This window comes from Pangasianodon hypophthalmus, chromosome 10, assembly GCF_027358585.1.
Source record: "Pangasianodon hypophthalmus isolate fPanHyp1 chromosome 10, fPanHyp1.pri, whole genome shotgun sequence".
In the NCBI taxonomy this organism is placed as follows: domain Eukaryota; kingdom Metazoa; phylum Chordata; class Actinopteri; order Siluriformes; family Pangasiidae; genus Pangasianodon; species Pangasianodon hypophthalmus.
In genome coordinates, this window is record NC_069719.1 from 28,858,333 (window position 1) to 28,930,421 (window position 72,089).

The 72,089-nt window shown below is 38.1% G+C and overlaps 1 protein-coding gene and 1 long non-coding RNA gene across 2 annotated transcripts; both read left to right on the top strand.

Moving 5' to 3' along the window:
- Window positions 1-4,218: 4,218 nt before the first annotated feature.
- LOC128319142 (uncharacterized) lies at window positions 4,219-10,990 on the top strand. Its single transcript, XR_008302549.1, has 3 exons — window positions 4,219-5,705; window positions 6,253-6,408; window positions 10,245-10,990. It is a non-coding gene; the product is annotated as an uncharacterized LOC128319142 (long non-coding RNA).
- A 29,739-nt stretch (window positions 10,991-40,729) lies between these two features.
- Window positions 40,730-45,752, top strand: LOC128319146 (uncharacterized). Its single transcript, XM_053237784.1, has 5 exons — window positions 40,730-40,868; window positions 41,470-41,635; window positions 42,298-42,373; window positions 42,489-42,612; window positions 45,370-45,752. Exons 1-5 carry the CDS (start codon window positions 40,730-40,732, stop codon window positions 45,750-45,752), a joined length of 888 nt encoding a protein of 295 aa, XP_053093759.1.
- Window positions 45,753-72,089: the final 26,337 nt, after the last annotated feature.

Here is a 72,089-nt window from a genome sequence, read left to right on the forward strand (position 1 = left end):
ATCACCTCTCTCTAATATTATGGCTTCATGTTTACTTTATGTAAATAGCTAGCTAGATTAGCTATCTTGCTCTAATACTGGCTTACTATTTCTTACTAAAGTTAATTAGCTAGTTTCATGTCAGTTAGTTTGATTGTAAGTTAGCATTAAATATGTAAGTTAGCATTAAATATCTAGTTCAGTTTGTATCTAAATAAAGTAAAAAATAATGTTATGTTACATTATGTGGTATGTGCACGGATCAGTAAATGTGATGATGTCATAGTTTCCACTTCCGCGATATGGTTTCCATGGTAACAAATGGCATGTGCTTTTGCTTATATGTTTTGTTGTAGTACTGTCTCCACCTCTGTCCTATTGGTTTGTTGCCTGACTGTGTTCACCTGTACCGTGTTAGTCCTTAGATTAGTTTGTCTATTCATACCGCGTTGTTTAAGTGCGATGTTGTAAATTCTTATTGTGCGTTTCCTGAGTTTACGTCCAAGCCTCGTTTTCTCGGTTCCCCATACACTCTGGTTCTCGACTCATTCCTATCTTTTGATTTCTGATTTTGCTGTTTGATGTCGCGTACTTGTTTGTTTTGACCTCCGCTATGGACTCAAATTATGATTCTTGGTCTCATCGCAATAAAGCTCATACCATGTTTACACACTTGTGTCCTGATGAAAATGCTCCGCTAATGAGAAGAGCATCAACAAAGGCTTCAAAGGGAGGAAGTGGATGAAATATAATCTCACTTTTTCTCCCAGTCTCCCTGAAAAGATTCTGAGTAGCACATAAGGGTTTCTCCCCCATCTCCCATCCACACTATTGTCACCCACTTGAGTCACACATACACACAAACACACACACACACACACACACACACACACACACAAACACACACTCCTCTCAGGCTTAGTGTAATGACCCTGCTATGTGAGAAAGCCAAGCCTCAGAGCCACTCGTGCCCTCCAGTAACTGATCCGGGATGGACTTCTTTACCTCAGGCCTGCTGCCTTCCCAAATCTATTTAAAGAAGCTGCCAAATCCACAAACCCGCTAAGCCGTTTCCGTCTGCCAAGAGACGGGCGAGTCCCTGAGGATTGTGGGAAATCCGGGCTGAGTGATCTGTGCTGGACAGAGTGGAAATCAGCCGCCGAGACTCTGAGCAAAGTGTCCAAGAGACTGTAAAATTCTCCAGTCAGGTAGAACATAAGAAGAAGAAGAAGAAGAAGAAGATTTTAATTCATATTGTCCAGTGGTTCTCGAAGTGGGTTCTGGGGACGCCAAGGCCCGTGCTGTAATTTATATTTTCTCATTAATATATAAATTTTATAGATAATAACTAGTGTTTGTAAATAATTTGATAATGTCATGTAAAAGCCAAAACCCCAGTTAACCCTGATCCTGTTTGGGTTTGATCTCAGAGACTGCAGCATTGATTCAGCAGATGTACGAGCAGGAGAACCCATATGGTGGTGTAGGAGCAAGGAAGTGATGTCATCATGAACAAGATTTCACCCCCTCTAACACACACACACACACACACCATCAGCTTGAGCAGCATATGTTACCGAGTGTACAACACAGATCTGTTGCCGAGTGAATCACAATGAACTTTGCGCCGATGCATAGATGATGTGGCGAACGTCCTCCGCAAAAAGAACTGAGTTTATTTATAAATCCAATTCTGTCGAATTATATTTCACAAAGAGGATTCGTCACTTATGTACGTCCACTATCGTGTGTTAGGTCATCGTTTGACCGATCCCAGGCCCCGCTCATGCCGTTATATCAAGCTTCTTCATGAGTGAAAACCTGGTGGCCCCACATTTCCTCATTTCCCTATCAGCCTTCATCCACTGGAGTGAACACAGAACTCAAATCCACAGTCAAAGCGATCACACGGTACAAACGTCGTCGGATATCACAGACCGCTGCAGCTGGCACCCGGAGAGCAGAAAGCATTTATTTAAAGCTAATGGGGTCGAGGTGACAGGATTACGGAGAAAAGCTGCAGTAATGAGCTTTTGGTGTCGTGCCGGCTATCTGTCAACTGTTTGGAGGATTTGCCAAGCCTGATAGGAATATACCAATACGCCTCACACACTCCTGGAATCTGGTTAAATGTGTGTGTGTGTGTGTGTGTGTGTGTGTGTGTGTGTTTCGGGTGGTAAAATCTGTGAGGTCCAAAACCTTTATTTTAGACATTTTATTGGGTTTCTTGTGGCAAAATCTGTAGTATAATGAGAATATAGATAACCAGTTCCAGAGAAACTATAGCATTAGATAGCATTAGAGGTAATTATAGAGACGTGGTAAGTAGTGCAGAGGTAAATATAGAGAAAGGGGTAACTATGGTGACAGAGACACCAACAGTGACAGAGGTAACTATAGTGACAGAGGTAACTATAACGAAAGGACACTATTGTGAGAGGTAGCTATAGTGTCTGTAGTGGCAGAGGTAACTACAATGATAGAGGTTACTATAGCGATAGAGGTAACTATAGTGTTAGATGTAACTATAGCGATAGAGGTAACTATAGCGATAGAGGTAACTATAGCGATAGAGGTGACTATAGTGATAGATGTAACTTTAATGATAGAGGTTACTATAGCAATAGAGGTAACTATAGGAATAGATGTAACTATAGCGATAGAGGTAACTATAGCGATAGATGTAACTATAGCGATAGAGGTAGCTATAGTGATAGATGTAACTAACCGCAGATGTAACTATAGCGATAGAGGTAACTATAGTGATAGATTTAACTATAGCGATAGAGGTGACTATAGTGATAGAGGTAACTATAGTGATAGATTTAACTATAGCGATAGAGGTAACTATAGTGATAGAGGTAACTATAGTAATGGATGTAACTATAGCGATAGAGGTATCTATAGGGATAGATGTAACTATAGTGATAGAGGTAACTATAGAAACAGTGGTAACTATAGCAATAGAGGTATCCATGGTGACAGAGGTAACTATAGTAATAAAGAGAGTACAGTCAGCATTTGTATAATAAACTGGAAACTCAGTATGTATGAGTGTATAAGTTTAAATATATAAATCAATGATAAATAGCACTGCACTCGTATTCAAGCCATATTTGACCCCTCAGTCTCTCAGCACCATCTGTTTCAGTAAACACTCCTCATTCCTCGAGTACACACTCCTCCTGCCCCGGCGCAGGAAGTGTCCTCGGTCCTGATCCTCTCCTACAGTCAGCGCTTACACTCCACCAGATTCGAAAATGCGTGTTTAGCATCTGGCCGAGGAGCTGGAGGCCTCACCGTCGTCTTCTCTCACGAACAAAACTCCTTTTTATCATAATTGCTCCTGTGTATGTTTTCTTTCCTGTGGCATGTATCTCATATTCCCAGACCAAATAACCAAAATCCCACAAGTTTGCAACCTAATAAGATCCGCGTTGTCGCCCGGATCCAGCGGCGGCTCCCGAATGGATCGAAACCCTGTTTTTTATATAGTGTGTTTTTTATTCCTGATCACATTATGTGCAACAGGCGGAAGATATTTATCCTAAATGTCACGGCTGACAAACAGCTTACCTTCAGTACAACACACCCAAGCAGCACCACATTGTGTGTGTGTGTGTGTGTGTGTAACAAGACAATTCCCTTGACTGCATACAATGATTGTTCTGTCATGACTGAAATTGCTCCTTTATTTGCCACTAGACTTATATGTCAAGTATGTTTCTGTTTTCTGCTGCGTAGTGAAAATATATTTATTTGTATTTATTTATTTATTTATTTATTTATTTATTTATTTATTTAGACCATGGCCGTGGAAAATACTCGTTTTCTGTTGGTTTGCAGGCTTGCAGTATTTTCTTAGTTCAGCATGCCTCTAATGTGGATAGTCAAGAAGGACTTGTTTTTTCTAGGACCAAATTATTACTCATTATTTTCAACATACGATCTTTAAGCGTTCTCCCAGAGGGACAAACAAGGAACCTGTAAGGATATATAGGTTTATTCATCACCATCAACTTTTTTATCCTGGAAAGGATGGCAGTGGTGGAGGATCCTGGTGTGCAAGTGCATGAGCAGCCAATCCACCTACACACGCTCATTTAGGATGTGGAAGGAAACTGAAGGAACCTCATACAGACATGCGGAGAACACTGGCTTACATCCTGAATTTGTCAGTTTCACCATGCTCAGTGTTTATTTTATTAAAGACAATCAATTAATCATAATCAAAGTTGGTAGTGTGGCTCAATAAACAGGAAGGAATCATTAAAGAAGCAGGACCCATAGTCAAAAACTGATAACAGGCATGCGTCAGAAAACAGGAAGAAAACAGAAAAAGAAATCAAGGCTCAGTATTGCACACAGCAACACTTCACATCGAAGAATGGAGATGCCATTCATTGGTGTAAATAACCAAAACGAATGAAGGGCTGAACACAGAAAAGGTGCACACATTAGGGAAACAAACCAATGATAATACAGGGATAGAGACAGGAATGGAACAAAAAAAAAAAGCACATGGCTATAAAATAAACAAAAGCATGTGGGAAATGAAAAACAACAGCGAGCAGCACTTCATGATAACTTATCTATATCCTGCTTACTCATTCTTTTTTTAACTTTTTAAACTTTTTTAACTTTTAACTGCTTGGAAGTCATCATCATTCAGACCGTATCGTGCACGCTTTCACTTAAAGAAGCACAGAAGCTAATGAGATATTTTTCTGAGATGTTGTACTTTGCCTATTGGAGATCTTAAGGAGTGTTCCTCCGTTTCCTCATTTTCCAGCTATCAGACTTTAAGGACTTCCTGAATTCTCGAGGTTAAAGGTAAGTGTGTACCTCACCTGTCCTGTAGCTCCACGTTTGATAAATGCTTAAAGGTTTAGGTTACTGTTGAACTAATAAGCAAGAACCTGTTTTAGCTTTTTAAACATTTGCATTCGAATAGAAAGCTTCCCGAACTTGTACTCCTCTCAAAGGCCTTTGTGCATCAGACTTGAAAAGTCAGAAAGGTCGCTATCCGCTTTCTTATCTCCGACAGCGTTGTGCTTCAAAGCAGCAGCGCAGCTCTGAATAAGTCTCAAAACACCCACAGATTCGCTGCTCTTTTTTCCAGTGAACTAAGAAAGTCTGCATGAATAATGGACTCTGGTTTTTCCCTCTTTTTAACAGTCAGTTCCTTCTGTTCATATTTAAATTATAATAACTTGGTAGAGATTAATTTTGTGGTTTTTCTCAGAGACTGTGATTAACATTTCTTTCCCCACTCCGTAAATAAAGTCGACAGTGAACTCTCGGCTTGCGGCGTGAACTGTTTGAGGAGTTTTGGAGCAGCCTGCGGTCAGCCCGAGGCAGAATCACACAGATTTGGCTTTTGGGGGAAAAAAACAGTTGGTGCCATCCAAACTGGCTAAAGCTCAGAGGAAAGACAGAGAGCAGGAATTTGTTTTTTGGATTACAGTAATGTCCTGTCTCTACAGGCTTTGTGTTTGATTATCCAGTGATTTAGGATGGCGAGAGTGTCTTCATTTGGGATTTCAGAATCACCAGACACTGGGTTTTACTCCACATGAGCTCATGAAGAGATCAGAAGCCTTCAACACATTCCAGATGTCCTCTTTCTCCAGACTGGACAAAAGCAACACAGAGATTAAACCACAAATGCTGCCGTCCTGAATCGCTACTGCTGGAGAATCTGACGATCTGGATCACAGTGAAATGTGATTGCGAATTTTCTGGAAACATTTTTTCCAGATAGAATGAAAATGCTAACATATTTTTCTGCCATGTTCAATTTAAAAGTTGTGTTGAAATGTTTTATGTGTTTTAAGGATCCACGTAAATTGTATTTCAGCATTTCCCAGCATTATGCAAAGAATCAGTTGCCAAATTAGCTAGCTTCATAAACAAGCTAGCTGAATATAGATATTTAATAGTTTTATTGTTTTATTTTTCATCAATGCATGCATTGGGAGTTAGTCAGAAATCTAAAGAGGTTTAAACTTAACCAAAAGACATTGCATTTTACAGAATATTACAGAAAAACAGTAATTGTGTTTAAGTCTTCGTGAACACTTGTCTTTCAGGACGTATCCTCACTCTGTTGCTTATCTAGGGCTCTAATATATATATATATATATATATATATATATATATATATATATATATATATATATGGATCACACATCATTTATACAGTCTCAAAGACCACATATATCATGTATATAATTTCAGTTATTAGCACATAATGCATGTTTCCATTCTCAGACACACCGCACCTCAGACGACAACACATGACGAAGATTACGATTATCTTCAGCCACACTTCCGAAGGAGACATTCAGAGAATCTTTAGTGTGAGTTCCCGAGCGTGTGGACTGCGTTTCCTGCTCATGAGCTCCTCAAACCTCCAACAGGTTCCAGGTGAGGAGGACAAACTCGAGCAGAATGACAATGATGATGAGCATCAGACTCGGCATGGCTGGAATTGAGATGAGTCTCTGAGAGAGAGAGAGAGACAGAGAGAGAGAGAGAGAGAGAGAGAGAGAGAGAGAGAGAGAGAGCCGGGGGGTAAAACAGCAGATATTAGACAGGAGGGAAAAACAGGATGAGAACAGGACTGCACCGTGGTGACCAGCTTGTGCTACTGTACTGACAGCTGCAGCGAAGGTGTAGCGATAGAGGTAACTATGGTGATAGAGGTAACTATGGCGATAGAGGTTACTATAGCGATAGAGGTAACTATAGTAATAGAGGTAACTATGGCGATAGAGGTTACTATAGTGATGAGGTAACTATGGTGATAGAGGTTACTATAGCGATAGAAGTAACTATGGTGATAGAGGTAACTATAGTGATAGAGGTAACTATGGTGATAGAGGTAACTATGGTGATAAACGTAACTATTCAATTCAAGATTTAAGATTCAAAGAACTTTATTAATCCCAGGGGGAAATTAACTATAATGATAGAGGTAACTATAGCGATAGAGGTAACTATAGTGATAGAGGTAACTATAGTGATAGAGGTGACTATGACGATAGAGGTAACTATGACGATAGAGGTAACTATAGTGATAGAGGTAACTATAGTGATAGAAGTAACTATGGCGATAGAGGTAACTATAATGATAGAGGTAACTATAATGATAGAGGTAGCTATAGTGATAGAAGTAACTATGGCGATAGAGGTAACTATAATGATAGAGGTAACTATAATGATAGAGGTAGCTATAGTGATAGAAGTAACTATGGCGATAGAGGTAACTATAGTGATAGAGGTAACTATAATGATAGAGGTAACTGTAATGATAGAGGTAACTATAGTGATAGAAGTAACTTTGGCGATAGAGGTAACTATAATGATAGAGGTAGCTATAGTGATAGAAGTAACTATGGCGATAGAGGTAACTATAGTGATAGAGGTAACTATAATGATAGAGGTAACTATAATGATAGAGGTAGCTATAATGATAGAGGTAGCTATAGTGATAGAGGTAGCTATAGTGATAGAGGTAACTATAGTGATAGAGGTAACTATAGTGATAGAAGTAACTATGGCGATAGAGGTAACTATAATGATAGAGGTAACTATAATGATAGAGGTAGCTATAGTGATAGAAGTAACTATGGCGATAGAGGTAACTATAGTGATAGAGGTAACTATAATGATAGAGGTAGCTATAATGATAGAGGTAGCTATAGTGATAGAAGTAACTATGGCGATAGAGGTAACTATAGTGATAGAGGTAACTATAATGATAGAGGTAGCTATAATGATAGAGGTAGCTATAGTGATAGATGTAACTATGGCGATAGAGGTAACTATAGTGATAGAGGTAACTATAATGATAGAGGTAGCTATAATGATAGAGGTAGCTATAGTGATAGAAGTAACTATGGCGATAGAGGTAACTATAGTGATAGAGGTAACTATAATGATAGAGGTAGCTATAATGATAGAGGTAGCTATAGTGATAGAAGTAACTATGGCGATAGAGGTAACTATAGTGATAGAGGTAACTATAATGATAGAGGTAGCTATAATGATAGAGGTAGCTATAGTGATAGAAGTAACTATAGTGATAGATGTGACTAAACTGATAGAGGTAACTATAGTGATAGAGGTAACTATAGTGATAGATGTGACTAAACTGATAGAGGTAACTATAGTGATAGAGGTAACTATAGTGATAGATGTGACTAAACTGATAGAGGTAACTATAGCGATAGCGATAGAGGTAACTATACAGACAGTGGTAACTATAGTGATAGATGTAAATAAACTGATAGAGGTAACTATAGCGATAGACGTAACTATAGTGATAGAGGTAACTATAGTGATAGAGGTTACTATAGTGATGTTTTTATAGTGATAGAGGTAACTATGGTGATAGAGATTACTATAGTGATAGAGGTAACCATGGAGACAGAGGTAACTATGGTGATAGAGATTACTATAGTGACATGCATAAGGCTGGATATTATGGTCTGTTTAAAGCTGCCTCCAGTGTGATCAGGTTCATACAGGTTTTCACGCAGGAAGAGATTGTTGATGAAAACGTTGCTCCTGGCCTGTGACACTGTGTCTCATGGAGCTTATAAGAAACGTCCTGAGTGTGTTCCGACACGGTGAACTCAGCAGTGCGGGTTCTTCATCCTGTCTTAAATAAAAGCCAAACGTCCCTAACGGCACACGTACAATTCCATCTGCTGTGTGACATGACGAAGAAATGAAACAGGGATGAAGATCCTTCCTTTAACGTCGAGTCGATTTAATAAACTTGTCATGAATTGCTACTCGTATCTGCGTGAGGCGATCAGGGAGCGCTTCGGAGTGTTTCTCGTCTCACTGAGGTGTGGTTGATCACACGTACAGGCACATGGATTATGTGTGACGGGTTTTCCCTACGGTACGCAGAACTCTTCATCAGCACTCCACACACACACACACACACACACACACACACTCTTAGAACTGGCTGCCTGTAATCAGTTCTCGCCGTCGATGACGTTCACATTAACAGGTGTGAGTTTTTTGCATTTATAAAAAGGTTAGGCATTAATAAGACATGCACTCAGCCGTCAAGACTCTCCGTGTGTCGCTGTGGAATGATCTAAATTCCCAGTATGAAAGCGTCCATGTTTTCAGAAGATGACATTAATTAAGCAGTTTTGCAAAAAAATAATTTCTAAAGTGTTCCATTTATGGCTGCATTGGATTAACCGAGACATTTAATAAAATAAACGAAAAGCTAGTCATTATTTTTCTACTTGGATATTTCGCACCTTGCTAAATTTCATTACATCATGTGACACAAAAACATGGTGTCTTTGAAAATGGTGATAAATTAAGAACCTTTAGGCTACTTTAGCTCTAATGTTTAATTAAAATCACCTAAAATGCTATAAAGCCTGATTAAATTCTTAATTAATAATTAAAAAAAAGGATGAATATGTAGAGTAGTCAGTATGTCAAAATGTGCACTACATCCTGTTTTTATTATTTATTTAGTTCTATTTTATTTTAAGAAACAACTGAACATCTCAGTGGAAAGTCTTGAGTTAGAATTGACTAGCAGTGTGTTATTGCATCATCATATGTAACAACCAATCAGGTTCCAATATGCAAATACCAACTTCCTAAGACAATTTGCATATTAATGTAAGCTAGATATCTTGATGTAAATGTGCACAATTTTTCTGCCATCTAATCACAGTTTTTTCTGGAACTGGCATTTAAGGAAAAATGATTATTTTAATACTGTAAAAATTTTGCACAGTTTTTAAAAGGCTAATTTGCATATTCACACAAGCTGAGTTTCTTAAATTAAAAGTTGATGAATTATTATTTAATATAGTTAAAAAAATTTATGATGTTCAAAATAAGTTGTTAGACTTTAAACCTTTTTACAGCATGAAATGTTGAGATGTTTAGAATAAACTCTATCACTACATTTCTGACACTAATATGAAAATTACGTTTTTTATTTATATTTATGATATTTTTTATACAAATTATATTAAAGGGATATTTAACTAATAATAGCTGAATTCTGATCTCCTGATAAAAGTATCTCGGATATTAATTAGTTTTTTTTTACATTTGGTGTTTGTTATTCTGACCATTTCTAACTTTATTTATTTATTTATTTGTTTATTTATTTAGTCTGTATTCTGTTTTTCATATATAGAGCCAATTTTCTGTCAGTTATTGTCACATATCAGTAATTTTCTGACCCAGAGATATTACTATTTCAGATTTCTTCACCCGTAACAGTGACTTCACCTAAATCTCAGAGTCTCCTGCACTGAAAGGGTGTCTCTCGTAAAATGGATGGAAATATCGACAGAAGCGCGAGACGAGATGCAATCTCAGGTCAAGCGTCGAGTGTGAACGCAATGGTGCGTAAATACCTGACAGCGACGTCCCATAATCCTCAGCTCCACCCTCACAGCACTGCAGATGCCCCGTAACTCTCCGTTCTTACTCCTGAGAGTGGAGTGCAAAAGTTTGTACACCCTTTGATTCTGACTGGGTGGAGAAAATAAACTTAACCTCAAAAAAAATAGAATTATGGAGTGGTGAAAATGAAATGTGGGTGTGTCCTGGAACAAGATGAAACCTTGTGATGAAATTCAGCAGAAAACTGTTTTTGAGAAGAATCAAATGTTTTCCAGACTGGATCTTGAAATTTAGTTTTTTGTTGTTGTTTTTTTTTTTACTATTAATATCTTAACATACACTATTTGATTGTTTGTGTAAATAAATAAATAAATAAATAAATAAAGGAACATCTGTAAAACTATTACACTTACAATATACCTAAAGTTTTCCATCATGTAATGGACCTTAATGGGAATTGGCTTAATGGTTTCCATCACGTTCCTGAAGGCTTCCATTAGGAATTCAAAGGTAGATGGTAGAGGACCATCAGAATGAACTCAGATTAAAATTACACATCATTGTGTTCCATTAAATACCATTAAATACCACTAGAAACACATTAAAAACCATCAGGAACCACTAGAAATCTGTCTTCTAATGATTAAATGTTTTGCTGATGTATATGACATTTCTCTCTTTTTTTTTTTTTTAATCTTTGGTGTTAATTGTTTTATTGTATGTTTAATGTCAATTGTTATTCTGACTTACTTTGCATTTTACAACCATTTTTTCCTTGTATGTTGTATTTTTTTTTTTTTTTTTTGCACAATTGAATTTTGCCGAATGCTAAACTGAAAGCTATAAGCTTCTTTAGCTTCTTAGCAACATTATCTTCATAGGAAAGCTTCAGAGACCGAACATTTCTTCGCTGATTGACTACATTTGGTGTAAAGGGAACATTGTGTACTCATTTTTGTGAGAATAATGGAATGATTCAAAGCCTTGAAGTAAGCATTTTGGGTTTTTTTTCCTGTTTGTCTCGGCAGCATGACTCCTGAGACAATTCTCTCTCTCCTGCTCCCTCGCCGTTACTCCTGTTTGCTGAACTAAATGCATTATGAAAGCACTGTTGTTTATTTCCGTCCTCCTGGAAATGAATAAAACACAGCAGACAGCCGACTCATCCATCTTCCATGATCACGATCATGATCCGCTACAAACTGCCGAAGATAAAAATCACATTCATAAATGGAGAAATGAGAGAGAGAGAGAGAGAGAGAGAGAGATGGGTGATCTCCCTGCTGTGACATGACTCATGTTTCTTTACTTTAATGATCCGAGTTTTATTCATTCAGCTGAAATTCTACAGATCAATAAGATGCTGAGAGGATTTCTGGGCTGCAGATGATTTTATTCGATGCGATATGGTGAAAATGAGGTACTACTTGGACGAGATAGTAGGTCACATGACCGTAACATGTCTGTAGGCTGTACCTGTGCTAGGAGCTCAATATCTTAGCTAAAGTTACGTTAATGCTGATGTCATTTTAAACGTCGTCTATATTTTATTGTTCTGTGCTTCATTTAAGAGCGAGCGCTTCCCGGAGTGTCTTTATAACCTCTACTCCTCACAGGATATAACGCAAACTCTACCAGCATGTCCATTCAGGTGAGATATACTGTATAGCACCTGGAGTTATTTCTACTGCTCAGGTGAAAAACTGACTAAAATCCCAGAGATACTCTGAGAGACACTGAAAACCCTAACACGCTGACCGGACTCAACTGAATGAGTAAACTCGTTCCTTCAATTTAACTGAGTAATGGCGTCTCCCAAAACGTGTACCTTTAAGTTCACTTAACTTGATGCTCATGTAGACTGTACTTAAATAATTCAGTTGCCTAACATGTTGTTCATGTAGCGCATTTTATCGTTTACTGACTGTGAATCGAACTGTGAGAGCGCCGCATGCTAGCTGCTAGTCCACCAGGGAACGTATTTAAAGCGTACTTAAATACAGGATCCCAAAAGTCTCCATAAATAGGGGAAATTAACAATTTTTTAGCAAAATGTACTCGAGTCGACAACCGCCTTATGCAATTATCTGCCAATCAGAGCGTTAGTTCTCTTGTTGCCAGGCAGAAATCCACGCATGGCTAATCATATCAAAGAAACACCCGAGTGAGCTATTTTAATGAATCATTATTTTGAGTTTATAACACTTAAAATCTTAACTTTATGTATTTTGAAGGTAAATGTTATGAATTTATGTATTTTGGAGGTAAATAAGTTAAAGAAACTTAGATTTTTGATTTATGGGTCCAAAACGTAGCATTGTAAGTAATGTTTAGTCACGATTACTTGATTATTTAAGTAAAGACAACATTAGAGTTTACAGTGATAATAATGACAGTATCCACCTCCATGTGGAAAACTAATCCCGTCTGAACAGGGCTTTAGGAACAGGGCTCCAAGCATCAGGATGAATCAGTCACGTCTACACCTCTGTTTTTGGTTTTGAATTTGGAACCTTCAGAACAGATGGACGATGATGATAGCATTCACATAAACATAAAAACTAATGAAATTTTTGCTGAATGTAATTGGAGAAATCAGGCGTTCTTTTTAAGATCAGTCCAGTTGCGAGTCTGAATCAGAGCAATATGTGATGCTTTCGGTTTGATTTGTTTTAACACTGTACGTAATAAAACAAACCAGAAAGGAAAAAAACTGATCTGAGGTGCGTAGGGCTGAAATGCGACGATGGAAACGCAGTAAGCATGTGTGTGTGTGTGCGTGTGTGTGTGTGTGTAGAAATCATTAAAAATCACACAAACCCAGAGAACACGGAGCCGACGCTAAACACACGATTAGATAATTACATAAATATCAACTTTAAAACATTTTGTGTGTCACATTTAGCGTTTATTTTCTCCAGAATTTCCACATGGTGTCATTGTATCATCTTTTTCCAACTCGGGCCACTAGAGGGCACCCTGACGTTCTCTGCACAACGACTTCTTCCATTGTCTCCCTGATTTCCTGTTGAAACCACGCTCATGTGTTTGTTATTTCTGCTTGATTAAGGGCTCTATTTAAGTGCCTCGGGTTTTTCCTCTTTAGTTGCTGATGCAATAATGTTGAGTCAGGTTCTGTTTGTGGTTCTGAGATTATTATATTTGTTACAGTTTGGCTCAAGCACAGTTTATTTTGTTGGTTTAGTATTTTCTAGGTTTGCTTTTCTAGTTTATTTTCTCTAGAGTTTCCACATGGCATTTCTGCAGCGCTACAGCTCTGTGCTTTGGTTCAGTTTGTGTCTCACGGCTCAATTTAGCAGCTTGCAAAGAATCAACAACAAAAAAAAACTAATAAGTAAATAATCAAAAAACAGACATTTAAAGCTTAAACATTGCAGAAATAATGAATCTATTAGTAGTAGTAGTAATTATTTTATTGTGCAATGTTTAGGCTTATAACACAACACACAACAAATTCTAAATAAAAATTTTTTAGAAATTTTGTAAACTTTTAAGGTTAAAAATAAAGGTTTTAAGAGTTTTCTGTAAGGTTCTTATCTTCCTAACGGTGTTCTCCTGGGTACAGGCAGAGGCGGCTGCGGTTACAGGAAGTGCTTTATTTTAAAAATGGCAGGTAAATAATTTCAAAATCGTAAACACTATCATGGTCAGAAATAGGACGAAGGTCCGTCGATCAGCAAAGAGCAAAAACCAGAAATAAAAACCAGCCAACAAAAACAATAACCAGATAAACTCACAGGAGAAAACAAGGCTTGCTTTGTCAGGTGATCGGGTCGATGATTCAGCAATACTTCGCGCTGAATGAGTGTTTTCAGTTTGTTTATATAGTGTGTGTGTGTGTGTGTCCAAGTGTGCTAGATCAGTGATCAGGTGAACTTGAGCGTGATGAGAGTGTGTGTGTGTGTGTGTGTGTGTCGAGAGTTGTAGTCCGTGGACAGAGTCATACGCCGGTTCCAGCGTTGCCATGACAACATCTCTGATTCTCAGTTATAGCTTTCTACATAGAACCTTTACGGGTTCCCCCAGAGGAACAACCAAAGCACCATTAAGTGTTCTAGATTTATTTATTTTTGAGTGTTCATGCTGTTATTTACTCTACAGCAGCTCAGGAAGTGTGTGTTTAGTTTCCGTTCACTCTTCAAATATCATCGAGGTCACAGTGTTTGTTTATAAAAAATTCCAAATAAAAGTTCCACTTTTGTCTCATTAACGTCTTCACAACTTAACGAGTTTATGAGCCATTTCACAAACGTGATATTTCTCAACACGGCGGTCCCACAAACTTCAGTTAGCGCTTGATGCTAAGTGTTTTTACTGTGTAGTTTTAGTCATATTCAGGCATTTTTTGGTAATTTCCCAACAAATCTGAGAGAAATGTTGATATTCCTGATAGTTCTGTCAGATTTTCATCATCGCTGTGTCTTCACACTGTCCATGTAAAAGATTTCGCTAGTTATAGTGTGAGACTAACAACCGATAAGCATAAGTGTAGTGTAATGTTAGTTATACAAAGTGTTTTCTTAGTAATTTATCAATAAATCTGAGGAAAATGTTGATGTTCCTGACTGTTCCGTCACATGATCACGGCAACCATGCATTTAGATTGTCCATATAAACGACTTAGCTAGCTTTCAGTTTTATTTTTAGCCATACAGTGGCTTTTCTTGGTAATTTACCAACACATTTGAGAGAAATGCTGATATTCCTGACGATTCTTTCAGATTTTTACTGTCACTGAGCATTTGCATTGTCTATATAAAGACTTAGATAGCTTTATTGTGAGCCTAATTAGCGCTTCATGCTAAGTGCAATTACAGAGTAATTTTCATTTTTCTGAGTATTTTCTTAGTAACTTACTAACAAATCTGAGGAAAATGTTGATGTTCCTGATATTTCTGTCTCGTTTTTACCATCACTTTGCATTTCCATTGTCTATATAAAAGATTTAGCTAGCTATATTGCGAGACTGAATCAAGCTTACCAAGGTGAAGCAGGATTAGCATCTGATGCTAAGTGCAATTAAAGAGTAATTTTAGTTTTTCCGAGACTTTTCTTCGTAACTTTCCGAAACATCTGAGGAAAATGTTGATGTTCTGGATGGTTCTGTCTTGTTTTCAGCATCACCGAGCTTTTTAAACTGGATTAGCAGTCGATGCTAAGTGTTACTACAGAGTAATTCTGAGGTTTTTCTTAGTAAAAAAAAAAAAACATCTGAGGAAAATGTTGATGTTCCAGATGGTTCTGTCTTGTTGTTTTTTTTGGGTTTTTTTTTTACCATCACTGTGCATTTACATTGTCTTTAGACAATGTGTGCATTTGCGCAGTCATTAGCTAGCTTATGCTGCCTTCTGTATTTTCCAGTTGCCTAGCAATAGTGTTCACAACTTTAGGAGCATATTGTATGCTCACAAATCCACATCCTCTCCTGTAAAGAATTAGCGTTCAGGACGTACGTAGTCAATCGAAGGATATTTGATGCTCAGGTTAAAGTCCTCATTGAATGTCTTGAGAGCAGTGACTTTATTTGGCATTTCCTTTTGAAACAGGAAGTCAGAGTGACAATGTGTTGACGTGCTTGACTGATTTACACAACCACCAATAGTGTTTGCCCAATCTAAACAAACCTGAAAACAAAGCTGAATATGGAGAACAGTGAAGAGTTTATAACGAGAGCTTTGTTCTGCTCCAGATTTCTCACCTCCATCTTCACCCACACTGGTCCACTTTAACCAGGACGATATCCTAAACAACGAGACGCCGTGTGTTGGCGACGGTGATGCGACGGAGAGCCGGGAGAGGGCTCGTCAGCAGGACACTTCATTTTCCCATTAATTTAAAGCGAGAACATCTCCAAAATATCTATAAAAATGTCTACTATCATATAAAACTATAGCATTAAGATGCGTCCTGGGTGATCTGATCGTAGCGCTTAGCACAGGCGTAAGGCATCTCGAAGGCGCCTCGTGATCCGATCGCTTAAACCACATTCGGACGAGGTCTGGGACGCATATGGACACATCACTTCGTCTGTAGCGTGAACATGAAGGCGTCCTGATGCGTCCCGGACATCCACGAAGGACCAGGAGATACGTCATTATTAAGAGACTGTTTGGAAATCATGCTGAATTGATTAAAAAAAAAACTCTCCACTGCATTACTAGTGCACTTCCATAGCGTTCTGGAGGGTCTTGTGGCTAAAAGTTGCTTCGTTCGTCGTCTCGTCTGTCGTTCATGTCTAAGTGTTTTGCAGACGAAATGAGTGGAGCGTTAGAAACAGCGGAAAATGCAGTGAGGTAGTAAATGTGTGTGACCTTCCTCCTGCGGAAACGACGCATGACACAGAACGCAAGTGCTCTAAAGAGATTCGTTCATAAAGCCAGGTGTGAACAGCTGTGCGTCTCGGCTGTCCAGTTGTGATCAGATCACCTGAGACTGATGTTAATACCAGGTGTGAACAGGGCCTAAGGGACAAGAACAAAAAGCTCTGAAACACCAATTTTTTATTTCTGTAATATTATTATAGTTTTATCTGCAGCTCTGATCCTTTAACAGAATCTTTAACTACATTTTCGACATTTTTACACAATCTACCTGCAGACTAATTTTCATTTATTGAAACGTCCTCCTCCTCTCTAACAGAAGTCATTACGTGTGTGTGTGTGTGTGTGTGTGTGTGTGTGTGTGTGTGTGTGTGTGCGCACGTGAGCGTGCATTCTGATGAGCTCATTTTCATCACTCGGTGACTCATTTATCAAACAATCTATTATATCCAATTAGCGAACGCCCCGGGAAATTAACCATTAATATGGAGTTAATTCAGGTGCGCCTATTTACTTGACTCCTGAAGTTCAGGTGTGATTTTTTACCAAGAAAAGCTAACTGTAATAATCAACGTTAATATATTTCATTCTTCTTCACCTTTACAAAAACACGCACGTAATATACGTAGATACACTGCAGTCTTTAATAAAATCGAGATATAATTTTTTTTCTCTCTTACATTTCACATCAATTCAGATTAGTATGACCATATTAGCTTACATAACATTATAATAATAATAATAATAATAATAATAATATGACTGCAAGCAGTGATTAAGGGGCCAAGCACTTTCTGGCCCCTCCCCTTGGTGACAGAGGAAGACCAGAAGCCAAGGCAAGGACCATTAACTCTTGTTTCCAAGGAGATATAATAAACTTGATGGTGATACTACACGACATTGAGAAAAGACCTTACTTCCTTTTTTTGAAATCCTCCATTCAAATTTGTTCACACGTTATGGATGTGTTCAATATCAGAAACAGGTTTTCAATGGTTAGACGAAGTTTCTAGGTGAAGAAGAATTGTTAAAATTCAAAATGGTGACTTCCTGTTTGGCAAATCACAAATTCATTACATCAAGAACGCTCTGCATTTCCTTCCAGGCAATCAGCAGAACATAGAATGATGATTCGATGAATTATAGCGCCACCTAAAGGTACATTTAGACAAATCTTTTTAGAGTCCTGGTCCTTCACTCACTGAACTCAAGTTTGATTTGGAGACTCCTTCCATAAATGTCTCCTTACAGAACACTTCACCACATCAACAGCATGGGTTGCAGCTGTTGAAAAACTTTGTGAACTACAAACAGGTGATTTTAATCATCTCAGTATTTAGCTCAGAAAATCCACTTAAGCGGCTGCGTAACCCGACTGAATACCAGGAACTTTCTCAGCATAATTACTGATGTAACTTTTGGACTTAAGTCACTGACCCTGAATATGGCTCTATACATTAACTGATTAATTTTAGATCTTTTTTGGTTTATACTATAAAAATAATACATTAAATAATTTAATATCTTAAAGTATGCGTAGGTTGGAAACAAAAGGGTTAAATCTTAAAAAATCCTTTTAAAAATTATTAGGAGTTTTCATCCATGTTGTTTGTGGAATCAGTTGTAGATGGGACAATTTCATGTTTGAAAGTAAAAAAAAAAAAAAACCTCTGGAGATGCATCATGGGCAGTGAACACTGGCGGCTAATCGTTAGCAAGCCTTGATTAACACAATCACACATTTTTACGATGAACCAATCGCCAGCTGTGAAATACAGAAAGTGGAGCAGAATCTAGCAGCGTTAGTGTGTGTCCATTAAAACAGAAACTAAAGGTATCACATGTTGTATTAATTAGCCTAATTTAACTAGCCATCTGGCCGGCTGTGTAAATGTTTTTGCTAATCGGAGAACATTAGCACTTTTGTTTTCCACCGTTTTCTTGGCCACATTCCAATATTAACACACAGCTGAGTGCGACTTGTGAAAAGTGCTTCTCTGTTGCTTTAATGCTATTTTTATGTGCTTTTGAAAATCTTTCTTCAGGTTTGTTTCACCACTCAGAAGACCACTGAAGAAAACACTAATTAAGGGCAGTGTTTATGAGGCGACGTGAGATCTAAATGAGATGAACATTTATTGATTATATCACAACATTGTCAGAAAGACTGCTTTTGTCATGTGGTGTTTATAAGATACCAGAACGACAAAGTCAGCTGCATTAATAGTCTAATGATAGTTGGCTTGAAAAGCGTCATAAGATGTTACGTTGAAAAAAAAAATGTCACTTTTTATGTCAATCTTAGCTGACGAAATAAGCCTTCATAATGATACGTAAGACCTACATAAACATTTATAAACACCACTCTTAAGTGGTTCTAAATGTTTGTCCGTTGCCATGGAAAGGTTATGTGCCTATATCACTGTGTAGCCCTATGAACAATACCTCTTAGGTCTTTATACATGTTTATGTAGGTTTATGTCATTATCCATGAAAAAAGTTTCATAGGTCTTCTGTAGCCCTTTGAACATCGCACCGAAGTCTTATAAATGTCTATCTGGGTTTACGTCAGCTACAGTGAAATTGTTATAATGTAGATCTTATGTAGCCCTATGAACACCACACTTAAATATTTATGTATGCTTATGTCAATTCCATGAAAAGGCTTAGTAAGTCTTATGAAGCCCTATGAACACCACTCAAGTCTTTATAAATGCTTATGTAGCCTTATGCAGGTTGACATGAAACCTTTATATGCACCACTCTTAAACCTTTATGGATGTTTATGTCTCAATTCAGTGAACAGATTTACATATGTAAGTCTCATATATGTATCACTATGAACACCACCCTTAAATGCTTATGTAGGTTTATGTCAGTTCCATGAAGCCTTATGACCATCACCTTTAGGTCTGTAGATATTTTGTAGTCTGTGTAGGTTTTATGCAGCACTATGAACACCACCTTTAAGGAAAAGTGTATCTCTATAATGCAAAAATCTCTCACTGTGATGGACAACTTTAATCCGTGTTCAGAGTTAAGGACGAGTGTCACACTCTTTCAGGGGACACTCTTTAGACTGTTTACTTTTTTATTACCTCAGAAAACAAAATGTACGTTTAAACCAGCTTTTCCTCAGAGACTTCGGGGTGTTTAATGTTCTTGTTCCTTTTCGCTGAGTCAGAATTCTGTGTACTCTGTGCATTTGGAGGATAAAAAGTTTTCAAAGGCGCCTGACAACAAGCCTTTAAATGCTAAACAGGCTGTAAGGATGCATTTCATTTCTGCGTGTACCCACGAGGTGTGGACAAAAAACAAATAAAGCAGTGCGAAACCTCATTTTTCACCGTCTGCAATTTCATACAGAGCTGCGGAGCTGTTTATTGTAAAAAGCATCACCGTGTTTTTTAAACAAGGCTTCGAAATGACGTTCTCTTACAGAATTTATTGCTAAATGCAATGCAAATTCTATTTTATGGAAATACAATCAAAAGGAGGAAGTGTAGAGAAGAGCTGATGCAGCGAGGCCTGAGGTAGGAACCAAAGATTAAATAAATAAAGAAAAAAAAAACACAATGCAAAATGTTACATAATGGAAGTTTGGCAAGCGGAGCTGCAAAAGACAAGAAAGACAAGAGAAGATCATTAACGCCTGGTCTAATCAAGCGGAGAATATAAAAAATATTAAAAATTAAAGATATGTGTTGTTCTGAAGATCCAATTAAACGACGCAAAACGAAGCGAGTGAGAAAGCTCGCCCGATTTTATTTACAGCGATGTTCCCCGTGGAGAGACATCAAAGCCGAGCAGGAAGAAACTAATATGCAATTTGGAAAAACTGACTCGCTTTATAAAACACCAAATGTTTCTCCATCAACAAGAGCCGGATTTCATTATTGAGACGTGTGTGTTGAGAAGATCACATTAAGCTTTTAGATTAAACGATCTGAGAAAACACAATTTCCCCAATGATCCACTCGATTTTGTGTTTAAATTCGATTTTAAATGTAATCACTGCTATTACACCACATGTACCTACACAGTGTTACGAATATCACAAGGAATGAGTGACATTTTAGGCTTAGATACTGTATATGCAAGTTTCAAAAATATTGGCACCTGTACAGTTAATCAGTGAATATACACTATATGCCCAAAAGTATGTGCACCCCTGATCATCACACTCGTATGTGGTTCTTCTCCAAACTATTCCCCAAAGTTTAAGTCACACAGTTGTATAGAACGTCTCTGTGTGCTGTAGCTTTACAATTTCCCTTCACTGGAACTAAGAGACTCAAACCTGTTAAAGCATAACAATGCCCCTGTGCACAAAGCGAGCTCCGTGAAGACATGGTGTGTGAAGGTTGGAGTGGAAGAACTCGAGTGTCCTGCACAGAGCCCTGACCTCAACCCCACTGAACACCTTCGGGATGAACTGGAACACCGACTGAACCCCAGACCTCCTCGACATCCCAACATCAGCGCCTGACCTCACTAATGCTCTTGTAGCTGAATGAACACAAATCCCCACAGCCACGCTCCAACATCTAGTGGAAAGACTTTGCAGAAGAGTGGAGCTTTCTGATGTACAGCCATTATTCACTCCATAATCCCCCTCTCTCTCAGTCTTTACAATGTATCTTACAATAGAAAGGGTTATGTACATCATAGACACACTGTCTGCACTTCCACTTTTGGAAATTCATTACATTTAATAAAAAAGTATTTGCTATAAAACAAGATCGTGGAGTATTATTAAACTAGCCCAATCTGGCGACCCGGTCATTAACTCTCATAACTGCTGCTCCTCCTCCACTGAAAACGTTCATCGCGTGAGCATGGGGAAGTGAAAAATCCTGTCCATTTGCGTCTGTTAGCGTTTGTTGCAGTTCCCATTTTTGACCACTAGGTGTAATATTTGCTATTGATTGCACAACATCCAGAAACGCGAGCAAATCCACAGAAAATTGGCTTATATCTGTTAAATTACTATCTTTTTAAAATTGCTGGTGACTCAAAAGAGGTCATTAGTATTTAATTAGTAATTAATTAATAATTAGTAATGAGAATTTTATGTAAGGGGTTGTGAGTCAGGACTTTATTTGTTGAACAGCTGATAAAAATGACAGCGCCACTGACAACCTGCACACCTACATTTCCTCCACTTCCTCCAAAGTCCCAGAAATGATATTCAGGACAAAGCCTGTAGAAAAGTGTTGAAAATGGCACTCGTGTGCGATTAGCGGGAGGCCAGAGCCGAGCTCCAGGAGCTGTAATGGAGCTGACAGCGGTGCTACTGAAGCCTGTAATCATCTCCAACAGTTTCTTTGTCAGCGATGAATCAGGACCATTTACAGTCAGCGTCACGTTCACGATGGACGCGAGTCAAAAGCTGAAACGCAGACACCGATCTCCGAGTGAGCCATCAGCGTCATGTAGCACACATCACATCACCAAGAGCCTGTTTCATGTTTTAGTTGGAAAAAGACAAACTTCTCACATCACAGAGAGCTTTCAGAAGCTCATCTTCAGACATGACACATGACACCTTTGGGCATGGAGCTCCATCAGGACATCGGTGTGGAGGTCATGGATTAATTGTGATCATCAAAACTTATTTGTCTTGTTGACGTTTTTTTACAACCTACTCTAATATAAAACTTTTTTAATCTTTGTATTCATTCTGTGTCTCTGTATAAATAAGTACATCAAAAATATTAAAAATTAAAACGAGCGCTATGACGATTACAGAACGTTAGACGTGTAACTGACTTCCACTAAAGCAGCGTCTGATTTACTGACTATCGGGGAAACAGCGTACGGAATACGAATTACAAGATAATGTTCAATAAATCAGTATGATTGATTTATAATATAATCATTAGTGTTATTGATAGGCTGTGGGGTGTTAAATATTAAATCAAAAATAAAGAGATACTTGAAATAACAAGATAATAAATGTCAAAAATTATGATAACTATGATAAAAATTATGATAATTATAACTCAAAAGAATGAGATAATATCTTGAAATAAGATAAAATGTCAAACTAATGAGACAATAACTTTAAGAAATAACAAAGTGAACTGAAATAATGAAATAATAATTTTGTTACGTCAAAATAAATTGTGTTTAGACTTTTCTTTTTGCAGTTTACGGTTCAGAAAAGAAGATAACGGAGAGAAAGAGAGTCTGCGTGTGTGTGTGTGTGTGTGTGTTGGCCTCAGTGATGTGATGTGGTGATAAGTGTGAGAAATCACCTTCCTCACTCTGGTCATTGCTTTATTAGTGCTCACACACACACACACACACACACACACACACACACACACACACGTCTGCTGGATGATGGAGTGATTTGGGGGCCATAACTGCGGCTGGTGTGAACACCTTCATTAAAGCGGAAAGTAGACTGACGACTTTCTCTCTCTCTCTCTCTCTCTCTCTCTGTGTGTGTGTGTGTGTGTGTGTGTGTGTGTAGGCCATTAAAAACCTGCTTTTCCTGAACCATTAACCGACCCAGGACTCTACTGTATTTAACACTCATCTATCTGATGTAATATTGTCTTCAGCTCATCCTCATTATTTAACACTTGGGCTTCGTTCCTCCAGAGATTTTAACTCGAGATTTTATTATTAAATAGAAATATGTTTGCTGTATAGAGTGAAGCACATGTGGAGTGGAGGTTAACGGTTTTCTACATTACCCACAATGCCGTGCTGATAGTGGCGGAGTGGGATTTAGCCCTCACTTCATCTCTATGTAAAGAGAGTGATGCAGCGGCGCTTTAGTCCTTTAGTCTGTCCAGCTCTCTCACCTCCTCATCTGTCCACTCAAACAAAAGCGTTTTTTTCAAGTCTTTCGAGTCTTAGACAGAGCTGTCAATCAAGCATGATCATTAGAATACTAGGCCACGCCCACTAGGACAGTCTGGTCAGAGACTTCAGCTCTGTGTTTCATCAGAAAAACATGTTTAATATTTCACACCACTGCATTCTCTGGGATTTTCTTAACATGAAAGAGATGAAAGTGTTTTGTCAGAGCCTCACAGGATGATTACATCACACACACATGCACACACACACACACACACGCACACACACACACACGTGGCTAAATGGCTGAGCGAAGGTTAATGAAGCACACATCTGGCGAGACACGAAGACGGATTTCGTTTTGGGAGAAAGCTGTGTGAAAAGAGACGCCATACATCTTTGGGAAATAATAAAATAATGAGAAAAAGGAATGAAAAGAATGAAAAATGGAATGAAGCGTGCAATTCGTTCTGCACTGAAGCTGATTTTTCATATTGCAGGCTGAGTGGAGGAAGTGCAGTGTGTCTGTTCCACTGTTCCGCAGCTTGTGTGAATGGAAGGAAAGGGAATGAATTGGGATTATAAAAATAACAAACGGAAATATTTTTTTCTCCTCGGCACGAAGCGCTACGTTTATCAAAAAGTTAACACTGAACAGCATCCCTTCTGTGAAGCATGGTGGTGGTAGCATGGCTATGTAAACAGAATGCAGTGGTCTCCTCCTAGAAGTAGCAGCATTTTACCTTCTCTGATCAGGACCTGTTGTGTGGGCGGGGCTACAACAGGCTCTGGCTGTGATTGGTGCATTGACTCGATAGATTATATATTATATTCCAAGTCAAATAATTGCAATAAGTATGTGATAAAATAATTACAGATATATAAATAAATATCAGCACCTACATTTATTTTTCGCTTAATAAACTTTATTATTTTTATTTGTTTCTTTTTAAATGTTTATTTATCATTTATTATTATTAATTATTATTATTTATGAAATACTTACTGTCACATTTTATTAATAGTTCATTATTAATTTTATTAATAATTTTGTATTTATTATTTATTTACTGTCACCTTTTTAGCTATTATTTATTTATTTATTTATTCATTCATGTATTTATTTATTTGCTTGCTGTCACCTTTTTAGCTTTTTAAAATTTATTTATTTATTTATTTGTTCGTGGTCCCCGTGTTATTCTGCTGCTACACTCGGTACAGTAGTGTGTGGTTTGGGACGAGGCCCATGAAGGTGTGTCTTTAGCTAAAGTTTTGTTGTTGTTGTTATTGTTGTTGTTGTTGTTGTTGTTAATGTCTTTGGGTCGCTCGTCTTCAGAATATTTAACGGAACAGCTGCTTAAAATGTATCGCGCATCTCGACGGAAACGTACGCAGCATGCGTGCAGGACAGAGTGTGGATAATTAGCGCACTTCATTAAGTGCTTCGCGTCTCCTCGAACACTTTGTCCTTCGTAAATGATGTCGTCTGATCCGGAGCTGTTTGGAGTTTTTTGCCAGATCGTGTTGTTTTCGTGTCCTTGTTAAGAGAGAAATGTGTTTCTGTGGCAGAAACGAGATTGTGGAGTAAAGTGGATGAAAAATCTGCAGCTGAGACGCTAACACCTAGCATACAGATGAGCTCGGCTAATAAACCGGCCTGAAAAAAACAACATGTAACACAGCAAGGACGCAAAGATGCTGAGACAGCTGGATACCTTTACCCAGAATGCACTGCAGCCTAATATTTCATTCTTCCCTAAACCACAATTTAAACAATAATAATATTGCAAATAAGATTTTTTTAAAATTGTGACAATTAATTATCTAAAGTGTTGAAATTCTTCAGCTGTATCATACACAAGCACTAGTGGAGCTTTGTTGCTTTGCTTTGCTAGCTAATTAGCATGCTAGCTAATTAGCATGCTAAATAGTTAGCAAACCAGTACAACAGAAATGCATTGAAATTTTGGAAAATTAATTTAGTTTGTATGTTTAAGTTGTTTTAAATCCGTTTATTGACCCAAAGATCGATAAACTTTCAACATTTTTTCCTGCCAGAAATTTAGCTCCGCCCCCAGCTGGAGCAAAGTGACTTGACTCCGCCCATTTTAAAAGAAAAGGGTAACTCGAGGCACATATAATTTTAGCATTCTCTCTCTCTCTCTCTCTCTCTCTCTCTCTTTTTATTGTCTCTGTCTCTCTGTCTGTCTATCCCTCTCTTTCTCTCTCTTTCTTGTTCTGTCTGTCTTTCTTTGTATGTGCATGTGTGTTTCTCTCTCTCTCTCTATCTGTCTATCTCTTTCTCTGTCTCTCTTTGTGTCTCTCAGGCACATATAATTAAATTTTTTAGCATACTCCCTCTCTCTTTCTCTCTCTGTGTGTGTGTCTCTCTCTCTCTGTCTCTCTCCCTCTGTGTCTCACGTTGTCTCAGTCTTGCTGGCTGTCTCTCTTTTTATCCATTTTTCTCTCTCTCTCTCTCATTCTGTGTCTTTCTTTCTGTCTTTCTTTGAGTGTCTCTCTCTATGTCTCTGTCTATCTTTCTCTCTTTCTTTCCCTCTATCTATCTGTCTATCTCTCTTTCTCTGTCTCTCTTTGTGTCTCTCAGGCACATATAATTTTGGCATTCTCTCTCTCTCTCTCTCTCTCTCTTATTCTGTCTCTCTCTTTATGTGTCTCTCTCTATGTCTCTGTCTATCTTTCTCTCTTGTTCTGTCTGTCTCTCTGTACTCTTTGTATGTGCATGTGTCTCTCTCTCTCTCTGTCTCTTAGGCACATATAATTTTGGCATTCTCTCTCTCTCTCTCTCTCTCTCTCTCTCTCTCTCTCTCTCTCTCTCTCTGTCTCTTGCTGTCTATCACTCTTTTTATCCATCTCTCTCTCTATGCATTTCTCTCTCTCTCCCTCCTTCTCTTTCTCTCTTTAATTGACAGTCAGGTGGGACTCTCTCACTAGTGTGTACTACATCTCTCTGTGGGTGGAAATCACACAGATGCTTCCTGTCTTCTTGCAGGTGTGTGTGTGTGCGTGTGTGTGTGTGTGTGTGCGTGTGTGTGTGTGTGTGTGCACCAGTCCCCTCACTCCTGCATCTGTTCCTACGCTCACACAGATGAGCTGAAGAGGTGAGAATTTGCAGTCTGTGTAGAAATTGTGTGAATTTCGTCAGGAAGCAGTTCGAATGCACCTGGTCACGTGACACACGCTGCACACTTTCGCACCAATCAGAATCCGGGATTCGACAGCGCTGTGGTGTAAACGCAGATTAATGCTAATTTATAACACCTCTCTAACACTGTGTGTGTGTGTGTGTGTGTGTGTGTGTGTAATAAATGTGTGTAAGGTGTCATAAAGGTGTCACCCTAGGTAATAAATAAGGTGTAACAATAATTCATCTTGAGAGCCAACATATTGCTGATCTTCTGAGCCCACACACACACACACACACACACACACACAAACACGTACAACTATTTTAAACCCAAACACTAACCTCAGTACCACAAACACCTCTTTGAGCTTTTTTAGATACATGATCAAAATAAAAATTGTGACCCAACAAATAGAAAGGGTACCAGAGCGCGCACACACACACACACACACACACACACACACACAAAGCTTTTCATCCTCCAGACCTTTTGAGAACAGAGAGAGAGAGAGAGAGATAGTATCCCATAATCCCTTTCTTCCATACAGACACATCACAAGCTTCTTCATTCATGTCAGGGTCAAGGACAGAAATCTCACAGAAAAAAAAACATTTTCACAATTTCACACACACACACAAAGTGCATCACACACACTCGGAGTGTTAACTACAAGCAGTATCAAAGCAATCAGAGCAGTGTGTGTGTGTGTGTGTGTGTGTGTGTGTGTGTGTGGTGTGTGTGGCAGTGTTAAATTGAGTTTAGGATTCAGCAGAAGTAAAAGTGTTTGCTTAGCTACATTATAGAATTTGCTTTAAATTTGGTAGCATTGCATGATAGAGAGAGAGAGAGTGAGTGACAGCGAGGGAAGGAGAGACGGGGGAAGAGAGAAAGAGAGATAGATAGAGAAAGTGATGCAGCAGGAGAGAGACAGCGAGGGAGAGAGAGAGATTGAGAGAAGGAAGGAGAGAAGGGGGGAGAGAGAAAGAGAGATAAACAGACAGAGAATGTGAGGGAGAGAGAGAGAGAACCCAAGAGACAAAGCAAGAGAAAGAGAGAGAAACAGAAAGAGAGAGAGAGAGAGAAAGAAAGAGACAGAGAGGGAGAGAAAAACAGACAGAGAATGTGAGGCACAGAGAGAGAGAGAGAGAGAGAGAGAGAGAGAGAGAGAGAGGAGCACAAATCCTGCTGTCTCTATTTCAGTGAGTCTAAGCCCCGCCTCCGAATTGCTGCCATTGGTCAGTGTGTTCATTGCTAACGTGACGACATGCTAATTACAACAATATCACCAGAACAGCACTCTTTGGATAGTTCGGGGTTCTTTGCTTGCTAAAGGGGTTCTGTTTGGAACCTTCTCTGATCAGGAAAAACACTTTAAAGTGTCCAACACACTCAGAACCCGTTAAAGCTCACATCCGCAGAATTCCGTTTAAACATTGCTTTATTATTTTATTCATTGAGCCACACGCAGTGTTGAAACGAAATTAACACCATCGGGACAATTTCACTTTCTCTAAAGACACTGAGCAGAAACACGGCTACTGTACAGTACCATCCATAATACACAGTTAACTAGATAAAATACCACAACTAATTAATAAATAAATAAATAAATAAATAAATAAGATGTTGCTGCTTTATATGCGTAGCATCACAGAAGCGTTCTCTGTTAGCTAGGAGTAGCAACACCATCAGAACTGTTACATATAATTAAACGTTATATGTTTGAAATTGTAAGTATTTAACACTCTCTAGCAGCTACATCCACCATCTGAGCAGTGCATTGTGGGTAATTTCTGCTCCTCAGCAGCATTCTCCTAGCAAACTCCACCTGAGGAGAAATATAAGGAGCGACGGTAATGAGGCACAAGGCTACGACCTCCACTCTGTGCGCGATTTAACCTCCATAACCGCCGTTTCCGAATTTCCGAAAAAAATTACCTGCCGCTGAAACAGCGCACACGCCAAGGTTGTGTCTCCGTTCCTAATTAACGCTCTTAAGTGACAACTAACAGGTTGGAGTGCCGTTAATTAAGAATACAAGCTGTCATGCACATATGGAGGAAAACTAGCGCTGAGGATTCACCACCGGATCACGAGACGTTATTCTGTCACATCGTGCACCTGAGGAGCTTCACGCTAAAACCGGACGAGCTTTTACTCCAACAACGAGTGTCAAAAAAATACTCCTCCGCCAAAATACCCCCCGCTGAAACAGTCCAAACTCCCACTGAGTCTCAGTACTTAGACTTTGATCATCTCCGGCTGGAGAGAAAGATCCGAGTTCATTCCCCAAGCTGTCAGGGGTTTTAGCGGTTTTAGCGGTTTTAGCCGAAAGAGATCGCTGGCTCAGATTACTCCAACAACAAATTCATTTCACTCCATGTTTCTCATTACAAAATCTCTGCTATCAAGGACTGTTTCATTTCACCTGCTTTTAATTTTATAAATTATATGAAACATGATGTTATTTATATTTATATCTGATCATAACTTTCACTGCTAACACTAGCCAACTAGCCACTCAACCATCATAAATGTTTACAATCATCACTGCTAAGATGAGCTAGCCTGACAAAATTTTTATTTTATTAATACAATTTTTAGATCATCTTTATAAATGATCATAATTTTTACTGCTAATGCTAACCCTACAGCTAGCATGAGCTAACCTGACAGAACTTCTGACAGGAATTTTAAGTCATACTCATTAAATGAGATGCTAATGAGAATGAGCTAGATTATATGATTATATTATATAAACTGACAGGATTTTTTTACGTTCTATTAATAAATGTTCATAATTCTCACTCATCATGCTAGCCAGGTAGCTAACACACACTAACCTGACTGAATTTCTGACAGGAACTTTAAGTTATAGTAATAATTAATCCTTATTGTTAATTCTGAAGTTAACCTGATGGGATATTATATCAATTTCACTGCTAATCTTAACCAGGTAGCTAACATGAGCTAGACATGATCGTAAATTATCATAATTTGCAATGCTAACGTTAGCCAGCTAACAAATAATAGCTAAGCTGAAAGGATACTAAGACAGGTTTTAGGACATATTAATAAATGTTCATAATCATAATCTTCACTGCCAACATGAGCTAGCTAGCTTATACGAACAAAACTGACAGGAGAGGAATCTCAAAAATATTCATATTTTTAAATAATTATAATTGTGAATAATAACACAAGCCAGCTAGCTAACGTGTGCTAACCTGACAGGAATATTAACACATATTCCTAAAACACCATAATCTTCACTTCTCATGCTAGCGAAACTAGCACTGCACTAATCTGACAGAATTTCTAGAGAATTTGTGAGTCAAAATTTTTAAAATCTAATAATCTCTTTACTCCTAGCACTTAACTGTTAGCCAAGATGAGCTAACCTGACAGGATTTCTGAGAGAATTTATGTATAAATACTCATAATCCAAATATCCCAAATCCTAACTAGCTATCATGAGCTAGCATGACACAATTGTTAGTTCATATTCATAAATGATTGTATTGCTAATCATAACCCATAAGCTAACAAGAGGTAACCTGACAGCAGTTGGAAGTAAATGATCATAATCTTCACTGCTAACATTTTGTTACGTCATGGAAAGTGTAAATGTGAAAATATCGTGCGGGGGTTTTGTATTTTTTAGGAAAGAACGAGTGTGATGTAAGATGTAAGCTGTAAAACCTGCAGCTAGCGGATACCGTGGTGTAATCAGAGCCATCTGCTTTCGCTCGTTAATCACCACCAAGTTCCCTCTTTCTGGTACTTGACTAATTAAATGATTAAATGATTAGAGTCAGAGTGATAAGTCTGACTCATTAGTGGGAAAAAAAATAAATGATTTCTTACCTGTGTTTTTCCATCATTTCCCACGGTTAGTGTTTATATATATATAATGTATATATTTACACCATGGTCTGTCTGAATACTCGATTCTGATTGGCTGGAAGGTGTGTGTTGAACGCCCAGGTAGTTCCAGTCAGTTTAATCACGTTCTAACTTACCTATAAATTGCCTATAAACAACCGTAACCATAGCAACATACAGTTATTGTTAAACTCATAGCTTCATTATTAATAGAGACGCAGCACAGATGCAGATAATTCACTCTCTCTCTCTCTCTCTCTCTCTCGAATAACTATTTATTATAATTCATTCAAATAAACGTAACGTTATCGCACGACTTTACCTCTGTGTATGATTTAGAGAGACAGAATTCTAGATCTAACGACCCATATCTATAAAAAACTAACGAAAATTAACCGATATTTTTATCCTTTCAGTCAAATTTTGCTCTACAAACATGTCAGTGACAGATTTAACTCGTCAGTGCTGGCAAGTGACCGCGGTATAAGTGGGATAATCCACGGCGAGGTGCGCGTCACACGATTTTAGCCCGCTCCACTTCGCGTCAGGTTTTTCTTCTCCTCAACGTCGTGCATTAAAATCGTCTAACGCGCACCTGGCCGTGGATTATCCCTTACTTAGATATCAAGAATATGAAAAATGGACATAGGAATGTTCTCACCATGTTCTCACAACTCCATAGATCCAATCTCCTTGCGTCAACACTTCAGGCTGGTGGTGGCGGTGTGATGTTGTGGGGAATGTTTTCTTAGCCCACTTCGGGTCTTTTAATACCAATCGATCATCGTTTGAATGCCGTCTGTGTGTCGATGCTAACCGCATGCATGTCTTTACGACCACAACTTACCAACATTTTCCATGAAAATATACAATGAGATCTAACAAGGCTAATAGTTTAACTCTTGGATTTTTTTGGAGCTAAACGTATGCTAATAATTGCTAATACGCAATACGCAACTAGCCGTACGTCTCGGAAGAGATGTAAAGTCTCGCCCAAAAAAAGATGAGAAGCCTTTGATAAAAGCACCGAGAGATTTAAAACTCCATCACACAGCCATCATCTTACTCACCATAATTCCTCTTTCCATCACACACTCTGCCTCCAGTCATCTGTTTATGATCTCACACACACACACACACAAACACACACACACACACACACACACACACAGACACACACACAGAGCCAATGGGTTTTACTGGCTACTGACTGATACATCAAATTATAGAACATTACATCACATTACCGCAATTATTTCAATAAAAGCTGGTTACAATTAGCCGTGTGTGTGTGTGTGTGTGTGTGTGTGGGTGTGTGTGTGTGTGTGTGTGTGTGTGTGAAAAAAGTTAATGACCCCAAATCAGGGCTTTACTGGCTTCTCAGACTGATGCAGCATCATCACATGAGTTAATTACAGAATATTAACTCACATTATTGCAATTATTAAGGGGAAGGTTTACAATTATCTGAATTTAGAGCAAGCCGTGTGTGTGTGTGTGTGTGTGTGTGTGTATAGTGTGTGTGTGTGTGTGTGTGTTGTGTGTTGCATAAAACAAAAAAGTACAATTTTGTTCATGAATGATTTGGTCATTCTGAACGAGTCACTAAGATGAACAACTCCGAGTCGTTCATTTCATATATATATAAAAAAATAGAAACTGATTCACTGAACAAATCCGAGTCTTTTATTTAATTCTAATGTTTATATATTTTTTAAAAACTGATTCATTAAACAAATCTGAAATTTATTTTCATTTGATTCAGTTCAAAGAATCAGTTTCTATAAACATCAACTCACTGCTTCAGTTAAACTATTTTTCTCTCTCTATCATCTTCTCTTTAAATTTTCTCTTCTTGTGTGTGTGTTTTTTTTTTTAATTCCTTTGTTTGGTTTGTATCCGTTGCGCTCATAAGGAGCTCTGAAGAAATAAAAAACCTTCGCAATTAATTATTCTTAATGAAGACTTTAGGGTCTTCCAAAGAGAGGGAGTGGCAGCGGCTGGAATAAAGAAATGTACAGAAAGAAAGAAAGAAAGAAAGAAAGAAACCTGAGTGAAATTGTCTGGAGACAGTTCGGGAATTCTTTACCTGAAAATAAGCTACGAAAAAATTATAAAAAAGAAAAAAAAGAAGTGCATTTATTCAATTTATTCAGTGTTCATTGCTGATTTGTTTTAATTGACGAATTTGACGACTTTGTTTCTCTCATTATATTTTCTCTCTTGTTTTCTTATGATATTTTAATTCCTTTTTTCATTTTATTTTCTCGCAGTGTATTTGAATCTCTTTTATCATGCTTTATTTATTTTTTTATGGCCATATTTCATATTGCTCTGAAAAAGCTCTTTGTAACTTTTTACAAATACTATATAAATAACATTTTACATTTTATTATTATTATTATTATTATTATTATGGATGAAAGGACAGAAAAACAACCTGACAGTTGAACGCAGGGAGAAAAAGAAGATAACGGCGTTTTCCTTTTTCCATTTTGTGTCTCTCAAAGTAACAGATAAAAGCAATTCTACAAACGCAAATGCTGTTTTTTTTTCCTCCCGAAGTGGCACATCTTTACATTACAATGACACGCAGTGACGTTTATAACTTTTCCATGAAAGATGATGATGAGCCTTGACGGGTTTTTGTAGAAACATCTTGAGTCGTCTCTCCAATCAGCAAGCTTGCTAAATAGATAAAATAAATAATTAAATAAATAAATAAATGAATGAATGAATAACACAAAGCAGGGAACAGAGAGGAAAAATCAGGCAGGAAAATGAGGGCTGAATGAGAGAGCAGGAAGCCATCGTCAGGACGAATCAAAGAGCAATCAGGCTCCGAAAGAAGTGCGCGAGAGAACAATAGCGAGCCGTGATTAGCGAGAGCGGCGAGAAACGCGTGATTGCGAGAGAGGTGTCAGTTATCCAATCACTTAGCATTTTCCTTTCTTTTTCTCTCCGCAGGTATTTGAGGGAAGGAGGATGAGGGTACGGGTCAGGGAACGAGGAGTGCATTCAGGAAAACTGAGCCAGGAGCGATTTTACGCACCATTTTAAAAGCCACGTAGACAGTCGGAAAATCCACGACTCTCGGAGTCAACGACCGGGAACAGGAACGGGAATCCGTCACATCTGGAATAAATCTTCAGTACCATCAGTGCAGTGCAGTCTGTTCTTACAGCTCACTTTTACAGCACAACAGCTTCTGGAACTTTCTCTCACATTAGTCTCGTCGCTGTCTTCCAGAAAATTCCCACATAACGAGTTTAAAAAGTGAGAGGAAACAAATCAACAATCTAAAAGATGAATCACAACTAGTTTTTCTCTGAGAAATTACACACTTATGCCTTATTTCTGTCGTAGAAAATTTACAATCCTTAACTGCCTCTCTGAATGAACATTTAAAGATTCGATGTCTGTGTTTCCTCATCAAAAATCCTTTTTGGAAGCTACAAAACGCTTAATTGTCCAATAAATCCTTAAAGAACCCTTTTTTCTAGACATCCCTCATCAGCCAATCACAAACAGGATCAGTAGCGTTAGCTATCCTTGACATAATAAATATTAACACAGTCGCAACACGAAAAAGCTAAATGTTAGCTAGCTAACATATCATTTACATACCAGCGGAAAGCTAATCGTTTTTGCATTATTGTGTAATTAAGATCACTAACGATGTTCGCTTGCTAGCTAGCATAGATTACGCTAACTATTACATCCTGTAACTAAACCTAGGGGACGTGTTTGCTAGCAAACTAGCTTACAATAGTTGTAATATAATTTTATGCTAATTAATGGTTGCGTGGACGAAGGAAAGACTAGCAGTGATGTCACATGATCACAATTTCTATTAATTAAAAAATGCCATACTTTTTATCTGTTAATAGTTACATTTAATGTTCAGAGAGACGAGTTAGTTCCTGTTCTCGCTTACGTTATAGCAGCTATAAACATTCGTTCCCTCACCAGCCTCTCTTTTTTTCTCTCTCTTCAAGTTAATAAGAGGACAAAAACATGAAAGGCCAAAAAACGTGAAGTTACAACAAAGCGCTGACACTGGAGACTCCTTCCATAAATTTTAAATAAACGTCTCATCACACATCGTCGATTAAACACGGTTTAAAAATCTGTTTATGTGAAGCGTCCGCTGTACACGTCCCTGTGAATGAGCTGTTGCTATAGAAACCTGCGCTACTGTCAGAGCTGCAGTTATAGAAAATTAATCAACACCTCCTGACCAATCAGAATCCAGTATTCAGCAGCGCTAGCGGTGTAATCAGGACTTAACTCAGTTTTAGACTCAGAAATTAGCATAAATTCAGGATAAACACTGCGGCGTGGCTGGATTTAGCTCATTAGGGTTCGGTTACGAGGCAGATAAGTGGCGCTGATGAAATATCTCCGAGATGAGAACGGACATTACTGGGGCGGCGGCGGCGCCGAGGCAGAGACTCAGAGCGGATTTATTCCAGAAACTTTTTAAACATGTGTGGTTTTTTCTTTCCTTGGAACACAGAGCGCATTAAGAAGAAGAAGAAGAAGAAGACGACGTGCGCAGAAATAGATGTGAACTCTTTGCTTTTGTTTCCACTTCAATCGTAATGGAATCTCATCTGCTTTTCTCCCGACTGCGTATCCGAGCTTTAACCAATCCCAGCACTGATGAATTCCGTATTTACTCCTCCGGAGACGTTCCTCGGAGAGACGGAACGCACGGCTCATTATTCTACAGCACCGTGCTGCCAGAATGGGAAAAAAACTAAATCACTACAGAGACGGATTTGGAGATTTCTTCCCTGTGATTAGGACACGATGTGTTTTTATATTTTTCAGTTTATTACACAGGAGTCATGCGTCATTATTTTAATTATCGTCACTGATGAAGTGTTAGAATGATGTTAGATGATGTCGTGACACCACTGACAGCTTTATTTATTCATCTTTTTCTCTTTCTTTTATTTTTCTTTGATTGTATTTATTGTATTTTCTCATTTTTTCTTCATTTCCTTTTTTCCCTCTGTGATTGTTCTATCTCTCTATCTATCTATCTATCTATCTATCTATCTATCTATCTATCTGTCTGTCTGTCTGTCTCTCTGTTATTATTGACCTGTCTGTCTTTATCTATCTGTCGGTCTGTTTATCTATCTATCTATCTATCTATCTATCTATATTATTATTATTATTATTATTATTATTATTTGTATCAAGCCTTGTGCTAAATCCATCCTGCTCTCAAACCATCAGCAGGCTGAAATAAACAGATTAAAAATACGAATATACAGAAATTCTAACTAAGTTCACGGCCAATTCTGAGCTGCTTATAAACACCACTTATAAACGCAGTGAATAAACACTGCTTATAAACGCAGTGAATAAACACTGCTTATAAACGCAGTGAATAAACACTGCTTATAAACGCAGTGAATAAACACTGCTTATAAACGCAGTGAATAAACACTGCTTATAAACGCAGTGAATAAACACTGCTTATAAACCGAGTTTAATAGTAAGAGAGAGAGGACTCGGGTCTGAACGCAGACACTCGAGCGTCTGAGAGAACCGAGGCTCATCTATATTTCATACGGGCCTCAAACCACAAAGATCGTATCAACGATTGCACACGTTTTTAATCTGTTTATTATCAGTGGAGCGTTCACTGTACACGTCTCTGTGAATGAGCTGTTGCTATAGAAACAATAACGTACCAGAACGAGCGCATTAATATAAACCTGCGCTACTGTCAGAGCTGCTGTTCTAGAGAATTAATCAACACCTGACGACCAATCAGAGTCTGGAATTCAGCGATGTTGGTTTGGATGGTTGAAAAATATCTTCTTATTTCTGATACTGATTTTTTTATGTATCCAGGATGAATGTTTGGGTGTAAATATTCATGGCAGATCCAGAGAGATCTCCTACACTGTGTTCAGCCGCGCTAATAATTTATGCAGTTTTGAGTGTGAAGTATTTATGTTAGGGATAAAAAGTTTAGCGTCCTGCATAACGCCAAGCACCAGGGGAGCTCTGAGGCCTGATTTACAGCAGGAACAGGCAAAGTGACATTCAGAGAGAGAGAGAGAGAGAGAGAGAGAGAGAGAGAAAGGCAGCGAGAGAGCACAAGAGAGACAGAGAGAGAGAGAGAGACAGAGAGAGGCAGAGATAGAGAGACAGAGACAGAGAGAGAGAGTCAAAGAGACAGAGAGATAGAGAGAGAGAGAGAGACAGAGAGAGGCAGAGACAGAGAGACAGAGACAGAGAGAGAGAGAGTCAAAGAGACAGAGAGAGAGAGCGAGAGAGGCAGAGATAGAGAGAGACAGAGAGAGAGAGACTGAAACTGAAACTGAAAACTGAGAGAGAGAGAGAGAGAGAGAGAGAGAGAGACTGCCAGAGAATCAGGAAGACACATGGGACCGGTGATCCTGCACAGTTAGAGGAGGCTGGAAAATAAGTCAAAGGGGATAATAATGCTAACGCTAATGCAGCAGCAGCTAATTTTTATATCAAAAAGTCTTTTGTGCACGTTACTGTTTTAAAACACAACGAGCCAATAAGACCCGAATGAACAGGTTACTGAAACAGGAACTTGCAGTTAGTTCAGCGTAAGTCTGCTCAGGATGAAAAGCTAGCCTAAAACTAGCGCAGTGTACAATTTCAATGTCAGTTAAACCACAGACACTATGTCGTGATGAGCTGTGCGTGATCAAAGTAATCGTAGATCAAATTCTTAATCAGACAGAGGAACGTATTTCATCATCACCAGCCTATCAGGACCACGATCTGACTTTAACAGGAAGTACTACATCTCCGGTTAGCAATAAGTGTCTGTATAACATTTACTCATTTATTAAAATTTCTCAAGTTAATCATTTTACAAAATACAAAAAGTTATTTACAACAAAATTTGTTTTATTTGTAAGTTATGAGTGTGTTCTGCTTGGGATCTTGTGCACATAAAGATGCAGAAACATGCGGCAAGACTTCGCAAAAACAATTAGAACAAAGCTATTCAGCTACAATTTCTGAAGATCCAGTTACGTAAAGTTATTCCGTGGACTAACATGACTGAATGGTGACAACAGTTCAACTTTAATGCTGAAACATTAATGATTAGTTTCTGGCTATAAAAAAAAGAACACTTTTTTTATTCATTCATCAGTTTGAACAGCAAACGAGTGTCCTTGCGTCCTCATTGTGCACGTTTATGTTTGGATAAATCTACACACAGCACTGAAACGTGTGAAGTTTCCATCACTTTCACATCTTATCTTTATTGATAGATTTAGCTTTTTCTCCATATTTTGTGCTTTTACACTCAGAGTTTTATTGGAAAACGTCATGTATTAAAATTTGGTCAGTAGTAAACATGAAACCCTGCTGAGTGTTGAATATAAAGTCGAATATAACTGCTTTGTTTGAAGAACAGGTCGTGTTTATGGAGAGGTTAAAGGTTGAGTCAGAGGAAAAGCACGTTTTATCAGAGGTTGACGAACACTTTGGCACAGTTACAGTCCTGCAGGTTCTCGTGTTAGACATATCTGTCCATTCTCTTTATTTTAGCACTCTTCTGAAAACTCCTGTCACTGTCACTGAGAGAAACAGATGAGAATCTATATTAACAGAGCTCAAAACCAGAAGAGACACAACACACACAAGAGAAAGCTTTTAATAACACCTTTTAATAACAGCTTTTAATAACAGCTTTTAATAACAGACATCATCATAAAGCAGCTTTACTGCATTCGACTTTACTTTAGAAAGAAGTTTAGAAAGTTTAGAAAGAAGTCTAAACTGTTCGAGCTCGGCACATTGAAGCTACAAAGTGAAAAAAAACATGGAAAATCATGTGATAATGTTAGCAACTAGCTAACTTTAGTGATCATGGGTTTATGATGTACAGTAAATACAGAAGACGTTCCTTTAATGGTTCCACATCAGTGGCAAGAAACAGTACAGTGTAGGTACAGTGTAGTACCTTCTTTTTTTCCGAGAACAAGGAACAGGTGTGAACTCACAGGTCAAACTGCTAACAAGATCACGGGAATGGTAAGGATCTTGTCATGTCAATGCTGCAAACAGCGTCCAACTACACTTCCCAGAGAACAACATGGCCTACAAACATGGCCGCCACAGACTACAACACCCAGCAAGTACAGAGAGTCACGTGCAAATTCACCATCCTACTGATTACACACACCTGGACTCAGTTACAATCACAGCCACACTCACAATATATAAGGACCTTCAGTTCACACACACTCTCTTTGTGAAGTATTCACTCTGTGTTCTCACCCTTTATTTCCAAGCCGTAGTGTTGTTATGGTCTACCTGGTTTAAGGAGCTTGTTTGGTTTTCACGTTCTGCTGTTTGCTCATCGCCTGGGCACTGCCTGTTTTCTAACTGCGCTTTTGTCTTAAAATTTGGATGGCTGCAAGTTTCAGCAATAAAGCTGCTGTTTACCTGCGTTCACGTCCGTATCTGCCACCTGAAAGAGCTGAGAAAAAAAAACAGGAAAGAGAAAATGTGTGATGTTTTACAAGTTATGAAAGGGAAAGGGAATGTGTGATTGGATAATTGCGTTCCTCATCCTGTTCCTAGGATCACCTGTCACGAAAGAACAGATTCAGGAAATAAATAAAGTCTCTTAATTCGGTTTGGGTGGCTCTTCTGCTCATCATAGTCTACCTTATACAAGTTTTACATCTGAGTTCTTTCAAGTTAAATAGCTTCAGAATGTAAACACTTAGCGTACAAAAGCATAGGCGTACACGTGTACACTGCCTCCGTGATATGGACACTGAAGTGCAGAAATAGCTGGAGGGAAAACATCATCAATATTAAATGATATCGTAGAAAAATGGAAGGGAAGAAATGAACAAGCAAAGGGTAAGAAAGTAAAGGTGTGGAAAAATGTGGCAAGACTTTGCGAACACATGAGGTACTCGTGGATTCAACTAAAATTTGTGAAGGTCCAGCTACATAAAATTCCTCACATACAAAGCTGACCAATACGGCTGAATGGAGACGACACTTAACCATTAAGGATTAATTCAAGGCTATAAATAATTAAAGTGGTATGTTATGTTGTTTTTTTTTTCATAGCGGAGCTTCACGTCACCACTTCTGACTAGCGTTATGGATTCTGAACAGATGAGATATCTATTTTGAACATTAGCTGGAGGATAAACAGATAATTCTGTCTTTAAACATCTTTAAACATTCTGTTTTATTTTTCTTGAGAATCAGACCAGAGAAGGTGAATCTATGAAAGACTGAAAACACTTTCTCGCTGGCTTCAGCTAAATAATTTACATAAATATAGACCAAGTGTAGAGCAAACAGCATTTTTAATTGCTTTCTAATCATTATCATCATTAAAAAGTGTTAAATTTGATGTGTCTTTATAGATCTATTTCATCTTTTTTCTATCAAATTTTTTGGCTTTTTTTTCTTTTGGCTGAAAAAGCGCCATTTTGAACTGAAAATATTTCGTTAATAAATCTGAAAACTGACGTTAACTGTATACTTCTCTGCTGTTAGCTAAGTGGAACACACACTTCACACACAGATTTTATTTCACATTAATGAACTCATACGGTGACAGAAAGCGAGGAGGCCAAAGCGTCATCGCATCTTTAAAGCATATTTCCAGCTGAAACATGTGTTGAAGGGGGCGGAGCTTCCAGTGTGTCTGTTAATATCAGAGAGTTTACAGCACCTGTGCAACTGTCAATCATTTCAGACTCGTGTGCTGATTGGCTCATGTGCCGTTTTTATTCAGGGGGAAAAGAAGACCCTTTCAGCGTGTGTTTGAGTGATAACTCGTGTACTCTGTGGACTCTAGTGTTAAAATGCAGAGCTCTTTAGCATAATTAACTAATTAATCATTAATCCACAAATACTGTAGAATCTGCTACAGAAGCCACAATGGTTTACGTTCAGAAAACTGAAGTCGCTAGCATCCAGACCGCTGTTCACCAGTTAACAGACGACTGCTGATATTGAGCGTAAATCCACAAACTAATGAATAAAAACGAGCAAATGTTAAGACAGCTGTGAAAACAGGACTAAAAATGAAGCTGAAAATAAACACGAAAGCTCGCTGAACTGTTACACAAAGCAGAAGAAACTCCATTAAACTGAGCTATAATGGCCTCCCCTGCCTGGTTTTCCGCGGTTCATCACGGCCCTGGTCTGCGTCACCACCTGAACACGGAGACGAGCCGAATCTCCACCAGGATCCCTCAAGCCTCAGGAGTCAGTCCGCTGCTCTTCCCCTTTATTCATGGTAATGTGATATCTTCACATCAATTCTCCTGCCACAATTACGCTGTTGACGCTCAATCTTTCCTGCCATCAGACGCCCGTGTAGCTCGCTCTGTCTCAGCATGCGTGGCAGACTCTTCATTATGCGTGGCAGCTCATCAACCACAGCTGAATCCCAGCAAGACCAGGCTCAGAAATATTCAAGGAAATGTCCAGGCCTTCATCTCGCAATCTTACCGTGTCGTTTCAGGAGTCTCTGATGACTGAGAAACAAAAACCGAACAAGAATCCATCTTTTTTTTAGTTTATGATCAATACTCTGGACAATACTGGTTCAGTTTGTAGAAAGGAGGCACAAAGAAAGTCCTAAATATATCACAGTTAGGTTAAGGTATATTAATCCTCAAGGCCATGGTAACAAGAAAACAGTTAAAGACAGAGATACGGAGAGAAAAAAAGGAAAATTGTGAATGTTATTTTTAGATAATCTGTCTGTGCCAACACTGAAAATATCTTTTTATATAGATATATATATATATATATATTTTTTTTCCAGACTCGAAGGGCTGAGATAAACATCATTGCCTCCACAGTGCAGCACAATACACCTTTGGTATTTGCAGATCAGCTGTCAGCTCTGCTCAAAGACTCTCGAACAGCACCGAGCCGTGTGTGTTCTCGCACAAAGACAGGAAACAATGCACCTTATTTCAGAGACAGAGTCATTCAGTCGATGTCAAAAAGAACCGCTACACGCGTCCCATCGAGGGCGAGAATGACACGGGCAGGGTGCGGCTCTTATTCTCCGGATTCTCTCAGCAGGCATAATCTTTTTTATTTTCTAAAGGCGAAATTCTTGTCCACATGAATAGCGCTCCTGAAAAAATATTCTCATCTGCACAAAAACAATTTGAAGACGTTCACATGAGCACAACAGTGCAGTGAACATACGTCATAAACTCTTACGTCAAACATATCAGGAATAGCGTTAAGAGCTGCATGTTGCACACTGGAGAAAGAAAATAGAGAAAGAGAAATGAGGAAAAAAACATTACATGAGCAAAAAAAAAAGAAAAATGGTGGACTGACCATGAGGTGGAAATACTGCTAAAGGTTCCACTCAAATACAGCGTGTTCTCCTGGCTCTTATACAACAACAACAAAGAAAAAAATAAAAGCGATACACATGGAGGAAATAAATACATTAAATTAAAATAAATACACAAAAATTTGTGAGATTCCTCAGAGAGGAGAATCTTCTGCCAAGCTTCAATACACTGAGTGTCATGAATCTGAGCTGTAGATCCACTGAAAAGCATTTGACCTTCGCATCTTTTGTTTTTGTGATCGAAGAGACTCACGTTGCGAATATATGCACATTTAATATTTTTCTAGTCCTCCATTCACTCACACTGCACTTTTCTTTATTTTTGTGTTCTTTTAAATTTCAGTGACAGTGACACTTCTTCGCCCGTGTCAGAGGAACTTTACCCTGAGCGTGATCTGATGTGTGACGGTGGAGATGGTGTGAGAATAAAAGAGAGAGAGAGAGAGAGAGAGAGAGAGAGAGAGAGAACAGGCGGGCGCACCCTAAAATCAAACCCTGACAGTCTGTCACAGCACAAGTGCCTGTTGTCACCAGCGTCAACATGTGAAGTGCGGCGGCTCGTCAGCAGCCTCGTCCCGCCGGTTTACAGTCGCAGGTACACACGAGGACGAGGAAAGAAAGAAGCCGCGGAGTGACGGAGCTTACACTACACTACTGGGTAACACTTTCTACGAAGCTCATGCTCATAATGAACTATAACCCCATTTATAATTATTTATAAGCAAGTATCACTGTTCTATAAATACATTTATAAAGACACATCAAGACCTGCACTTCATTATAATAACAGTTATAGTTACTTTTATATTATTGTTATAATTACTTGCTTTCTCGCTGCTCATAATGCATTATACACTGATTTATAAGTGTTAATTAGTCAGTCTTATGGTTCCATGAATGTATTTATGATGCTGTATCTCTTTAAACACATTCATGGAACCATAAAAAGTAATAAATCATAAGTAATACTTGCTTATAATTATAATTATAAATGTGAATATAATTCATTAGGAGCATGGGCTTCATAGAAAGTGTTACCGATGATTGTTTTATTTGCTATTCTTTCTTTCTTTCTTTCTTTCTTTATTTATTTATTTGCATATTTTATTTAGATTTGATTAATATTTTAAATCAGATTAAAATATATATTTAATATATACAGATTTATATTTAAAGCAAGCTATTTTAAAAAATCTAAGTTTATTTTAATAAATAAATAAATTGAAAATAATTAACTAATTATTTTATTAATTAGTATTGAAATAATTAACAATAATTTTAAGGAAAATGTTGCAAGTTATGACGTATTATTACATTTTCAGTAAATAAACGTAGAATTTTCTTTTACAATTAGAATTGCCAGGCATCATTTTGTTTATGTTGTGTGTGTGTGTGTGTGTGTGTGTGTGTGTGTTGATGAATTGTTGAATGCAGCATATTAAGACTGATTTTATATATACATATATAAATCTCATCACTCGTCACCTGCGTGCATTTTTTCCCCCACGCTGCTCTGTTTCTCCATCCGTGCCTGTGGGTCCTAATTAAAATATGACAGGCCCACAGTGCGGTTGTAAAAATAAGGTTAACTTAATCACGGTCTGAAAGGTCGCTGGCTCATCTGCTCCAGAATCTAAATGAGCCGATATCGAGTGGCACAATGCAGGATGAAAAATTCATGTTGAGGCGGCGAGACGTTCTGAAACGACTTCTGAAATAAATCTACTCGAGTGTGTAAAACGGCTCGACAGCCGAAGGACCCTCGTCTTGCACTTTTTTTTTTTTTTGCAGGACTTTTTCATTTCATCGGCTTCTTTATTTAAAACGTATTGCAGATGTTTGATGAGTCGTTTCACTTCAGCCGGGTCTGAATACTGATGAAGGAAACCGGTGTATAAGTGTTCAGAATAATAACCTAATTAAAGAATTAATGCTCTGTGTGTGTGTGTGTGTGTGTGTGTGTGTGCGTGTGTGTGCGTGTGTGTGTGTGTTGATGTTTACAGTGAAACACTGAGTGACGGGGTGGTGTGATGAAGCAGAGTGACTGTTACTGTTTGTGTTTTATTCCTCTTACACCGCAGCAACTTTCCAACAATTACAGATTCATATTTATTAAAGAACGACGTCATACTTTTTTACCAAGAAACCAAAAAGCGTAAACTCTTCTGTCCTGAAGATGTCAGGAAAAAACTTACAAAGCGCTGACACTGGAGACTCCTTCCTTAACTCATGTTAAATAAACATTTCCTTACGAAAAAAAGAACCACATCAGTGATTTTTTTTATCTGTTTACACGTCCCTGTGAATGAGCTGTTACTGTAGCACTAGCAACACCTCCTGGCCAATCAGAAAACCTTTTGTGACCAATGATTTTAAAAATAACTCTATAACGCCTATAGAACGCGTTGTTAACCGTTATGGTTTGTGAGCGTTGGTCCTCGCCCCCTCGCGTCCCTCCCCGCAGCTCTGATGTCTCTGCGCTGTCTCCTCACATTTAGCTCTGCGGAGACAGACAGCGGCCTTCATGTCCAACGACAGGAGAATTGTGCGGAGGAAATGTGCTGAGAGAAGCCTTCAGCGGGGTTAATTTCAGGGGCAGAACCCACCAACAAGCAGCTCTGCTGTATTAACCCTCCTGTCCTGTTCACCACCTAACATTCTGTCCCAATCTGTCCATCTCTCTCTCCACAACACAACTGGCACTGTTTATTACACTACAGTGCAGCTGAACCCTGGAATCGGATTGGTCAGAACATGTTGCTATAGTAACAGCTCATTCACAGGAACTCGCACGACGGACGCTCCACATAAACGGATTAAAACGTGTGTAATAATAAAACTGATATGGTGCAGTTCTCTTTTTTGTAAGGAGATGTTTGCATTGATGGAAGGAGTCTCCAGTGTCAGCGCTTTGTAACAGTCAGAGGTAAAGCTGTAACTCTCTCTCTCTCTCTCTTTGTCCTTTCTTTCACTCTCTGACGTCATCTATCCATCTTCATCTCTAATCTATCCATCCATCTCTCACTCTATCTATTGCTCTAATCTATCCATCTTGTTCTCTGTTTCTCTCCCTATCTGTCTCTCTTCTATCTATCCACTCATCTCTCTGTGTATCATTCTAATCTATCCACCCATCTCTCTTTCTCTGCATATATTGCTTTAATCTAACCATCTCTCTTTCTCTCTGTCTCTCTCGTTCTCTCTCTCTCTCTCTCAGTTAAACAATATTCAGAGCAAAAAAAAAAACACTGGCTTCATCCCTCCATCATGCAGTAATTACACCTCTTTCATCTCCATCAGAATGAACTGTTCGTTTTTTACAGCCACATTAACATCTCCATCCTGCTCAACTTTACACCTGCTGTATTTTTTTAATTCTTGACTTGTTCCTGGCCTGCACTTTACCCATATCCAGGCCCGCCCATAACCAGTCCAGAACCGCCCATAACCAGTCCAGAACCGCCCATAACCAGTCCAGACCCGCCCATAACCAGTTCAGAACCGCCCATAACCAGTCCAGAACTGCCCATAACCAGTCCAGGGCCACCCATAACCAGTCCATCACCGCCCATAACCAGTCCAGAACCGCCCATAACCAGTGCAGAACCGCCCATAACCAGTGCAGAACCGCCCATAACCAGTGCAGAACCGCCCATAACCAGTCCATCGCCGCCCATAACCAGTGCAGAACCGCCCATAATCAGTGCAGAACCGCCCATAATCAGTGCAGAACCACCCATAACCAGTGCAGGATTGTCCACAGTAAATCTGGGAATCAGTATTCCACCCTGGATGTAACTATTTCACATTACATCAGTAATGTAATGTGTTTTTTTCCTTTCACCTCACTAAATCATAAGAGAGATTTCTGTGTTTTTATTGTTGATGATTATCAAACTCTCTTTTTTCTTGCTTTAATGTTTTTTCTATTCTTTGCAGGGCTTAAAACAGCCCAAATAGTTCAGCTTTGGAAATGTTGTGTGATTATTAACTGATTGTTGTTTAAAATTTCTAACGATGTTACATCATTGACGTGGTGGTTTATGTTCAGAAGTGAAAGTATTCATATAGTTTCAGCATTCTGTTTTTCTTTAATCAGATATATTTGTTTTCTAGATTGCAGGAACTTACTGTATATTTACTCTCAGTACTTGGGGAAAAAACTAAGTTTAAATCTGATTTTTTTTTTCCAATTCTATTCCCGGGTTTGTGTGAGTGGAAGTTTTCTCTGCACTCGTGCTGGAGCACTGATATTTAACTTTTAAGCCTATAACTGTGTCAGTGTGTGTGTCTATCACTAGCAAACACACTCAGAGGAAAGTCACAATGAAAGAGAGAGAAAGAGAGTCAGGGGAACAGGCACACACACACACACACACACAAATATACCCAGGGACACATATTTTTATCTTTACATTTCACATTTAGCAGATCCATCAAACCCACGGTGAGTTTGTGACTCACAGAGTGTATGTATCTCAGTGTGTATCTGTGTGTGTGTGTGTGTGTGTGTGTCACTCTACAGTAGTTCTGTTAGTGTGTTTCAGAAGAAATCTGTCCCATACTGCTACTGCACTTCAGAAGCCATATACTGTTACAATACCATAATTTCACTATACCATACTACTATACTATAGTACTACACTATACTTCTGCTATACTACTAGGCTACACTGTACTATACTTCTAATAAACTACACTGTTACAGTATAATAATTTTACTATACTATACTATAGTACTACACTATGCTTCTGCTATACTACTTTGCCATACTACTTTACTATACCATGCTTCTACTGAACTATAGTACTGCACTATGCTACACTGTAATATACTTCTACTAAACTATACTGTTACAATATAATAATGTTACTACGTCATATTTTACTATATTATACCATACTTCTACTGAACTATAGATTTATTCAATATAAATCTATATAAATAGTATAGCACGTGCTATACTATAGCGCATTTAACTGTACTATAGTGCGTTATACTTTACCGCACACATGCTGTACTATACTACAGTATACTATAATCCACACATGCTGTACTATACTACAGTATACTATAATCCACACATGCTGTACTATACTACAGTATACTATAATCCACATATGCTGTACTATACTACAGTATACTGTACTATAGTGCGCTATACTTTATCACACACATGCTGTACTATACTATAGTATACTATAATCCACACATGCTGTACTATACTACAGTATGCTATAATCCACACATGCTGTACTATACTACAGTATACTATAATCCACACATGCTGTACTATACTACAGTATACTATAATCCACACATGCTGTACTATACTACAGTATACTATAATCCACACATGCTGTACTATACTACAGTATACTATAATCCACACATGCTGTACTATACTACAGTATACTATAATCCACACATGCTGTACTATACTACAGTATACTATAATCCACACATGCTGTACTATACTACAGTATACTATAATCCACACATGCTGTACTATACTACAGTATACTATAATCCACACATGCTGTACTATACTACAGTATACTATAATCCACACATGCTGTACTATACTACAGTATACTATAATCCACATATGCTGTACTATACTACAGTATACTGTACTATAGTGCGCTATACTTTATCACACACATGCTGTACTATACTATAGTATACTATAATCCACACATGCTGTACTATACTACAGTATACTATAATCCACACATGCTGTACTATACTACAGTATACTATAATCCACACATGCTGTACTATACTACAGTATACTATAATCCACACATGCTGTACTATACTACAGTATACTATAATCCACACATGCTGTACTATACTACAGTATACTATAATCCACACATGCTGTACTATACTACAGTATACTATAATCCACACATGCTGTACTATACTACAGTATACTATAATCCACATATGCTGTACTATACTACAGTATACTGTACTATAGTGCGCTATACTTTATCACACACATGCTGTACTATACTATAGTATACTATAATCCACACATGCTGTACTATACTACAGTATACTATAATCCACACATGCTGTACTATACTACAGTATACTATAATCCACACATGCTGTACTATACTACAGTATACTATAATCCACATATGCTGTACTATACTACAGTATACTATAATCCACATATGCTGTACTATACTACAGTATACTATAATCCACACATGCTGTACTATACTACAGTATACTATAATCCACATATGCTGTACTATACTACAGTATACTATAATCCACATATGCTGTACTATACTACAGTATACTATAATCCACACATGCTGTACTATACTACAGTATACTATAATCCACACATGCTGTACTATACTACAGTATACTATAATCCACACATGCTGTACTATACTACAGTATACTATAATCCACATATGCTGTACTATAGCACATTATACTGTACTATATTATACTATACTTTACTGCACACATAATGTACTATACTACAGTTGACTGTGCAATAACATACAATACTATACTATAGTACTATAATACTATACTGCTCATATGCGCAGCATTATAGTATACTATGCCATACTACACACAGTATAGTACATTATACTATAGCATATGATACTGTACTACAGTATACTCCAAAACCAGATCTACACAACCAGTGGCCCAGCCAATCTGACCCGCTTCAAGCTTCACATGGAACACATAAGCTAAGTTTATTAGTATATAATAATATAACCAGTGTGTTTTCATTGTGAAATAAAGATGAAGCATAAACACTGCAGCTTTATTCTCTGAATAACAGCTATAAATTGTTGTAAATATTGTATATTGTGTTAAACTGACCTGCTCTATAGCAGAACCCTTCACTGGAAATGGAAACTTAATCAGAGCAATTAGGCGAGAATCTTTCTCCATATATAAACTACATTTTTTATGATTCCCTTTGAGTGAAACGTACATTATTTAAAAAACGCTATTGCACTCTATCCGATGCCAATCAGTACCTCCTCGTCAGGTAATTAGAATTCGGCACGGATTGTGGGAAAGGTTAATGGAAGGAGTCCTCTGATTTGAAAAGTTTAAATTAACAATTTCTAATAAATTGTCTGACACACTTCTTATAAATAATTCAAATCTCCTGTCATGCCTCCGGGGCCAGTTTAGAGAAATTAAGAGAGGTGTGTAAGAGAGGAAAATAGGCCAGAGATGGAGGAGAGCAATGCACCCAGGGCTACACAGTTCTCATACACAGAGCTTTGGAATCTTTTTTCATGGCATTAATCCAAAATAAGCAAAAATAAAAAGCATCAATATTCATTCGTCTGTAGCTTACAGATTCAGTTCAATCGTACTGTATATCGCTGCATGAAGTGTCTGATTCAGCTCACACTGCAGCTTGTTAATAGACTTAAGATTACCACACATATATTTTTAGTATTTTTAACATGTTTTTACCTCAATATATTTCCACAACTCATTCAGATACATGTCATGCTTATTTATGGTCATTAGGTGTGTGACAATACACCAGAAATGATTATATATATATATATATAAAACAGTATAGTATACCTTTAAGGTTAGGTGATACTGTGGTAGATAATATCACAGAAAAGAAAAACATTCCCTCAGGAGCGACTCTCAATCTCTTTGAAAGCTACTACGAGATATAAAAGTTTATTCAGTGTAAATTACAGTAGTTCTGATGTCAAATCTGGTCTGTGTGAAGCCCTCTGCTAATTTTCTCATAGAATAAATGTTCTATTGTCACGCTGATGATAAACATTGATATAAAAGTCGCACTGTGATACTTTTAAAGTACAAAACTATAACTATACTTTACTATATAAATATAGTTTAATGAAATTCCTCACATGGGGCAGCGATAAGTAAATGGTGCACTGTAAACCCTGTTAAATAACCATCTCATCTCGTTAAAAGGCACCTTCTGAAAAAAAATCAGAATATTTTCTATATTTTAAATGCTATGAGACTTAATTAGTGGAATTTACACTGCAGCACTTACAGCACTTTGGCCTCTTTTTTAAAGAAAGAAATATCAAAAATTTGAAGTTATTTTGAGCAATTCCTTTTAACAAGTCCAATTTATACCACTTTATTTACATTATATTTACAGCATTTAGCAGACAGCCTTATGCAGAGTGACTTACTGTAGTTAAAACACTCCAACAGAAACATCTTCTCAAATTAGTGCTGCAACAAAGTCAAGGTTTTCTTTGTTTTGTTTAATCACTGCTCATTTAAGTGCTTGGCGACACAGTACATGCATAAACTCTGTAAAATATATTTCACTGTTATTCTAATGATACACAACTATATTTATTGGGATAGACATAAGATCTGTCACAACCTTAACAAATTACTTACTGAATAAAAGATGTTCTGATGAAATGCCACTCGAAGTGCTTCAGAAGATGTACAAAATAATAGTGTGTTCAGGTTCACAGATGTTCCTTCATTTACATTAAAATGAAAAATATATTTACACAAATGTCTGGATCCTCGTTTATAAGTGTAATATAAATACTTTCTAATAACATCAGCCTTTTTAACTATTTTTCTATAACACATTTTCACTGTAGTAAATATAAACTGAAGGAAAAACATCATCATCTTTTCTTTTTAAACATACAGGAAAAAAAACTCACAGATCGGACAGATCTGAAAAACAAAGTCGTCCATAGTTTCGCATCAGGGGAAGATGAGATAAATCAATATTTCTGAACTCAAAATAGGTGATGTTTCCTCGCTGTGTTGTTGTTGTTGTTTTTTTTTGCTTTGGAAAAACAGTTCTCATGCATGGAGCTTGACATTTTACAAGAAGGTTTGTTTAGAATTTGTTAAATATGATCTTATTTCTGAAAACATCCACTGTTAATATTTCACAATAAGCCTGTTCGGTGCTGCAAGTCAGTGAAAACGTTCCACATTTTATGCAAAAATTTTAGTTATTAAAATTTCACTTGCTGTTAATTTACAACAATATCAAGGTGCAGGTAAAACAAACACTTAAGTCAGTCTTTTTACATTGTTCCTGCACAATTTAAATGAAATAATGGGGGCAAAAGCACTACTGAACTGCACTAACTGCTTCTTTTTAATCACAGCACTCATGATCCACTTCCTGCTCTCAGCCATTATGGCTTCATCAACTTATTTGATTTTAAAGCTTTTTATTTTCCTTTTTCCTCCTTTTTCTCCACCATGTAGAACATTTTAAGTGTTCCAGCAATTACTCGGCTCTAATCAAAAGCGTTCTGCACGGCTCCGTTTTATTCCAGCCCGCATTACCCCGTCACCGTTACGCCCCTCCACCCACTCGCTCACTACGATAAACACAATCGCTAAGGCCTATAAAAGAGCAAAAGTGCATCGTGGGGGAACTGTTCTAATTTATGTGAAATTAATTGAGGGAAAGTAGGCTTTTTTCATGCTAGGCTCATTTATGAAGGCGTAATTAAACTTGCAGAGGAGAAAATAACGATGTGAGAGTAAAAATAAATAAAGAAATAAATAACGGGAGCCCTCGAGCAGTGCAGAGCGTCTGTTTGAGGCGAGTAAACAACGGATTTAAGAGAGAGCTCCTGCAGGCGCTGAGCCACCAAAGGTCACGCTGTGTGGAGTCTGCTCTCGGCAAACCACAGGGAGGGCTGTGCTTTAAGATGGTGCCAATAATTCCTTTAAATCATGTACAAGCAATTGCTCAGATTGTGGAATTAATGCAGAAATGTATGCATCATTATCTGTCGCAAAACAACATCATACACAATAAGTGGAAAGAGATTAGCATCTTAGTGTAACCACCATCTAATAAATATTTTTCATCAGATTTAAGGATTTAAAAATCAGACTAGCTGCTCGTTTTCATCACTGTTTGCTTTTAACAATCTTTACAAGCATACTAAGTTGAAACACTAAACTTTTAGAAGCTATACATTGCCTTTTTTAGTGCATCCGTCCGGATTCTCAATTATCTTCAGGCATTTGGTGTCATAATAATTTACCTGGATGAAGAACCAAAAAAGTGAACCGGGATTTAATCAGATGAGGTTTAGTATTTCTCGTTACACCACAGCGCTGTTAAATTCTCAGGTTTATATTAACGTCCTCGTTCTAATATGTTCATGTTTCCATAGTAACAGCTCATTCACAGGGACTTGTGCAATGGACACTCTGCATAAATAGATTAAAAATGTGTGTGATGTAAAGATTTCTGTAATGATAGGTTTATTTAACATTGTTAGCACCTCATTAACACCTAGCGGTAATTTATCCTCACCAAGTCACCTACTGCTATGTTTTTGACACGGGGAGAAATGCTAAGGGTTCTATACAGAACCTGTTCTGAAGGTTCCTCCATGCTGACAAGCTGAAGCTCCCTTTGCAGTGCTAGATGAACCCGGTTTTGTGAGAGTGTAAGTGATGCTCTTTTTTACTCACCTTTTTGTTGTAAGAGTCTTTAATAGTTTTGTGTTTTGGCTTTTCTTGCTTTTACATTGTGAATCTTTATCTGGAATAGCACCTGAGATAAAGCGGGTGTGAGGTTAAGCAGATTGGAGGTTCTCGGTTCTGAATATCACAGCGCGACTCTTACGGATGCATTAAAATGATAATCAGCTGTTTTATTTCCTCCAAGCGCCAAGTTACGACCTCACGTCTTCCTCCAAATCTCTTCTTTTAATTTCCTGTGAGTCATACACTGTGTGAAGTGATGTGATAAAACCACGGATTAGTCCACTTAGAGATCGTTCTGTATAAGTATAAGTAGCAAAACTTAGAGTAATGAGCTCAGATGAAGAGTATTGATACTAAGATCAAAGCTCTAAGTGCTGAGACCCAAAGCAAGACAGAGTAATAATACTCGAAACAATACTCTGAGAAATGAGGCTGAGTGCAAACTCAGAGTAATGACAGCCAGGCAGTGAGTCAGAGTAACAAACCGACATGAAGAGTTTTAAAACTTATCTTAAAACATACTTTTTTAGGTTAGCCTTTACCTGAGTGTTGAATTACTTTTTCGAGTGTTTATATGTATGCTTATTTTTTATTAGTTGTGTTTAAACATGATTGTGTTTTTATGTAAAGCAACTTGAGAAGCTACTTTTAAAGGCACTATATAAAATAAAGTTTATTATTATTATTATTATTGTAAGAGTATTGATACTGAGAACAAAGCTCTAAGTGCTGAGACTCGAGCCAAGACTGAGTAATAATACTCGAAACAACACTCTGAGAAATGAGAATATGACCAAACCAAAGCAATGACAGCCAGGCAATGAGTCAGAGTAACAAACCTAGACAAAGAGTATTGATACTAAGACCAAAGCCCTAACTATTCAGCCCCAAGCCAAGACTAAGCAATACTTAGAACAATACTCTGAGAAATGAGACCCAGCGCAAACCAAAACTCAGAGCAATGACAGCCAGCCAGTGACTCAGAGTAATGAGTCCAGATAAAGAGTATTGATACTATGAGCAAAGATCTAAGATTGAGTAATAATACTCAGAGCATTATGATAAATGACAGCCAGACAATCAGTGACTCAGAGTAAAGACCACAGAAAACAGAGTATTGATGCTAAGACTAAGACTGTAAGTATTGATACCAAGGTGATGAGCCCAAGCCTGTGACTCCTGAGTATTAAGAACCTGGTCAAGTCCACGTGTATGAGATCTTCAGAGTTCTCGACCTTAAGATCAGCGCCTGGAAGCTGGAAGCGTATTGATCCGGTAGTACGTTCTGCTCTGACACGCTCCTCCTTATTTACAGTTTGACGTAAAATCAATAACGTTAGAAAACATTGTCCACTTTTTCACACACCTTTTAACAAACACAATACATTTTATACTAAAAAGCAGAAAGGCTTTGAGATGTTCCTGGTCTCTCTTTCCGTCCCGTTATTTTTTGTGTAATTACTGAAAGAAATGAAAGGTGAAGAATAATTTCCGAGTGAGCATGACTCCAGGAACATAATCTCCTAAAGAGATGAGCTCATTATGTTCAGTTTCGTGTCATGTCACTGCTATTTGTAACGTATATATGCTGTTGTTGTTCCCTCCCCCAGTGTATTGCAGCATGGAGTTGTGTATATGTCTGTACTTTATTGCACCTTGCAGTGAAAGCGTTCTCACGTGATCATCACACAGGCTTCGGTGTTTTCACAGGGCAGATTATTTTGATACAGAGTTTTAATGTATCACTGTTATTGGATTTGTGAAGGTGCACATTCATACTGCTTGTGCTAAATGATTTAAGATTTCATTTGCAAATGGATAATTGATTCACAGCCGTTTAACACATTATGAATTTCCGAAGTGTCCAGTGTCCTAATCAGGTTTATGAAGATTAATCTGTTAAGCTTAAATTAAACTCCATGCAGCACGAGCTTTGCCCCACTAACCCTTCTCCTTGCCAGCCATTTTCATGTCCTCATTATGTAAACTGTAATGTGGGACTCAGAGTTTACAGAGACAGAATACAGATCCATATGCAGAAGTTTTATTAACACAATACTTAATGTCAAAACAGTTCATAAAACAAAACACACTTGGTAAGTGAAAAAAAAAAGGCAAGGAAAGGTCAAAATACCAAATATCAGAAATTAAATCAAAACAAGAGAGCTAGTCAAAATGGCAGAATGAGACAGGACAAGGCTAGGTCACACACAAGATAGCTCAGAACTTTTTGCAGGTAAACGGCAAGACTTCGCATCAAAAGTTCAAGTTCACGTGCTTTATATAGCAGAGAAACAGGAAAAGATCAGCGTAAAACAAAAAAAAAACAGGAGAGGGCGCCCTCTGTTGGTCTGGAGAGGAAATGTCCAGGCTAAATGTTACATAAACATAGTTAATACTGATGGATTCTGCACTCTGATTGGTCGTCAGGTGTTGATTAATTCTCTAGAACAGCAGCTCTGACAGTAGCGCAGGTTTATACTAATGCACTCGCTCTGATACGGTATCGTTTCTATAGCAACAGCTCATTCACAGGGACGTGTACAGCGGATGCTCTACATAAAAACAAAGCGTGTTGATGTGGTGAAGTTTTCTGGGTTTTTAAACATGTAAGGAAGGAGTCTCCAGTGTCAGTGCTTTGTAACAGTCAGAGGTGAAGCTGTAACTTTAGTTTTCCAACATCTTCAGGACAGAGGAGTGTGACGAGCAGGAGGGAGGGGCCGGGCTGTGAGGACGCACGTCTGGCACTGAGTTAGCTAATCAGTGGGAGAGAGGGATAAAGGAGCAGCTGGAGATGCCGAGGGAGAGAGCGAGAGAGAGAGAGAGAGAGAGAGAGAGAGACGCACATGTGTTTTGTGTTTTGTGTTTTACGTTATGTTTATGTTGTTTATGATTAAATGTTACGTTTATGTTCACTCGGTTCCCGCCTCCTCTTTGCCCGTCTCTGACGATTGTTACAAGGAGTTTACGCTTCTTTGAGGTTTCTCAGTAACGTGTGTAACAAGCTGCAGGGTTTTTTTTTATCTTATTAACTTCAAGAGAAAAAAGAGAGGCTGATGAAGGAACGACTGTTTATAGCTGCTATAACGTAAGTGACAACAGGAACGAACTTGTTTTGTGAACATTAAATGTAACTAGAAACGGATAAAAAGTATGATGTGTCATAAAAAAATGGTAAACATTGTAATAGTTGGCAAATTGCTGTGGTACAAGAGGAATAAAACACTTGGTTTATTTAAAGTTAATGAAAGTTTTGTTGCTGTGTGTTTCAGTCTAAGTGTGACTTTAGTTTGAGTTTAGTTTTATTCTGAAGTGAGTTTCACTACTTTATTGTAAACATGGTTTAACAAATCAGAAATTAAAATCTTTATGTCTGAATAAAATCCTGGGATTAATTTTTTTTTCACCATGTTATCATCGGTATGTTTTTATCCACTTTTGTGTGAAAACTTTTACATTTTTTTAAAAAATCCTTTTATTTCCTTTTTTGCAACCCATTTTTTTTAATTTATTGCTAGAAATTTGGAAACACTTCAGCTGACATCAGCTTTAATAAAACTACTAGTAATAAATAGATAAATATACAAGTTTTATTTTAAACTCAGATTTTATTCAACTCAGATTTCAGAGTTTAAAGTAACAGAGCAACAGGATTAACGTTTGGTGAAAAACTACAGACTTAAATGATGGTTAACACGTGATATTTTTAACAAGGTTTATTTTTATAGATTGCGCTACTGGATAAATAGATAAACATTAGTTTAATCCAGGTTAAAGCTTAACCTTTGTTCACTGGATAACTAAAGCTAAGTAAAGCAGAATCTTCCTACATGCTGTTAACTGTCAGGTTGTGTTTTATTAGCTAGTTAATTTTAACCACACGACGAAACACATTCCTCTTTAGTGAAAAAAGGTTTAGTGAAAAGCTGATTAACATTATTACTGACAAAAATTCTGATAATTTATAAAGACCATAATGTCTGACTTCGCAGGATTATTCAAACGCAACATGATCTTCATCTATTTGGAATTGATTTTGAAAACATTCGTCCTCTCGACGCTTTTAATGAATTGAATATTTAAGCGACGTGATGATGGCTGTCAAGACGCTCTACAATCCCACCCTCTGAGCCAAAGTCACTGGCGTTTCTTTAAAGACGTCCCGCAGAGTTTATGACTTCAGTGTCCTTGGTGATCATCCTTACCGCTGAATTAACGAGTCTCTACATCAGAAAAGTCTCATTACAGCAGAGCCGGGAGAGACGGAGCTTTGAGACCCAAACACCTGCTCGTAACACACTCTGATTAACAGCAGCTCACACCACGCTGCTGCTGCTGCTGCTGCTGCTGCTGAATTCTGGCTTCTGATTGGTCAGAAGGTGTTGATTAATTTTCTGTAACGTGTATAGTGGACACTCTGAGTTTTCTGTAAGAAGAAGTTTATTTAGCATCTATAGAAGGAGTCTGCAGTGTCAGCTCATTGTAACAGTCTTTTGTTTATCAATTTTTCTTGCGAACTTTTAACTCATTTGAGAGAAACTCAGATCTTTGCACACAAGAAAACTGAACTTTTTCAATTTTGTCTCGTTATTAAGGTTAAATGGAAAAAAGAAGCTTCAGTACATTTTTTAATCAGACATTTTCAAGATTTTCAAACATCTGTACCAACTCATTTTATTATTTTTTATTAAGTCAAATATAAGTAAATCTCTGGTAATCTTAGTAAATAACATTCTTTTAATAACTTTAATAACATTCTTTTAATAAATAGATGCTGTAAGTTACTTTTAGATAAAGGTGTTTTAGTGCATATGTAATACAATAGCAGAGGAATCATATAATTTAATTTATAATTTAATTTTATTCTAATTATATGTTCAGCATGGATTAAAATACTGTAGTATATCGAAAGTGTATTGAAGTATATTTAAAATACTTTAATCCATTTTAGCACTTTTAAACACACTTAACACAATTAAAATCAAGATTTAAAGCTATTTTAGTACAAAAAATCATTGTTTGTTGTTTCCATTTGGACTCAAAGATGCATCCACATTTCCATATATGGACGAAAAAGTTCATCTACATGGTCTTAAAGTCACACCCACTCGTTTTGCTCCTATTTACATATTTTAACTCAAAGACACACCCATTTTTCCATATATGGATTCACAGACACGCCCATTCAAAGCTGCTCTTATTTCTATACAGTGTATACGATCTCATTGTTTGAATTATTGTAATGCAGTATATTTAATTCAAAATGGAAAAACATGTGAAAGCACCATGACATGGTGTTAATTATTATTGTTATTGTTGTTGTGATTGTTATTGTTGTTATTATTGCTGGAATCTGCAGCTGACAGAGCGGTAAATATTTGCTCAGGTGAAGCATTTCGATGCTCCGGAGCAGGTGAAGAGTTCAGTCGGTCTGCCGGAGTCGCCGAGGGCTCTGTGGGTTCTGTGTTCTCCGGAGCACGCTCAGTGGGAACAGATGGTGTCGGAGTCGAGTTATCTATAATGCAGTGACTCGGGTCATGTGACCTGTGGGGGCAGACGGTTACTGTGCTACTGTATATCAGCGCTGAAGATCATCCAGGGCTCGAGTCGTAAGAGTTTACTGCCTGTACGTGTGTGTTCAAGTGAAATACACAGAAAATAGCACTTCCTGTGAGAGAGCGAGGTTCATTCAGAGGGAAAAGTGTTGAGAAGTTGACAGTTATATGTGTAGTATTGAATGCTGTAATGCTATATTGACTGTTGAATATGTACTGGATATACTATATAGTTCGCTTTTTTTATTTAAATGAACTAGAGATAATTAAAATCACATTCATATAAAGATGTAATTAGAAAATATTTTTATTTCCTTCCAAGTATATTATGTGCATCTTGGATTAAAATACATTTACTGTAGTATATTTAAGGTGGACCAAATTATATGTATTTATTACCACACACACACACACACACACACACACATACACACACACACACACACCAATTCTTAAAGCCACACCCACTCATGATCTGCTCTTATTTCCAAGGTTGACACAAGAGCCAAATTTCCATATATGGACTCAGAGACATGTCCACATTTCAATATCTGATCTCAAAGTCAGACCCACTTAGAGCTGCTTTAATCTCCATATATGGTCTTAAAGACACACCCACATTCTCAATTGTGGACACAGAGACACACCCACATTCCCATGTGGTCTTAAAGGCACTCCTTCTCCATTATTTCCATTTTTTGACTCAACGACACACCCACAGTTCCATATATGGTCGTGCCCTCAGTGACTCTATTGAAGATTAAAACTCACAACCTCACAGCACGGAACCAGGCGGCTCTTTTAAAGCGGCTGTAAGTGACTCAGAACTTTAAACTCGACTGCAGGAAATTTATTAATGTCCACAAACAAATCACTGACTCTATAAACCTGCGCTTCAGTGTCTTCTCTCTGAGATTACACTTTACATATGGGAAGTGTTTGACCTGCAGGAATCATGAAGAGGTTATGAAGGTCATGAAGAGTTTACACACACACACACACACACACACACACACACACACACCAGACCCTCGACAGTGACATCCTGCATCCTCGGCATCTGAGCCTCGTTTCTCATTATCCATCATCTCTAACAGCTGAAGCAGAAAGCAGTAGATTCCCCAAGCTGCCTCATTACGACATTTCCTCGTTCCATTCATCACACACACACACACACACACACACACACACACACAATGTCTCAGTGCTGACTGGAAAGCAGGCAGGAAATCAATCCTGTGCTTTTAATTAAGAAAAATAAAAGCCAGCGGGCATGAAGCGCGCAGATCCTTCGACCGATTCTGACAATGTTTTTACTCGAACGCTCTCGTTACTGCACGATCTGAAACATCCAGCGCTGAGGCACGGCTGCGGATTATTACCAACAATTTCAACACTTCAGAGGTCAGCGCATAGCAGACATGACGCTGTGTTAACTTTACAAATGAAGGCAGAGTGTGTGTGTGTGTGTGTGTGTGTGTGTGTGTGTGTGTGGTTATGAATAAGTGCTGAATGAAGTAACACGACCAATTAATAATATACTAATAACTAATAATTTATATTAGTTAATAATAGTTAACTAACAGTTAGCTAATAATAAATAAATAATGATTGGCTGTTTGTTGGACTAAACAAACAGCCAATTATTGTATTTTTTTTTTTGCTAAAATCTTGGGAAGAAAGACACAGAGACAAGGTTTTTGTATTTAATTAATTATTTATTCTTTATTAAGTTCCCTTTCGAATAAACAGCAGTCAGAAATAAAGCCCAAGAAAGATATTTTTGTGTGTTTGGTGTATTTTCTTCCTTCCTTGATCCATGCGGTTACATATCCATTAGGAAATATACTGTATGTACATTAATATCATATGACACCGCGAGTACTTCTGAAGATAATTAGCTCATCCAATCATCCGCCATTTTGTTGTGTACGATATTAATGACCTCCACACGCAGTGATAGATTGAGTTAACCTTTATGTAGTTTCGTTTAAGCGAGCATGTCGTGAATATTAAAATGTTAACGAGAGCCCGAGTGTGATCTGTTTCTTCCTCCATCTCGAGCGAGGTGTTCGGCGTCGAGCCGGTAATCCAGGAGCAGAAACATTCTCTTCCTCGTTTATCTCCATTAGAGACGCATTAGCAGAAGCTTCGCTAATCAGCTCGACGTCAGTCTGACAGTAAAGAGACGCGCGGTCACTACGGCTGCGTACGGACATCTGCCTCGAGTTAAAGGAGTCGGGGGTTTTCTCAAACGCATGTGGAACAAAGTGCTATACAACAAGGTCAAAGCAGCACACGCTGAGAACAACGAGATACAAAATTAGAAAACAAAAAAATTAAACGTTCTCTAACAGCAGCTGTGACAGTAGCGCAGGTTTACATTAATGCACTCATTCTAATACACTATCGTTTCTATAGCAACAGCTCATTCACGGGGACGTGTACAGCGGGAGTTTTCTGTAAGAAGATTGTATGTTTATGTAACATTGATGGAAGGAGTCTCCAGTGTCAGCGCTTTGTAACAGTCAGAGGTGAAGCTGTAACTGTAAGTTTTTCGACGTCTTCAGGAAAGAGGAGTTTACGCTTCTTTGCGGTTTCTCGTAACAAGCTGCGTTTTTGTTTTTTTTTGTCTTATTAACTTGAAGAGAGAGAAGAAAGAGAGGCTGGTGAGGGAACGACTGTTTATAGCTGCTATAACGTAAGTGACAACAGGAACTCTCTTGGTGCATGGACATTCTACGACATTAAACGTAACTATAAATAGATAAAAATGACGTGTATGACGTGTTGTAGCACAATGCTGTGGTACAAGAGAAATAAAACTAAAAGTAAAAAGTAATAATGAAGTAATATTGAAGTTTTTTAATATAATAAGTTGTAGTAATGATATAAAGATACAAATTAAAAATAAAGTGATAGAACGCAGTAACGCAAAACTTAATTAATACTGACATAATAACAAAGTACTGTGGCGTCGTAACGCGATATCAACTTGTAATAACAAGATAATAAGATGTAATAATGAGATAATAGCTAGAAATAAAGCTATATAACTTGTAGCAAGGCTGTAACTACATACACGGTAATAATGAGGTAATAAAATGTTACAACATGATACATACAGTCATAGTGACATAATAACAAGCTATAGACCTCATATTAATGCAACGACTAGTTCATATGCAGTAATAACACTGTATTAACCAGTAATAATGCAATATATAACATGTAATAACTAGATATTAACTAGAAATAAAGCAATACAACAGCAAGGTTATGACTTGTAATAACACTCTATATATACTACTAATAAGCAGATAATAATATGTAATAACTATATAATAGCTCCAAATAAAGCAATATATATATATCATAATGCTGCAATAACAAGATAATTATATATTTTATTTCAATATATTCTTATATAATAACACGTAATAATGAGAAAATAAACTGATTTAAAATTTTGTTACTAATCTGCAATAAGATATAAAGTTTTTTAAAAAATGACATAAAATTTGAAAAATATAATGGGTTTTTTTTATCACGGTTTTGTTCCTTAAAAAAAAACATGAAATATAAAATATAAATATTTATAAATATAAAATAAAAATGTACATATGAAATACAAAATATAAATATATAAGTATAATTATGAATAAATATAAATGAAATATAAATATAAAAATATAAATATAAACATGAAAAAAAACATGAAATATAAAATATCATTTCCAGTCAGAGTGCTTGGCTTTTTAAGAATGAAATGTACTCAATATATATTTATTTTATTTTAATTTATTTATTTAGGAAAAAATGACTCATCATTGTAGTAGTGATTTTTTTGCTTAATTTTTTTGTGAACTTTTTTCAGAGAATTCCGAAAATATTCATTGCATTGAGTGAGAAGCGAAAAAAGTAGTAGTTATGGGATATTTTTTCCTGAGCAGGAGAGCAGCGTGATGTTCATCTCGGTTGCTGCCTCACGCTAAAGAGCTGCTTCTCCTCCACAGCTGTGCAGCGACAAAGCCGGCGAGGGGTTTTATTTTTTTTCCCGTTTCTGCAGAGACAGTCTGGTTATCGCTGCGGGTGGATTGGATTAGGACGAGGCCGCGGGGTTTCTGACAGCTGCGCTAAACCGTGTGGCGCTAACACAATAACGTTAATCCATTATAACGTCCATCTGTTCACACACACGTTACTCTGAGAGTCACTCGTTCCCATCGGTGCCGGTTCTCCAGGTGATCGAGCAGCTCACGTTTAAAACACAAAGATCAGAGACATTGGCAAAGGGTGTGTGTGTGTGTGTGTGTGTGTGTGTGTTTGTAATGAAACAGAAAATGTAGGTTACGTGCTGCTGTTGCGGTTTTTTATTTTGTAACACAAAGCAAACCTAACGAATGAACGCTAAACTAGCAAACTAGCATTGAAAGCTAACATAAAGAGAAAAAGCTAACCTAGTGACTGAAATTTAACCTAGAGAACAAAAGCTAACCTAGAGCGTGAAAGCTAAGCTAAAGAGTGATAGCTAATATAACAAGTGGAAGATAACCTTGTGAATGAAAGCTAACATAGCAAGTAAAAGTTAACCTAGTGACTGAAATTTAACCTAGTGATCAAAAGCTAACCTAGATTGAAAGCTAAGCTAGCTAGTGAAAGCTAACCTAGTGAGTGAAAGCTAAGCTAGCGAGTGAAAGCTAAGCTAGTGACTGAAAGCTAAGCTAGTGAGTGAAAGCTAAGCTAGTGACTGAAAGCTAAGCTAGTGAGTGAAAGCTAAGCTAGTGACTGAAAGCTAAGCTAGTGACTGAAAGCTAAGCTAGTGACTGAAAGCTAAGCTAGCGAGTGTAAGCTAATCAGGTGTATAACTGTATAATTGGCTAGTTGATACATGGATCCTGATTTAGTTACTTGAGTGATGTTGTGGGCGGAGTCTCAGACAGAGGTCTGTCAATCAAGCTTCTCATTAGAATATTAGGCCACGCCCACTGAGACAGTCTGATCATTGACTTTAGCGGAGTGTTTGAGAGTTTTATCATATTTCTATCTTAATTTATTTTATTTAAAGGTGTAATAACACTCAGCTTTGGTCTCTGAATATTTTACACTGAATATTTTCTTTCCTGAGTTTTTCTCAGGTTCCTGCTGCGCCGTGTTATTTCTGTTTCTTCATTTTTTATTTACTACTCAACACATTTGAATAAAAGAACACAGATTTGGATGTTTCTGTCTTTATTAGTATTTGATAAGTGACCGGCAGATTTTGAGAAGCAGAGCTAGTCGTGGCTTTAGACGGGAATACGGCGTGTATCTGAGGCTGTAGGTAATGAGCAGGTGGAAAGCGTCAGCGTCGTAGCCGGTGAGTAATTGTGTGTTGGAAATGTCAGCGCGACGTCACACACACATCAGTGTGGGAGTTTCAGAGCTTCAGAGTTCACGATGCTGCTTTTTTCTGTTTTAAACGATTCTCTGTAATGAAACGTGTGATGGTTTTTGCGGGGAAGGATTTGATGTGAAGCCGTGAAACACAGTGATGGTATTTATGTTGACAGTGTAAATGGCAGATCTGCCCACTCCTGCTGCCGGGGAACAGGTGCTAAATATTCACCTTCTCTCCGAGAGAGACTGATGGAGCGAGAGTCATCACTTCATTCCTCTCTGATACAAACGAATGATGGAGAGACAGAGAGAGACAGAGAGAGAGAGAGAGAGAGAGAGAGAGAAAGATTCAAGATTCAAAAGTTTATTGTCATATGTACAGGAAACAGTCTGTTACACCATACAATGAAACTCTTACTCTGTGAATCCTCCAGCAGCCTCAGACGTAAATTAAGGACATAAGAAAATAATACACAAGGCGTAAATTACATATTTACAATTACAAAGTTACTAACAGTGAAAAAATGCAAGAGACAAACATTTATAAAGTGTACTGTGTGCAGTGTAACAAAGAAGACATGCATGTGCAAAGTCCTATAGAGGTAGAGGTCCAAAAAGAGAGAGAGAGAGAGAGAGAGAGAGACAGAGAAAGACAGAGAGACAGAGAGAGAGAGAGAAATACAGAAAGAAAGAGAAAAAGAGAGCGAGCGAGAAGAAGAAAGGGAGGCGTGGCCTTCGTGTGTGTCAGTCACAGTTCAGTGGGCGTGGCCTTTGTGTGTGTCAGTCACAGTTCAGTAGGCGTGGCCTTTGTGTCAGTCACAGTTCAGTAGGCGTGGCCTTTGTGTCAGTCACAGCTCAGTGGGCGTGGCCTTTGTGTGTGTCAGTCACAGTTCAGTGGGCGTGGCCTTTGTGTGTGTCAGTCACAGTTCAGCGGGCGTGGCCTTTGTGTGTGTCAGTCACAGTTCAGCGGGCGTGGCCTTTGTGTGTGTCAGTCACAGTTCAGCGGGCGTGGCCTTTGTGTCAGTCACAGTTCAGTGGTCGTGGCCTTTGTGTGTGTCAGTCACAGTTCAGCGGGCGTGGCCTTTGTGTCAGTCACAGTTCAGTGGTCGTGGCCTTTGTGTGTGTCAGTCACAGTTCAGCGGGCGTGGCCTTTGTGTGTGTCAGTCACAGTTCAGTGGTCATGGCCTTTGGCCAGTAGACTGGTTTAAAAATGTTTTATTAATGGAAAGACACGCCCCTAATCAGTGCTTTCATGAATATGTAAATTTCAGCGTGCGGACGGAGAGGAAGAAACGTAATGATGCTCTTCAGATGTAGAATGTGGTGTGACCGTGTCATTAGCGTCACACGTCGCTATTCCTGTCCTCATGCTGATGATTTCTGCTCTGAGTAATGAGCGCTCGGCATTCTGTCTCAGTAAATGTGCATGAATGACAAACGTCCAGCCTTTATTTACGCACACACACACACACACACTCTGCGTCACTACCAAGAGGAGCTAGAAGAGAGAACGCTGTAACTTTGTACTGCATTAGCAGTAATACACACTGTATAAAAATATAACCACCATCATGAGGTGTTGTTAGAACGGGTTCTGTGTGTTCTAGCGACTGGAAAGAAATATCACAGAAACTTTGGCTCCGTCACTAAGTACTTTAGAAACTTTAAAATTTCAGGAGAAAAGCTAAATCGGGAACAATAAAGTGTTTTTATTTTATATCTGTCTTGCATCAGAAACCCTTAAAGGTTAAATCTAGAACACTACCAGAGAGGGTTCTTCTTTCAGAAAAGCTTTAAAGTAGAACCCTTGAAGAACACTTCATGTGTTTACTTTTAGAAAAAAAAGTTAGCAAACCAAAGCTTTTATGTAGAACACAATGATATATTTCCCTGGTTTCCCTTCCAGAAAATATCAAGAGAAGCCACTGTAGAAACCACTGTAGCAAACTGGAACCATTAATCCATCCGAAGAACCCATGAGGACATCCAGAGAACCCATGAGGACATCCAGAGAACCCATGAGGACATCCAGAGCACCCATAAGGACATCCAGAGCACCCATGAGGACATCCAGAGCACCCATGAGGACATCCAGAGAACCCACAAGGACATCTAGAGAATCCATGAGGACATCCAGAGGACCCATAAGGACATCTAGAGAACCCATGAGGACATCCAGAGGACCCATGAGGACATCCAGAGGACCCATGAGGACATCCAGAGCACCCATGAGGACATCCAGAGGACCCATAAGGACATCTAGAGAACCCATGAGGACATCCAGAGGACCCATGAGGACATCCAGAGGACCCATGAGGACATCCAGAGAACCCACAAGGACATCTAGAGAATCCATGAGGACATCCAGAGCACCCATGAGGAAACTTTCTTATGTAGCTCTTCCTGATTGCATCCTGGAACTACAACATTTAAAAAAGAAAAAGAAATCCCTAAAGCATTTTTCATTTGTCTCTCGAGGAACCTTTATAGAACCCTACAAGAGAGAGAGAGTTCTGTTTCACAAAAGATTCCAAGTAGAACCATCCAGAGAACCCTTGAGGAACATTGTTTTTTTTTCTAATGGGAGTATTCAGTCACTTTTTGAAGCTGGAGAGGAATCTCGTGTCCTGAATAAAAATGATGTCCCTGAGGACCGTGAAGAACCGCTCACCCGTTCGCTCTTACCCCTGCTGCACGCTTGTTAGGCAGCGGAGACAGTCGGCGAGTTGAGATTCGGGACACGGCGCCTCGTGTTTGCACGCTCGGCTGTCTCTAATGCTAATGGAGACGAGTCTCAGGCCTCGGCGTTCTGGCAGAGCTGAGTTAGCGAGTGTGTTGTGTGTGCGGCGTTACAGTGACACGCAACCCGCGAGCTACAACACCAGTTATTGATCTCACTAGTTAACAAACTCGCTATCATTATCATACTAACTCACAATAACATCCCATAAAGGAGCAGAAGCCATAACCCTGATCAATAAATCGGCTGATTTCACATCTTGTTGCCTTCAGGCTCATTAGCGTCGCTGCTTAATTACATTTAAACAGGCAGTTAATTTACAACTCAACGCAGGAACAGAGCGAGACTCGAGTTCAGCCTGTGAGTTACACAATGCTGAGAGAGCCACGTCAAGCGGAGCGGGAATCAAAAGAAACAAAAACACAGACGCAACAAGTTTTCTGGAGCTGAAGCTGGATTGTGATTGGTCAGGAGGTGTTTTATTTTAGTTTTCTAGAACAGCAGCTCTGACAGTAGCGCAGCTGCACATCACAGGTTTATATTAATGCCCTCATTATAATACAATATCGTTTCTATAGTAACATTTTATGGAAGGAGTCTCCAGTGTCAGAGGTAAAACTGTACATAAGTTTTCCAACATCCTCAGGAGTTTTCTGCTTTTTTTTGTCTTGTTTTGTTTTAGTTTTTGTTTGTGTTTGTCTTATTACCTTGAAGAGAGAGAATAAAGAGGCTGGTGAGGAACGACTGTTTATAGCTGCTATAACGTAAGTGACAACAGAAACTAACTGATTTCATTGAACTATAAATGTTTAAAAAGTAAAACAAGCTGTTCTGTAATAAATAAGAAATCGTAACCGTTGATAAGTTGCTGTAATATAAAAGGAATAAATTTAGTAAACTGGTAGCTGACAAAATCATTAATCAATAAAAGCATTTTCGGAGATGTTTGAGTATTTTTGGAGCTCTAGCTAAAAATGGAGGGAGTAAAAAATGTGGGTTTGTTTGTTTTTAATGAAAATATAATTGACAATTCATTTGAATAATTTTAATGAAGAAGAGTTACTGATCTGATGATCTTCTGGATACTTCTCTCCTCGTTATTCCCAAGTCATTTTCCAAAACTTCCTCTCATGTGGTGATTTTGTTCCTCGGATTTCGCTCTGATGAACCGGACTGTCGTGTTTTTGACCTCAGTTATGGATATTGATTCTCAGAGGACCTCGAACAAACACCCTCAGCACTTCACGCCCTCTCTCTCCCTCTCTCCTCTCTCTCTCTCTCTCCCTCTCTCTCTCTCCCCTCTCTCTCTCCCTCTCTCTCTCTCTCTCCCTCTCTCTCTCCCTCTCTCTCTCTCTCTCTCTCTCTCCCTCTCTCTCTCTCCCTCTCTCTCTCACTCTCTCTCTCCCTCTCTCTCCCTCCTCTCTCTCCCTCCTCTCTCTCTCTCTCCCCTCTCTCTCTCCCCCTCTCTCTCTCTCTCTCTCTCTCTCTCTCTCACTCTCTCTCTCCCTCTCTCTCCCTCTCTCTCTCCCTCCCTCTCTCTCTCACTCTCTCTCTCCCTCTCTCCTCCCTCTCTCTCTCTCTCTCTCTCTCCCTCTCTCTCTCCCTCTCTCTCTCACTCTCTCTCTCCCCTCTCTCCTCCCTCTCTCTCTCCTCTCCCTCCCTCTCTCTCACTCTCTCTCTCCCTCTCCCTCTCTCTCTCTCTCTCTCTCTCCCTCTCTCTCTCTCCCTCTCTCTCTCCCTCTCTCTCTCTCTCTCTCTCTCTCTCGTCCTCACGCTCATCAGAGTTTTCCTCTATTTATAGCTCGCTGCTTACTATTCTAACAAAACTGAAGGAACAAAAACGAACTTCTCTTCAGAGTGGAAACGACCTTGTGTTTCGATTTCTACTGCAGTCTTTTCCACTCACACGGCGAAGAACAAACCCGAGCGATGTGATAACAAACACCTGAGTGAATTTCTGCAGAAAGAAATATAATAATAATAATAATAATAATAATAATATGATGATGATGAGAGGAGGAGGATGTTGATGATAGTATGAGTGTGCTGAATTTATTTCAGCATTTTTCAAAAACAAACACAAAATTAAACGCACTAATCCCAGGAATTAATACTTAAATATTAATAATGAACGCTGTAAAAATGAAACTGTTACATCAACATTAGCGCAGTTTTCTCAAATTCTGTTGACACAAAAATTAACCATATTAACGCTAAGATAAAACTCTTATGTGAGGTATCACACTTTTGCTATTTATTCATGTATTTATTTTTATTTTAAGGATTTTTTTTTATTTTGAGACTTTTCTCCTCCTTTTTTGGTTTGATTATTTTTTAAATAATAAATGTTTATTTTATACTTTTTTTATTCTTATGCTATTTTTTACTTTTGAGACGGTACATGTTTTTTTTTTTTTTTTTTTTTACTAATTTAAAAAAGATCTTTTTTAATTTTTGTATTTGGAGATTTTTTTTTTTTCCATTTTAATTTTTGTTAAAAATTTAGTTTTAGGTTTTGATGTTTTTATTTTATTTTTACTTTTAATTTACTTTTATTTTACTTTTTCACATTCCTCTGTAATATTTTAAGAGTTTCCACTTAGATCTATCTATCTATCTATCTATCTATCTATCTATCGTTCATTTTTTTTGTTTATAATTGTACAGATTTTTGTTTGCAGTTCTATTGTGTGATACACACACACGCACACGCACACACACACACACGTGCACACACACACACACACACACACAGAGGCATGCTCCACCCCTTTTGAGGACAGCCAATGAGATAATAGCATCATACAAGCGCTGTATGCTAATGTTAGCTTGGTTTTGTTTGCTAGCTAGCATGACAGAGATCAAAACTATTTACATTAACACGAAGAAAGTGTTCGAGTTAATCATGTAGTCAGCTTGTGCGTTTTATCTGCTAGCGTAATTCCACTATTATTAATTACTCACAGTAGAAAAAGCTTTATTTTTGCTCTACTCGCCATCATGTCTGTAACTAAACTCTATTTTCCATCAAGCTGTGACTTTCCCAAGAACATCTCTGAATTGCTTTTTAGCATTTTTGTCTCTGGCTCATACAGCGGCGCTCAGTACGAGGATCAATCATGTGATAAGACACGTCCTGTCTGTCTCGGCTGTCTGCAAACGCAGTGAGATTCTGCACGTGTAGTCGATAAAGTGGATTTCTGACAAAAAGTCGCCATAAAGTGTAACATGTAAAGTGTAATGTGTAAAGTGTAATGTTTTCAGCTTACTTCCTGTTATTTCTAGGCGAGAAGTGTCGAACCGCAGCGCTCGTCTTTCATCCATCAGTCGCTCGACGGTGATCCACGCTGTCAGGCGAGTTTAACACACACACACACACACACACACACACACACACACACACACACACACACACCTGCCGAGTGGTGGAGCTCGGGGAACGTTTCTGGGTCCCAAACTTTAACTAAATAATACGGTCAGAGTGCACCGTAATTAGCAGACTTTTGCTGTCCGTTAGCATGTTTCATTTATCGTATATATGTAGCCGTGTTTGGTCGCAGTGGCACTAAATCTTCCGTCTTATTACGTGCTAAACTCAGTTTTCTCCTGACGGAGGCTTTCTGCGTGATGTTCTGCAGCTCTGTTCATAGTTTCTGCTCAGAGAGTCGTCTGAATCCGTTATGAAGCAGCAGCAGTGACCTCCTCACACATGCGAGGAAAGATCTGCGGTCGGATTTTAGTCGTGTGTGATTACCGTCGTCTTGATCACTTTCAGGAGTGAACTTCCTCTGAACCTGTGGAACCTTCGCTCCTGTCCGAACGCAGATCTTTAGCTTTTTTTCTACGTACTGTTTTTTTCCTGGTTTCAGGTCAGTGAGCGAGAGAACGAGTGAGCGGGCGAAAACTTTAATACTGGCGTAAAATCAGTCGAGGTGAATTTGTATGAAGTGGGCAAAGCTTCATTACGGCTAAACCGACCCGAGCTCATCTAAAACACGAGTGTTTATTCGTTTATCAGTTTCCTGGACAGAGTTTTGACAATTTCATTTAAATTCTCTAAAGAGGAAGCTTGTGAAAGGTCAGCTAGAGTTCTGTACAAATATTTCTAAAAAAGCTATATTTCAGATAAAGTGGATGGAAAAAAAGGAAATGAATTTATATATTTTTTTATAGATTTATAGTTTTATACTGTCTGTCTTTATAGTTTTAAAACCTTTTATAGATTATAGAGCAATTTATCCAAAAATCTGAAAAAGGATCGATGTGAATAAAATCATCATTTCTGCTCGTAGTGTCTCGTTATAAAATAACGTGAAGCTTTTCAGATTTAAACCAGGTATAAATGATAACCCCGCCCCTAAGCTCAACCTTTGTCACGTTTCATAGATGTCGTGAATTGTTACGAGTGCTGCAATGATGAAAACAAATGTCCTAATATCTAATGTAATTCATTTTTATTGCATATCAAAACAATTCAAAAATGTGTGTGTGGACTCTGAAGTCTGGTTTCACTCAAGTCAGGTTCTTACAAAATACATCACATCTTCAGGTAAATATATATTTTATCTTTTATTTTCAAGTTCTTTTACCTTTTTACATATTGCTTATGACTGTGAATTGTTTTATTGTTTGCACACACACACTAAAATGTCATGCGGTCAGGTAAGGTATAATTTTTATTCCTCCTGCCGTTTGATTGCGGAGTGTAATCACCTCATCACTGCGTCTGCGTCATCAACTGACCTGAACATTTACAACAAACACAGAAACACAGCAACGTGCCACTTTGGGTCTTTAATAAACAACACAACTTCCTCCTTTAATATGTTTTTAAACAATGAAAAGACTTTTTTTTTTTCCATGTTAAAGTTTATGTTAAGCAGGTGTTTTTAAATCTCTGGATATTGATTTTTACATTTACATTCATGGCATTTGGCAGACGCCTTCATCCAGAGCGACTTACAGAAGAGCTTTGAAGTCTTTATCAATAAATACATCCTGGTGCTGGTTCACGAGGTCACGGACTAAGAGTCGAAAAACTCTACTGAGGAGGTGAGATAGTCAGAAAAGCACTTTATTAAATTTAACTTCATTGGAAAGTTTATCTCCTAAAATATAATTTTAAGTAGTTCATTAATAGACATTTCCTTATATGATGTGAAAATGAAACTGTTCCTGAGATTTTGTTTCCGTTTTTTGGTCCAAGAACCTCTAGATTTTTATTTTAAGGTTGTCAATACAAAGTTATTTCTTTTTACTGTAAAAACATACAAACTATTATTGCTGTATTCTGTTAGCATACATAATTAATTCAACAACAAAAAAAGTTTTCACGTTAATAAAATGCTTGTTTTTAAAGCTCAATTCATGGCTCTCTACAGGTTGAAACATTTCTGAAGGAGCTGGAGAGATCCACAGCTCAGATGGGAGAAGATGTTCACAGGACAACCACAGCCTGGACACTCCACAACGCTGGGCTGAGGCATCTGAGAACCTGGATGGAGTGGAAAAAGGTTCTCTGGTCTGATGAGACCGAAACTGAACTCTTGGCCTTGGAACAAAGCGTTAGATTCGGCAGAAACTCAACATTGATCATCATAGTGAAGCATGGTGGTGGTAGTATCACGTTAACTGTTACCTTTGGCCTCTTGGTTGCTTCTCTGACTAATCCCTTCTCTATCTAGTCACTGACATTTGGTGGACGATCTCCTCCAGGACCTTGGATTTGGTGGACGATCTCCTCCAGGACCCTGGATTTGGTGGACGATCTCCTCCAGGACCCTGGATTTGGTGGATGATCTCCTCTAGGCGGAGTCGTGCTGGTGCTGTATTCCCTTTTCATTTTTGTAATAATGGATTTAATGTCACTCTGCACAATGTTTGCGATTTTTTTTTTTTACCAAACCCACAATTTATAGTTTTTCCAGAACTTTGTCCTGGATTTGTTTTGATCGCTCCTT

What these genes read in the sequence shown, in the direction of transcription:
- LOC128319146 (XM_053237784.1), top strand. Translation starts at nt 40,730, where the DNA reads ATGGCCTCCCCTGCCTGGTTTTCCGCGGTTCATCACGGCCCTGGTCTG. An exon ending in GCGAGAATGACACGGGCAGG is followed by an intron (nt 41,636 to 42,297) that starts GTGCGGCTCTTA and finishes TTTAAATTTCAG; the next exon opens with TGACAGTGACACTTCTTCGC. An exon ending in TGTGTGACGGTGGAGATGGT is followed by an intron (nt 42,374 to 42,488) that starts GTGAGAATAAAA and finishes TGTTGTCACCAG; the next exon opens with CGTCAACATGTGAAGTGCGG.